Source organism: Staurois parvus, unplaced genomic scaffold (genome assembly GCF_062004578.1).
Source record: "Staurois parvus isolate SC_StPar_1 unplaced genomic scaffold, SC_StPar_1.0 ptg001826l, whole genome shotgun sequence".
Lineage (NCBI taxonomy): Eukaryota > Metazoa > Chordata > Amphibia > Anura > Ranidae > Staurois > Staurois parvus.
In genome coordinates this window covers 317,541-379,148 of record NW_028319622.1, presented here as the reverse complement: position 1 = coordinate 379,148, position 61,608 = coordinate 317,541, and the positions used below count along the sequence as shown (strand labels likewise).

Here is a 61,608-nt window from a genome sequence, read left to right as displayed (position 1 = left end):
AATGCACATTTTTTTACCTGCAAAAAAATGTGCATTTATTATTTTTGTCCAAAAGGTGAACTTCTCCTTTAAAGCCTTTCTACTTGCGACCACTGATAGAGCCCCCAAGCGATGGAGTGACTAGCAGGTGCATTAATTCACCAGAATCCATCTGGGTGGACTAATCCTTTTAGAGATTGTCAGTTGCCGACCTGAACTTAACCCTTGCATGTAGTCCCATGTCTCTGCTGCTTTAATGTAAGACTCCTGTAACACAACACATTGGAGTTTGGGAAGATGAGGGTTAAATCATCAATTACATGGATCAGGGAGCACCTGTTCCTGACTTGGCTTTTTAATCTCCTGTTACCAGCTTCGGAGCAATTAAACCGCAAAAAAAAAAAATATATAAGATTCCACCGAGTTCATTTAATTGTAAGGAGCAAAGTCTGCTTTGGCTAATTAAAAGCAGTTGAATATGTCTGTGTTTTGTTCTAATCTAGCCAATTCCTCTTCAGGGATGACCCAAATCGGGAAATTATAAGTTAATAATGAGAAAGACTTAAAATAGCCCGAGGGACCTTTCACCATTATGGAGAGATTTCCTCCAAACTCCTTCCTTCGTTCTTGATTAACCCAATATGTCCTCAATGCTTTTCTGTTTCTAGCTCTCTGTATCAGCGACCCTGTGTAAGGACAATACTGTAGGGGGGGCTTAAAGAATCTGTAGGCACCACTTCCCTAAAAACAACGAGCAACTGAAATAAATGATAAAATCAATAGGGACTTTTCAGGTGCCACTCAGAGTATGTCTATATACACTATATATATATATATATATATATATATATATATATACACACTGCATATACTGTATATACTTGTCTTTAAGTATGACAATAGAAATATAAAAATGTTACATAATACATAAAAATGTATATATGGATAATTGGGGTTTTTGGATAATGGATAATGTTGGGGTTTCCATTCCAAATCGGAGTCATATATACCTCCAAATATTACCTAAACAATTAAACTAAGATTTATATAGTAATGCATCCCCCCTAACCCCGCCCCAAAAAATGTCTTCTTTTTTTTTTTACCCCCCACTTGCCGAATGGCCCGTTGTACACATTTCAGATACTCACTCATTCAGAGGATCCAGTGTTGTCCCACTGAGATCCTCTTGTCTTCTGCTACCACGCCACCGTGTTGAGCCTTCATTGAGAAGCCTGCCAGCTCTTCCAGGTTTAGCTAGAGCGCCTCCCAATCGTGGCGCTAGACACACCCCCTCCTTTCTGAATGAAGCGCTATGCCTCCTGGGATATGTATTGTGCATATCCAAAGGGAGCACAGTGCTCGTCATTTGCCTAGGTTAGGGGTCTCCAAACTTTTCAAACAAAGGTCCAGTTTACTGTCCTTCAGACTTTAGGAGGGCCGGGTTGTGGCCAGTGGGGCTAAAAATGTCCTGGGCTCACCATCAGTGAAAATAAACATTTCCTCAGGGTTGGTTGTCAGTAGGAGATAGAGTAGTGCCCCATAGTTGGTATCAGTGGGAAGAATAGTGCCCCATAGTTGGTATCAGTGGGAAGAATAGTGCCCCATAGTTGGTATCAGTGGGAAGAATAGTGCCCCATAGTTGGTATCAGTGGAAAGAATAGTGCCCCATAGTTGGTATCAGTGGGAAGAATAGTGCCCCATAGTTGGTATCAGTGGGAAGAATAGTGCCCCATCGTTGGTGTCAGTGGGAGGAATAGTGCCCCATCGTTGGTATCAGTGGGAGGAATAGTGCCCCATCGTTGGTATCAGTGGGAGGAATAGTGCCCCATCGTTGGTATCAGTGGGAGGAATAGAGCCCCATCATTGGTATCAGTGGGAGGAATAGTGCCCCATCATTGGTGTCAGGGGGAGGAATAGTGCCCCATCATTGGTGTCAGGGGGAGGAATAGTGCCCCATCATTGGTGTCAGGGGGAGGAATAGTGCCCCATCATTGGTATCAGTGGGAGGAATAGTGCCCCATAGTTTGTATCAGTGGGAAGAATAGTGCCCCATAGTTGGTATCTGTGGGAAGAATAGTGCCCCATAGTTGGTATCGGTGGGAAGAATAGTGCCCCATAGTTGGTATCGGTGGGAAGAATAGTGCCCCATAGTTGGTATCGGTGGGAAGAATAGTGCCCCATAGTTGGTATCAGTGGGAGGAATAGTGCCCCATCATTGGTATCAGTTGAAGGAATAATGCCCCATCATTGGTATCAGTGGGAGGAATAGTGCCCCATCATTGGTGTCAGTGGGAGGAATAGTGTCCAATCATTGGTGTCAGTGGGAGGAATAGTGTCCAATCATTGGTGTCAGTGGGAGGAATAGTGCCCCATAGTTGGTATCAGTGGGAAGAATAGTGCCCCATAGTTGGTATCAGTGGGAAGAATAGTGCCCCATAGTTGGTATCAGTGGGAGGAATAGTGCCCCATCATTGGTATCAGTGGGAAGAATAGTGCCCCATAGTTGGTATCAGTGGGAAGAATAGTAACCCAGTTGTTTTTTTATTTTCCAAACCCTCGTTGAGGCACTGCTTCCTTCTCCTGTAGGTGGCGCTTTAAACCCTATGGTCAAGAATGAAGAGCATCTGTGTCTGTCACAGAACTCAGAGAAAGGGATTTTACAATGAAAATCCCAATTTATCCTGTACTGACGATGAAACTTGCCCCCAAACTTGAATATTGCCCCATTTTGGAAGACAGTTGTTAATGATTTCTGTATCCACCCTGATTTTAGCGGCTGCATACTTGTTCTGGCTCGCAAAGTAAAAATTTGAGAACAAGGAAACTAGCATTCAGTGGTGGCCCACGCATTTCTCTCAATACAAGCCTTTCAATGAAGATTCTTCCAAAATCAAGATGTAGTTAGGCGCCTTTGCCATCCTTGCTATGCCTTCCAGTCTCTGGCGACGCAGATTATTCTGTGCAAGTTATGAAGCAGAACATTGCCTATCCCACGTTCTGCGGATTCTGTGATTTTTAAGTGGTGTAATAAATATTCCAGCATAGTGTGGGCCCCGGAGGCTCCTAATCATTAAACATTCTTTGAGAGCAGACAAGGCCACGGTCCCATCTGAACCATATTACACACTGCCTGTTGCAATCTTATTAGAGATTTCCTGTAGTCTGCTGCAGATGCGTGATGACGTCTCGTGTATCTGTAATGAATGCACTCAGCTCTGTGACATCTTCTTCACCACAGGTACCGTCTCGGACTTCATGGAGAGGATCTACAGGAAGGCCGGAAGCAATAAACTTTGGTAAGTCGGTACTGTATCATCACATACATGGACAACGTGTTTCATGGGTGGAAGGCCTGCATTGCAGATCAGAAAGAAGTAGCAAGGAGTATTTTACGAAGAAGATGTTGATCTCTTACTGAGAAATGACCTAACCGTAGTGCAGAAAGCACATACTACCTGCTATAATGCTGCTATAGTATAGTACAGCTTGTATGTTATAAGGTACAAGTGGTATTAAAGAGAACCAGTCACAAGTAGACATATGCAATCATTTGAATATTCCGTTTTTATATACTTGTGACGCTTCCTTTGAATGGTTTATTTTTGACCCCGTATCAAATTCCCTGAATGTTTTTTTCACAAAAAAGCCATCAACAGTGGAACACTTATATAGTACAAGCTGGAAGGCATTCAGGAGGTGCTACTGCCATGCAAGTCCAACTCTTCAGCTTGAGTGTCAGAGATCACATGAAGTCTTATCATTAACAACTACATGAATGATCTAGGAAAGAAGCAAGTTCCCGATCGCTGCATACAGACAAGACCTGACAGTCGCAGAAGCATCCTCAACCAGTTCCTTAAAGGGCATGTCTGGCGTGTTTCACTAAGCCCTGGGGTGGGGCGAAATGCGTCGGAGAATTGGCCTGGACTGAGCTGGCTGAAGCTGCTTCTTCCGACTGTCGGGTCTTGTCGCAATTGGGAACTTTCTTCTTGCCTGCTGAGTGTATTTTGTCAGTGCAGTCAGCATCCCCCTGCTGAATGGCTGCTATGTGAAAATCAATTACACGGTAATCCACCTGAAGAGTTTATTGCGATCCTTTAGTCCGCTCTGACCCATAAACGTAAACTGAGCGACCAGGACAGTGCAGAACAATCAAGCTCTAACAATGCAGCACGACCTTTTTATCCTACATCTTGGTGTCCCTTACAGCAGTATCTCTGTTTGAATCTCGGTATTGATAGCACTACATCTGATGTCTCTGAGGAAGAGGCAAGTCCTCGAAACGCATCAGCCTATTGGATGTCTACACTCCCTATTGCGGACAGTCACATAGCGCAGTTCTGACCAAGCTGTTCTTTTATGACGTGCCTTTGACTTTACTGTCGTTTGTGAATACAACCAATTTTTATGGTCAGGTTTGCAGTGACAAGGTGTTGTGGGAAAGTTTAGGAGAGGAAGGAAGTGGGGCCGAGCCGCAGCTCTGTGTGTAAATGGGCACGCAGAGCCACGGCTTGGGACCGTGCCTGCTCGGGTGCCCCCATAGCAAGCTGTTTGCTATGGGGGCACCCGATGGGAGGGAGGGGCCAGGAGCACCAGTGGGGAACCCAAGAAGAGGTGAACCAAAAAAAAACACTGCACAGAGCAGGTAAATATGACATGTTTGTTTTTTTAAGGGGAAAAAAGAAGACTTTAGTATCACTTTAAGAGGCTTGCAGCAGAGATCAGTCATACAAATCAGATGCAGTGGGTAGCTGAAGCCTAAAGGCAAATGGAAAATTGAATGCTTTTCTGTAATTTTTCTTTCCTGGTGCCTATCCATGGTAGCATACACATAGCAAAGGCCTTCTTCCACCAATACACAGCAGCCGGGTCTTTGCTAATATGGATCCCCAGGTATAAGTCGAATGCTGTGTGTTAATACTGTTTATTTCCTCACTGCAGAATAAGTCAACTTCTTGGTGTCTACATGGAAGCACACACGTGGCAAAGGCCTCCTTCCACAAATAGACAAGAGCAGGGTTCTGATGAAGTTTCTTCAGAGGTTGAGAAGGTAGCTGAAGAGTCCTCTTTAGCCTTTGAGTTTCCCTTGGTAGAGCCGTGCATCCCATATACACTCACCAGCCACTTTATTAAGTAAACCTGTTCAATTGCTTGGTAACACAAATTGCTAATCTGTCAATTGCATGGCAGCAACTCAGTGCATTTAGGCATCTAGATGTGGTAAAAACAACTTGCTCATCAAACTGGGAAGACTGGTTTGAGATGATAGAAAGGCAACAGTAACTCAGATAACCACTTGTTACAACCAAGGTATGAAGAACACCATCTCTGGACCCACAGCACGTCGAACATTCAAGTAGATGGTCTACAGCAGCAGAAAACCACATCATTCCTGTCAGCTAAGATCAGGAAACGGAGGCTACAATTCGTACAGGCTCACCAAAATTGGACAATAGAAGACTGGAAATACGTTGCCTGGTCTGATGAGTCTCAATTTCAGCTGCAACATTCAAATGGTAAGGTTAGAATTTGGCATAAACAACATGAAAGCATGGATCCATCCTACGTTGTATCAACCGTACAGGCTGGTGGTGGTGGTGTCATGGTGTGGAGATATTTTCTTGGCACACTTTGGGCCCCTTAGTACCAAGTGAGCATTGTTTAAACACCACAGCCTACCTGAGTATTGTTGCTGACCATGTCCATTCCTTTATGACTCCAGTGTCCACATCTTCTGATGGCTCCTTCCAGCTGGATAATGCTCCATGTCACAATGCTCAAATCACCTCCAACTGGTTTCTTGAACATGACAATGAGTTCACTGGACTCCAATGGCCTCCACAGTCACCAGATCTCAATCCAATAGAGCACCTTTGGGATGTGGTGGAATGGGATATTCGCATCATGGATGTGCAGCCGACAAATCTGCAGCAACTGCGTGATGCTATCATGTCAATATGGACCAAAATCTCTAAGGAATGTTTCCAACATCTTGATGAATCTATGCCATGAAGAATTAAGGCAGATCTGAAGGCAAAAGGGGGTCCAACCCAATACTAGCAAGGTGTATCTTATTAAGTGACTGGTGAGTGTATATATTGCCATGTAGGCATCAGGAGAATGGACAATTGAGTACTTACGTTTCTGTATTTCTGGTTTCCTGGTGCCTATACATTGCAGCATGCATGTGGCATGAATGGCTCTACCAGGGAAAATACAAAAGCTGAAGAGGATTTTTCAGTTACTTCCTGAACCTCTGATGGGAACTTCATTAGAACCTAGCTCTTGTGTATATGCGGAAGGAGGCCTTTTCCATGTGTATGCTGCCATGTAGACACCAGGAAAGTGACTTATTCTGCAGTGAGAAAATAACCAGCCTTAACACACAACATGCGACTTATACCTGAGCATCTACATTAGCCGTGTACTAGTTTCTCCGTGCTTGGAGTTCATTGTTAATTTAAACAAGAGAATGACCTAGATGTGTTTTTCTGTCCTGGCAGTTCCATATTCCATCATCAAGCTCTTCATCTGACGCAGGTTATACCACCAATAAACCATGCCAGTGCCATGCCAGAGACCGGCAAAAGTACTACTGGCAACCATTTAAACCAGCCTTTTTCAACCTTTTCAACATAGAGGAACCCTTAAAATAACTTTCTGGTCTCGGGAACCCCTGCTAAAAAAACTATATCTACAACTCATGGTACATCCGTGTGAAGGTCAGTGGGAAGAATGCTCCTCACGTTTGTGGTTGTTGGGAAGAATTCCCTCCTTACAGATAGCTAAAAGTTGAATGATGTCAGTGGGAACTTATCTGAGAGGCAGAAATTGGAACCCCTGGCAACCTCTGGAGGAACGAGAGAAGAAGAAGAAGCGCCTCTAAGTGCAGCATGACACTTTAATGAAGAACAAAGGTAGGAACACTCACATCACCGATGACATCCCACTCCTGGCCAATGTTACATCACATAAGTTTACTTCATGCCTTATTTTAACCACATAAATGTAAGTGTTCCTACCTTTGTTCTTCATTAAAGTGTTATGCTGCACTTAGAGGCGCTTCTTCTCCTGCTCTCATCTACACAGAGTCTGCTACAGTACTTCTGGGAGCTTGCCCTTAGTGCCATACGGACCCCTCCATTTCAGTCACTCTCACCATCGTCACCCATTACCAGACTATTCCAGGTCTTGGTGCTAGTATTTGCGCTGATTACCTCCCTTCATTTTCTTCAACCTCTGGAGGAACCCTGGTTAAGAAACCCTGATTTAAACACTGGGCTTTATTTTTATAAATTGCTTATATGGCCCAAAGCAACCATTAAGGTTTTAAAATGTAAGTTCGCCTTTTCTTGAAAAGGTTAACTAACACCCTAGACCCTCATCCCCATCGTACTTACCTCTGTGTGTGATGAGCTGTCAGTGCTCCCGCAGCCAATGTGGGGGACCTCAAATGTCACCTTTCCTTTCATTCATTCTGTAGGGCTTTCCAGACCAATCATAGAGATTCTGGTTGGTCAAACTGGCCACATGGCAGTGCTGATCTGATCTGTTCTGGAATCCCTACAGAAAGAAGAGTAAGAAGAGCAGGGATTTCAGATCCCTGGACCGCTACACCGACTGTGTGTGCATTAAACAAAAGGAGAAGAAGAAAAAAGGCTGCACACCTAGAAGGCTAACCTCAAAAGCAAATTATGCAAATTATGCACCATAAACAGTAATAGGCCATCGGAGACATGATAATCCTGCATGACAGAGGACTCTACTGCCCGAGATATCAAGAGGGAACCTTCAGGAATGGACAAAGAATGGAGTTGGTCCACTGGGACTAACCTGACCCAACCCTCCAACACCCAACCCCTGACCCAAACCACCACACCAACCCCCCAATACCCCCACAAGGAACCATTCCCCTAGATAGAGGGCCCTCATGTCCCCCTCACAAACGAGAGAGAGAAGCTGAGGCAGATACCAGCCCACTGACACCCCAAACACCCACTAGATGGAGAGTAAGCTTACTGCATTGTTTGCATTGACAGATCATCACCCATGGAGTAAGTACAATGGGAGGTGGGGAGGATGTGTAGGGCATTAGTTCACCTTTTTTCATTCTTTTTCTGAAGAGGTGAACTAACCCTTTAACTATTGCTGGTTGGTTGACACGAACAACATGGGTGACGTTGGTCCCTCTAGTATAGAAGCCCCAGTAAGCTGCAGAAAGCATTCTGCTGTATTGAATGTTCTTTAGCTGATGAGTCAGAAGCTTTAGCCTGCCTTGTCATTTTCAGGATCTGTTCACACCCCGGCACTTAGATGAGCCTTTATCTGTTACTTTTCTGGGACAATCCCACAGCCGCAATATCTTTTTAGCACATCGTGAAGAGTGCTGATGATTTGAATGTGTTGGGAAGCGGGAGTGTGAACAGACCCCATGACACTCCAATGTGACAGGTCACGGAATGTCCTCCTCCTTACCCTAACAGGCACTGAGCACATCAGGACCATACAACACCTAAATGAAGATATTCCCCTTGGACTGTCATTCATTCATCCTTGGATATTGTGTGCTTTTTGCTGCCATGTGACCTTAGATTTCACAGGAAGGAATACAATTGCCATTATATTATCATGTCAAAGGCTCCATTCACAGCGGCGCATTTAAAAGAATCCCCATTTGTGCCATTTTGTGAAAACACACATATATAAAGAGTTCAATGGCAACTCACCTAAGACGCAACACACCTTAAAAGTACCGCACAGATGTGAACCGGCCCAAAAAGGCCCCTAAATTCAGGCAATTATTTCACAACCATTTTATAACTTCAGTTTGTGATTTGCTTCTGTAGGACTATGTGTTTAACCACTTGCCGTCCGCCTGCTGTTTATAAACGGCAGGACGGTGGCACTCCAGGGGCGGGTTGCCGTTCATAAACGGCACCCACCATTTCTAGCTGTGCGCGCTCACCGGGAGCACGCAGCACCGCGATCTGGTGCCCGCTGTGTCCTCCGGACACATTGGAACACCGATCGTCCGACGGGACCTCGCACAGAGGTCCCGTCGGACGATCGGTGTTCCACTGTGTCTGGAGGACACAGCGGGCACCAGATTGCGGTGCTGCGCGCTCCCAGAGAGCGCACACAGCTAAATCATCTGATCACTGACTGGCCAATCAGTGATCACATGCCGAGTAGTAAGCAAGATGTCACTTGTGACATCATTGCTTACTACGCGTGAAATCTGTGAATGATCACAGAGGTCACATGGTACAAGGCTATTCACAACAGCCTTGTACCATGTGACAAGCTGTGACCAATCACAGCTCACATAGTATTTCTCAATGGCTGCAAGAATGCAGCCAGAGAGAAGGAGAAATGATTGCTTTTACAGCCTTTATGGGTGTAAAAGCAATCAGTGTAGAAAAAAAAAAATCTTCATCACCCCCCACAAGTAGTGGTGACACTGTACGGCTAGGGTGACAGTATGTAAAAAAAAAACAACAAATAACATAAAAAAATTAAAAAAATGTTTAAAAATTATAATTTTTGGTTATCAACTAATTTGTTTTTTTTTTTTTTTTTTTTTTTTACTAAAAAGATAACTGAATACATTTTGGCCAAGATTTATGATGAAATACTATTTATTTGCAAAATTTTATAAGAAAAACACTTTTTGTCAACATTTTTGGACTTTTTTATTTATATAGTAAAAAAAATAAAAATCCCAGTGGTGAATAAGTACCACCATAATAAAGCTTTATCTGTCTCAAAAAAAATGCTAAACATTTCATATGGGTACAGTCTTGCATGACCGCGCAATTGTCATTCAAAGTGTGATAGTGCTGAAAGCTGAAAATTGGCCTGGACAGGAAAAGTGTCTGGACTGGAAGTGGTTAAAGCAAAGATATCTAAATGCAGGAAAAAATGACCTGGGAGGCATTATTTGTATACTTCCCAGATGACGTTTGGATGGCATTTGCAAAATCTAAATGCAGAAGTGCCGGTGTGAATGAAGGCTTGGCTCCTGTCGGTTTGGAGAGTCCAGCCCTCTTCTCCATACAGCCTTATGAGTTTATCCACCTGAGATTCCACCGGTTACTTCACAGCATCCTCCCGAGCGTCTCTGCGACCTTCATTCCTGGGTTATCTCTGAGCACACAGAACGCTCCCGAGTCCTGCTGTGATTGGCCGCCATGTCATATAGCGCAGCGCGCTGGAAGGAGTTCTTTTAGCACATACAACATGAAATTACTAATGGGATTACAACTCACAAGCTCAGCACTGTCATTGTGTGCACTTACTGCTGAGCCAAAAGTGCTGAGGAAAAGTAAGAGTGTAAAAAAGTCTTTTGTATCCGAGGATTTTTCCTGCTGATTTGGTATATGTTATATTTATCAGCTTTCCAAAGTTTTCTTGTAGAGTTAAGGGATTTGAGACTTGGCAGTTCAGATATTCAATTCATGCACAGTATATAATGCTGATAAATTGTTCAACTCAAGCACTGACTCCACTTCTTACTGCCAATGGAGTTTAGACCCTAATACAGTGGCAGTCAGCTTTCTAGATATGGGGGAACCTCAAACGTGGCCCTAGACATCATCAAAGGGCCACATATAATCAGTGAATGTTCAGTGTCAGAAATAGCAGGCACACAACAGAGTAGAGTCAAAGACTATGGGCATGACACAAGAGATGGTCAGAGACTGTGGATATCATACAGAAGATGGTCAGAGACTGTGGATATCATACATAAGATGGTCAGAGACTGTGGACATCATACAGACGATGGTCAAGGACTGCAGACATAGTAAAGTGCTGAGCAAACTGTTGGCGCTATATAAATCCTGTATAATAATAGTACAGGAGATGATCAGAGGCTGCAAACATGGTATAGGAGACAGTGAGAGACTGCAGAGATGGTATGGGAGATGATCAGAGACTGCAGACATGGTATAGGAGGTGGTGACAGACTGCAGACATGATACAGAAGATGGTCAAAAATTGTGGCTATCGTACAGGAGATGATCAGAGTCTGCAGACATGATACAGGAGTTGATCAGAGACTGCAGACATTGATATGGTGAGAGACTGCAGACATGGTATAGAAGATGATCAGAGACTGCAGACAATGGTAGGAGGTGGTAAGAGACTGCAGACATGATACAGGAAATGGTAGACATGGTATAGGAGATGATCAAAGACTGCAGACAATGGTAGGAGGTGGTGAGAGACTGCAGACATGATACAGCAAATGGTAGACATGGTATAGGAGATGATCAGAGACAGCAGTCATGGTATAGATGATCAGAGACTGCAGTCATGGTATAGGAGATGATCAGACACTGCAGACATGGTATAGGAAATGATCAGAGACTGCAGACATGGTATAGGAGGTGGTGAGAGACTGCAGACATGATACAGAAGATGGTCAGAGACTGCGGACGTGGTATAGGAGATTATCAGAGACTGTAGACATGGTATTGAAGATGATCAGAGACTGCAGACATGGTTTTGAAGATGATCAGAGTCTGCAGACATGTATAGAAGATGATCAGAGACTGCAGACTTGGTATAAGAGGTGGTGAAAGACTGCAGACATGGTATAGGAGATGATCGGAGACTGTGGACATGGTATAGGAGATGATCGGAGACTGCGGACATGGCATAGGAAATGATCGGAGACTGCGGACATGGCATAGGAGATGATCAGAGACTGCGGGCATGGCATAGGAGATGATTAGAGACTGCGGGCATGGCATAGGAGATGATCAGAGACTGCAGACATGGTATTGAAGATGATCAGAGACTGCAGACATGTATAGAAGATGATCAGAGACTGCAGACTTGGTGTAGGAGGTGGTGAGAGACTGCAGACATGGTATGGTAGGTGATGAGAGACTGCAGACATGGTATAGGAGATGATCAGAGACTGCGGACATGGCATAGGAGATGATCAGAGACTGCGGACATGGCATAGGAGATGATCAGAGACTGCGGGCATGGCATAGGAGATGATCAGAGACTGCGGACATAGCATAGGAGATGATCGGAGACTTCAGACATGGTATAGGAGATGGTGAGAGACTGAGATGGTCAGAAATAGCAGACATGCTACAAGACATGGTCAGAGACTGCAGACATGATACAGCAGATGGTCAGAGACTGCAAATATGCTTCTAGAGACTGTGAACATGCAATAGGAATTGTTGGAGACCGGGGTCATGCTTCAAGATACGGCCATAACCTGGAGACATATTACATGAGACTGCTAGAGATCAATGCAAATACCAGGACAACAGGGAAACAAACAGAGAAGCCCAGGTTAGGAACTGTGGCTCTGATATTCCTTGCACATTTTTTTCATTCTCTTACTCTCTGCCTGTCTCTCCATTTCTTCCTAGTTTTCTTTTTTTTTTCTTTCTCCTCCATTCCTTCCTGTCATCTATCTGTCTCCTGCCATACACGGTACAGAAGGAGATGGGAGCTGTCCATAGTGCTGAAACAATAATAAATCAGACCTATACTATGGAATAAGCCGACATTGCAAGGGGCATGTGTGCTTACTATCAGTTTGGTGTGCTTCAAGTAATTCTTCCAGTCTGTAGTGGGTGAAGCCTGCTGGGCCCCTCCCACAGCTCTGCTCTCAGCACAGGCTATGTACAGTACATTGATGATGTCACTAATTCTTTTTTAGAATAAATTCTGGGTTTGCAAAGGCATTTGATGCACACCAGGTGAATTTACAGTGCCTTGAAAAAGTATTCATACCCCTTGACATTTTCCAAATCTTGTCTTGCCACAAATTCTCCATTGGATTTAGGTCTGGACTGTGACTGGGCCATTCGAACACATGAAGATGCTTTGATCTAAACCATTCCCTTGTAGCTCTGGCTGGATGATTCGGGTCGTTGTCCTGCTGGAAGGTGAACCTCCGCCCCAGTCGCAAGTCTTTTGCAGACTCTAACAGGTTTTCTTCTAAGATTGCCCTGTATTTAGTTCCATCCATCTTCCCATCAACTCTGACCAGCTTCCCAGTCCCTGCTGAAGATAAGCATCCCCACAACAATGCTGCCACCACCATGTTTCACAGTGGGGATGGTGTGTTCAGGGTGATGTGCGGTGTTAGTTTTCCACCACACAAAGCATTTTGCTTTTAGGCCAAAAAGTTCCATTTTGGTCCCTTCTGGCCAGAGCACGTTCTTCCACATTTGCTGTGTCCCCCACATGGCTTCTTGTAAACTACAAACAGGATTTCTTATGGCTTTCTTCGAACAATGGCTTTCTTCTTGTCACTCTTCCATAAAGGTCGGATTTGTGGAGTGCACGACTAATAGTTGTCCTGAGGACAGATTCTCCCCCCTGAGCTGTGGATCTCTGCAGCTCCTCCAGAGTTCCCATGGGCCTCTTGGCTGCTTCTCTGATGAATGCTCTCCTTGCCCGGCCGGTCAGTTTAGGTGGACGGCCATGTCTTGGAAGGTTTGCAGTTGTGCCATACTCTTTCCATTTTCAGATGATGGATTGAACAGTGCTACGTGAGATGGTCAAAGCTCAGGATATTTTTTTATAACCTAGCCCTGCTTTAAACGTCTCCACAACTTTATCCCTGACCTGTCTGTTGTGTTCTTTGGCCTTCATGATGCTGTTTGTTCACTAATGTTCTCTAACAAACCTCTGAGGGCTTCACAGAACAGCTGGATTTATACTGAGATCCCCTGACACACAGGGGACTCTTTTTTTATTAATTAGATGACTTCTGAAGGCAATTGGTTCCACTAGATTTTAGTTAGGGGTATCAGAGTAAAGGGGGCTGAATACAACTGCACACCACACTTTTCAGATATTTACTTGTAAAAAATTTGACAACTATTTCTCATTTTCCTTGAACTTCACAATTATGCGCCACTTTGTGTTGGTCTATCAGAACAAACCCCAATAAAATACATTGACGTTTTTGGTTGTAACATGGCAAAATGTGGAAAATTTCAAGGGGTATGAATACTTTTTCAAGGCACCGTGTATCCTTTGTGGCTATTTAGGGATATATTTTAATGAAAGTTTTTATTGCCCAGAGTTCAGCTTTAAAAAAAAAAGCTCCACTAAGAGTTTTGTTGGAATGGATAAATTAGAGTAAAAGAGGCTAAAGTACTTGTTCTGGAGAAAATTCTGCTCCATGCTTCCTTCGGTACTGCTCCGAAGACCTGCAACTTGGCTGTATGGAGAGACAATGGGGTGGATTTACTAAGGGCAACAAAGTCTGTGCACTTTGCAAGTGCAGTTGTGTAACGGAACTGGACCCCGACTGCACTGGGGTATTTCCATTAGACTCCCGCTTCCCTGTCCGAATACAGATCCACGGACACCACCGCTGACCACACAGGACTACAAGACACCAGTCTGTATAAACATAGAACTCTTTATTTGAAACTCCAACTGGCTTTTTATACACTCAGGAGACAAATCCCCCCTCCCTGCATAATGACACAGGGTGGGGCAATCTATACTTAGCAACAAGAGACACACACCAACAGAAAGTCCCATCAGGAGGGCTGCTTGAAACACCCCCCACCAAGCCAATACACATAAACACATACATCCCATAATAGTTTGCTCCCAAGCAGGACACACATTAGAACAATGGGACAACCAGGTGGCATTAAACAATCAACAACCCCCCACCCCACCTATACATGTCTACTCAATATTAGGACATTTCACCCTGTACCCCTAACAGGCACAGGGTGACTTACACATAAGAGGGATATGGGGAGCTGAGACAAGGGTCTCCCCACCTCTCCAAAGGCGGCTGTGTTCCATGGGCCCCCCACCCAAACTCAAACTGGCTTTTTATACACTCAGGAGACAAATCCCCCCTCCCTGCATAATGACACAGAGTGGGGCAATCTATACTTAGCAGCAAGAGACACACACCAACAGAAAGTCCCATCAGGAGGGCTGCTTGAAACACCCCCCACTAAGTTAATACACATAAACACATACATCCCATAATAATTTGCTCCCAAGCAGGACACACAATAGAACAATGGGACAACCAGGTGGCATTAAACAATCAACAACCCCCCTCCCCACCTATACATGTCTACTCAGTATTAGGACATTTCACCCTGTACCCCTAACAGGCACAGGGTGACTTACACATAAGAGGGATATGGGAAGCTGGGACAGGGGTCTCCCCACCTCTCCAAAGGGGGCTGTGTTCCATGGGCCCCCCACCCAAAGTGACTCCCGTCACAAGTTGCATTTATTTTCGTTAGTAGATGTGAATGTGGTAAAGCTTCACTTTGTAAAAAAAAAAAAAAAAAGGAAAATAGAAAAAAACATATTTTTGCTTGCATATGGTTGGTTGACGGAAATCAGCAGAATTTGACCACATTTACTAAGCGCTGGGGAAAATGAGTGCAACTGCAGAGTTCACAGTCTAATTGCCTTTAGTAAATCAACCCCAGTGTTAAAAAAAAAAAAAAATTCTCAAGACAGATTTAAGACAGATTATACAATCAACCATGGGTAGAAGGAGAGAAGATGATTCGAAGGGGGAATCCCTCCCATAGTGCTAGTGTGCTAGTGAGCCTTCCCTGCTGGCAGAACACACTGATCACTGCTGGAGGCTATAGGCACTAGCAGTGATCACATGACCAAAATCAGACAGAGCTGGTTGTACTGAAGTTGATCGATGGATCGACTTCAGTACAACCAGCCTAAGGAAAAACCTGCGCTACACCCAAAAAAATTAATGACAAATGTGTGAATAAATATAGTGAACTGCTGCTACTTGAACACCAGAAAAATGCAAAACATATGAAAAAGTGAGTGCGCTGTACACTAAACAATCAGATACAGTGACCAAACATAATATATCCACAAAATAATAGTATGACAAAAAGTATAAAAGTGCTATAAAAAGTCCAAATTCATATAGTGAATAAATAAAAAAAAAAGTCCCAAATCCAGTAACACAGTGCTGTGTGCTGAAAGATCTTCCAACAAAAGTGTATAGGTATCCCGTACCTGGTGATGGAGGCCAATGGAGAGAGGGCTTCCCTTGCGGCTAAGTTCCGGACTCCCCTGAGAGTGGGACAGCGGGAGTCAGGCCCAAAGTTGCACAGGTCGCCTGTAGGAGTGCTGGTTGGTGGTCCACTCAGAAACACAGCTGGGGCATGGAGATAGGTCTGCAGACAGGAGGCACCTGTGCGTGGTATGCAAGCCCTTCCGAAATTTGGATGTTCACTGGGTAGTCGGTTCAAGCCAAGGTCAGGTACCAGGTGGGAATCAGAGCGGACGTAGTCAGATGGGATAGCCGAGGTCATTTACAGAGGAGCGAGAGAGAGAGTATCCATAAGCCAAGCAAAGGTCAGATCAGGGGTAAATCAGAGTAGACGGGTCCAGGAGCAAGCCGAGTCAGTAACAGGAAATCACAGGAAACCGCAACAGGGCACTGGGAGCTAGAGATCATCCAGCAACTTGAGGAAGTTATGAGACTCTTTATAAAGGCCTTCTGGCACCAGACTGAGGCTGATGTGTACTTCTGCGGCCATGTAGAGTACTGACAGAAATGCCAGATCTTCCAGAACGTCTGCCGTGGACAGGACCCTGACAATAGGTGTCTACAAGTGCTTGACACAACAGAAAAATCAGCCTCTCACCAGACACATCAATCTCCAATCCTAGAGGACGCCATTTTTGGAGAAACGCGCCGGCGGAGCTTTCTGTGACGTCACTTTGTTCTGGCTGGTGGTTTGACACCGCGGGAATTTTAAATGTTTACGCTGCCTTTATGCACCTTATCTGTGTAAGCGCAATACTTCAATAAATCTTTTGCTGGTTTATCGGGTTGCACTATGAAGACACAGTGCTGTGTGCTGAAAAATCTTCCAACAAAAGTGTATAGGTGTCCACAAGTGCTTGACATGACAGAAAAATCAGCCTTTTTCCAGACACATCGATCTCCAATCAAGAGATCAAACGAGCAGATGGTGTTCAGATCCAACACTGACATCCTAGTTAGCAGTATCAAGGAGATGAATGGACAACTGCAGATTCACCTCGACGGATTCATCACGCCAAACAGCTCTCCACGCCATGTAAGGAAAGGTTTACAACAGAAGAAGAAAACTTCATAGTGCGACCCGATAAACCAGCAAAAGATTTATTAAAGTATTGCACTTACATAGCTAAGGTGCATAAAGGCAGTGTACAAATTTAAAATTCCTGCGGTGTCAAACCACCGGCCGGAACGTGGTGACGTCACAGAAAGCTCCACCCGACTCATTTCTCCAAAAATGGCATCCTCTGGGATTAGAGATCGATGTGTCTGGTAAGGAGGCTGGTTTTTCTGTTGTGTCAAGCACTTGTGGACACCTATACACTTTTGTTGGAAGATCTTTCAGCACACAGCACTGTGTCACTGGATTTGGGACTTTTTTTTTATTTATTTACTATATGAATTTGGACTTTTTATAGCACTTTAGCAATATACTTTTTGTCATAGTATTATTTAGTGGCTATATTGTGTTTGGTCATTGTATCTGATTGTTTAGGGCAGTGTTTCTCAACCTTTTTTCAGTCAAGGCACCCTGTAAAATGATGGACAGTCCCGAGGTGCCCTTTAAAATGATGGACAGTCCCGAGGTGCCCTTTAAAATGGTGGACAGTCCCGAGGCGCCCTTTAAAATAATGGACAGTCTTGAGGCACCTTTTAAAATGATGGACAGTCCCGAGGCGCCCTTTAAAATAATGGACAGTCCCGAGGCACCCTCTAAAATGATGGACAGTCCCGAGGCACCCTCTAAAATGATGGACAGTCCCGAGGCACCCTCTAAAATGATGGACAGTCCCGTAGCACCCTCTAAAATAATGGACAGTCCCGAGGCACCCTTTAAAATGATGGACAGTCTTAAGGCACCTTTTAAAATGATGGACAGTCCCGAGGCGCCCTTTAAAATGATGGACAGTCCCGAGGCACCCTCTAAAATGATGGACAGTCCCGAGGCACCCTCTAAAATGATGGACAGTCCCGAGGCACCCTCTAAAATGATGGACAGTCCCGAGGCACCCTCTAAAATGGACAGTCCCGAGGCACCCTCTAAAATGATGGACAGTCCCGAGGCACCCTCTAAAATAATGGACAGTCCCGAGGCACCCTTTAAAATGATGGACAGTCTTGAGGCACCCTTTAAAATGATGGACAGTCTTGAGCCACCCTTTAAAATGATGGACAGTCCCGAGGCACCCTCTAAAATGATGGACAGTCCCGAGGCACCCTCTAAAATGATGGACAGTCCCGAGGCACCCTCTAAAATGATGGACAGTCCCGAGGCACCCTCTAAAATGATGGACAGTCCTGAGCCACCCTTTAAAATGGACAGTCCCGAGGCACCCTTTAAAATGATGGCCAGTCCCGAGGCACCCTTTAAAATGATGGACAGTCCCGAGGCACCCTTTAAAATGATGGACAGGCCCAAGGCACCCTTTAAAATGATGGACAGTCTTGAGCCACCCTTTACAATGATGGACAGTGCAGAGGCACCCTTTAAAATGATGGACAGTCCCGAGGCACCCTCTAAAATGATGGACCGTCTTGAGGCACCCTTTAAAATGATGGACAGTCCAGAGACACCCCTTAAAATGGACAGTCTTGAGGCACCCTTTAAAATAATGGACAGTTCCGAGGCACCCTTTAAAATGGACAGTTTTGTGGCACCCCATTCTAAAATAGGGTGCCTCTAGACTGTCCATAATTTAAAAGGGCACCCCATTCTAAAATATGAAAACTATTCTAATAGTTATATATAACACAGCAACATCCACACATGTAGGACACCCAACATTAGAGGGGATTTATTCTTCCAAAGCAAATACACCTTTACACACTGGTACTGACTAGTATTCCAATGTTTCTCTTCTCCCTCAGTTTTTCTCCATCACTGAACTAATGTGACCCCCAGCACTGATGGAGTGGGGTGGGGGAGGGTCCAACTAGGATGCCGTGCGGGCAGCTGACATCCTCCTTATCAACTGATGATGTCATTGGTTGTTAGGACGCCGGCGGCTAGTAGGTTGTAATGGTGCACAATGAAAACCTGTGGCTTTGTGTAACTAAAAGCAGACTTGTTCCACCCCCTGGCTTGTATACAAGTTTTGGGCAATTTTTAAATATTTTGCCAAGGCACCCCTGAAGAAACCTCAGATCACCCTGGTTGAGAAAGGCTGGTATAGCGCACGGCGCACTCACTTTTCATAAGTACAACCAGCCTGCCCATAGATGGTTCGAGTCTCATCCGGTTCCTGCCGAGATTCGATCCTTCTATGACCGGCTTCATACTAGAACAGTATTCACTAACGTCTTCATGTCGTAAAGTTCTTCTGAAATTTTCAGCTACTTTAACTTGAACCTGAATGTCTTACTTGCTTCTGTTCCAGAGATATTGTTGTAGTGAACCATTCAAAGTGCATATTTTAAAGCGAACCTATTAGGATTTGTCTGTTCTATAATCCGATCATCATCTTCCCCCCCAAGGTCGTAGTACTGTAATCGATGCAACTCTCTTAGATATTTCCCCAGGGATGAAATGCTGTATCCGGGAGTCAGCAATGGGATAGGTAGTAGGACTGGAAGTCCCCGGTGCTCCTCTAGGCTCTCGTAGTGACTGTCTCCTGCTGGTTGTACACACAGGTTTGTGGTTCGGTACACGGCGGCATTTACGCAGAAGATAGCCTCCTCTATAGCGCCGCACATCACTACGTTCCTGGTACACGGGAAGCAGGTAAAAAGCCGCTCGTCCTGTCGGCTTTTCCAGGGATGAACGTTGCTTTGCGTTTGACGCTGTCCGTGTCCGCACGTGTGCAATGTAACAGTCGTGAACTAACCTGGCGCACTTACAAAAAAAAAAAAATAACCACCTTATCCCTGTTACTTCATAGCAACAAATATTGCAGATCTGTCGTCTTTCTGTGTCCCCGAGGTCTTTGTTTCTGTTTCAATAGCGTTTATTAAGAAATTTTTGTTTTAAAAATACAACAAGTTCAAAAAACGCCCACACAGGGGCAGAGCAGAATAATAACACATAAACAGAGACATCCTGCTGACTTGTATTAGTCTAATAACGAAATGTCCAATGACATCGAGGAGGGACGGCAAAAGCCGAGCCAAATAGCAGCAGTAATCCAACATAGTATCGGGAAAAAAAAAAGAGGAAAGAAACAAGGTTAGAAGAAAGGAAAAAGAAAATAGAACAAAAAAGGGGAACCGGAAAGAAAACATGGAAGAAGAGAAACTAAAAGAATCACGGATCCGGGGCTAGCACAGGCAGTGACTATAAGTGGTCATAACTAGTAGGAGGCAAGGATGGCAAGGAATAACGTATCCAAGGTTCCCAAACCTTAAGGAATCTCGGATGAGAATCATGAAGAACGCTAGACATCTGTTCATCGAACAACATAGCATTCATCCGGGTCATCACCCCTTGGAAGACAACCGAAGGGGTTCTCCAAGCTTGAGCTATAGCACGTTTGGCCGAAAAAAATAGGTAGGATGCCAATTTCTGCTGAGACCTAGACAGACCCAAAATTGGGCAATGCAGGAGGGCCACACTTGCATCCCTACGGACCGTAATATGAAATAGCGTTTGTAGCAAACCAAAGACCCTAGACCAGAAGCCTATCAATCGCGGGCAGGACCACCAAATATGCAAGATGTCCCCGCGTAGACCGCAGTTCCAAAAGCACCTATTTCCACCAGTCTGATTAAAGTGAGCAGTCCGAGCCGGGACCCAGTACCACCTGAGGTCTTTGCTTCATCGGCTAAATGGGGTTTGAGTAACCTTCTACAGGATCCTTTGGCCTTTAATAAAACTGACATTAACATGGCCGGCAGTTTATTTAGGACACACTTCGTCATTTTTAAAAATAAATTCTACGGGGTTGATTTACGACATCCTCACGCACATTTACGACGTCCTCGCGCACATTTACGACGTCCTCGCGCACATTTACGACGTCCTCGCGCACATTTACGACGTCCTCGCGCACATTTACGATGTCCTCACGCACATTTACAACATCCTCACGCACACCAGACGTTTTTACAGCAGTTTTTGACGTCTTTTTCTACAACTAGTAAACCCCCCAGCCAGGGGCGGACTGACAACTCACAGGCCCCCCGAGTAATAGGGGATCATGGGGCCCCTGTGTACTCGCCCACACTCAAACCACACCTAAAAAAGCCTATGAAAGGTACCAGGGGCATGTAATGGGGCCCCCTACTGACCCAGGGCCCTTGGGCAGCGCCCAAATGGTCATTCCGCCCCTGCCCCCAGCATGTTCTCCTATGTGTCCATGCACACACAGACTGGAATCAACATTTTTCGGCTGCAAAAAAAAAACGGGACTAGTGGGTTTCTAGAGGAGTTTTTTAAGCTGCAAAAACGCAATAAAAAATGCCGCAAACCGGCGTTTTTGGACTCTTTTGACCAAAAAAACCTGCTAAAAACCGCAAACGTGGAAAAACGCTTAAAAAAGCTGAAAAACACATTTTTAACATGACGTTACCAGCGCGATCAAAACACCCGGTGTGCACGGAGACTGAAGACAAATAGGCCATGCACTTTGCAAAGTGCAGTTGCTCCAGAGCTTAGTAAATGAAGCGCAGCTTCACTTTGCAAAGAATACCCAAATGCGGCCCGCACGGCTGCATAGGTGTGAACCGGGGGCGAGAGGCTGAGTTAGCTGCCGGTCCAGGTAATGAGATGGATCCTGACATTAAAGTCGGGATCTCCCCAGAGCCTGGAGTGACATCCAGAACTAATGGCACCCGCCCATGGGTCCGCAGCGGCACCACCCGCACAGATGTGAACCTAGGGTCAGTGCACCGCTGAGACCCGAAACCAACCACTCCTGCCTCCTCCACAACTCGGCGCTCCAGTGACTGGCTCTCTGCTCACCGAAGACCCGAGAACTGAGCAATCAGCAGTCTTTGATCGCTCATTTCTCAGTGTAGAGGCAGTGGGGGACAACCGCAGCATCCGATCAATGCAGCATCCACCTGGGTAAGTATATATGTTTGTTTTCTTTTCCCGCACTTCTTTTATACGGCATGTAGTGTCAGTTTGTGGCTTTTAAGAATTTCTTGTATTGAAGGAAGACATCGTTTCTCTCCAATACAAAGCTGCATGTTGGATTTGCATTTTGTTGTTCGTTTTATATTTCGATTGGTCTTTATTGAACAGTCACAATACAAACCAGGTCAGTTGTGAAGGTCAAGTATGAGGCACAAAAGGAAAATAAACATGAGTATAAGTAATGTACAGATCAGGAACATACAATGCCATAATATAGAATAGAATGCTACAATGTGCCGTACAGAATACTATACAAACTCCGGAAGAAACCAATGCAAACATCTCATACTAAACACCAACAACAGAAACCAAGAAAGCCTGACCTGGGGTCACACTACTAATCGCACTGGAACACCACAGCATTCCTGCACAGGTCACATGCCATTCGCTGTGGTGAAGTTTGAACCCGTTCATTTTTTAATAGGCTCAAATGCACTGCATCTCATTGTGTATGCAGCAGTTTTGGGAATGCGCTGGATCGTATGGTTGTGTTTTACCATGTGACCCGGTGCTGGCCAACAACACGGCGTTTGCGAACTGTGTTTGGGTGTCATTAAAGTGATGCTAAAGTCTTTTTTTTTTCCTTTTAAAATAACAAACTATTATCATTGTATCATTGTCATCAGTGACACTCCCAGCCAGTGTCTGTTAGCGCCAGATTGCCCACCACATGATTACAGTCCCACTATAAGTCAGGGATCAAAGCCATTACCAGTATAGTGTCTATAGCTGCATAAATTCCAGTATATATACCATAGATTGTAGACACTATACGTTTCACAAAACACAATTATTATACACTTGCTACAAAACGCTAAAAAAAGCTGAAAAACTCATGTTTTTAACGTGACTTTACACAGCTAATGTTACCAGCGTTATTAAAACGCCCCGTGTGCATGCAGCCTGAAAGTTTTGAAAAAAGCCACAATATTTTCTACTTTCTGGTATAAAACATATCCAATAAAAAAAAAAACTTTTTTTCATAAATTGAGGTCAAAATGTATTCTGCTACATCTCTGGTAAAAAAAAAATCCCAATAAGTCCTCATGCACTTTCAAAATTTTCAGTTTTTATTTCATATATATAATAAACAATAAAAATCCCAGTGGTGTTCAAATACCATCAAAAGAAATCTTTGTTTTTGTGGGGAAAAAAAACGATGTTCATTTCATTTGGGTACAGTCTTGCATGACCAAGCAATTGCCAGTTTAAAAAAAAAAAAAATGTTTTTTCTTCATAAATTGAGGTGAAAATGTATTCTGCTACATCTTTGCTAAAAAAAAAAAAATCCCAATAAGTCCTCATGCACTTTCAAAAATTTTTCTTTTTTTTATGTATATATTAAACGATAAAAATCCCAGTGGTGATCAAATACCATCAAAAGAAATCTCTGTTTTTGTGTGGAAAAAAAAAACGATGTTCATTTCATTTAGGTACAGTCTTGCATGACCGCGCAATTGCCAGTTTAAAAAAAAAAAATCTTGTTTCTTCATAAATTGAGGGTAAAATGTATTTGCTACATCTTTGGTAAAAAAAAAAATCCCCATAAGTCCTCATTCACTTTCAACATTTTCAGTCTGTTGTTATGTATATAATAAATTATAAAAATACCAGTGGTGATCAAATACCACCAAAATAAATCTTTGTTTTTGTGGGGAAAAAAAACAGTATTCATTTCATTTGGGTAGTCTTGCATGACTAAGCAATTGCCAGTTTAAAAAAAAAAAAAAATCTTGTTTCTTCATAAATTGAGGTCAAAATGTATTCTGCTACATCTTTGCTAAAAAAAAAAAAAAAATCCCAATAAGTCCTCATGCACTTTCAAAAATTTTAGTCTTTTTTTATGTATATAATAAATGATAAAAATCCCAGTGGTGATCAAATACCACCAAAAGAAATTTCTGTTTTTGTGGAAAACAAAAACAGTATTCATTTAATTTGGGTACAGTCTTGCATGACCAAGCAATTGCCAGTTTAAAAAAAAATATCTAATTTCTTGATAACTTGAGGTCAAAATGTATTCTGCTATATCTTTGCTAAAAAAAAAAAAAAATCCCAATAAGTCCTTCATTTCGGTACAGTCTTGCATGACCAAGCAATTGCCAGTTAAAGTAGCGCAGTGCTGAATAGCAAAAAAATTGCCCTGGTCCTGAAAGGGATAAAACCTTCAAGTGGTTAAATATACACTTTGGTTCACTTTAAGCAGATGAGCTTCACCCGTAAATATGTAAAAAAGATATAAAGTCTGTTCAACGTTGGCGGAAGCGGAGTCTCCCAAAGTGCCGTGACCCCCAGTGTACAGATTGCGGCGTCTCACAAAGTGCCGTGACCCCCAGTGTACAGATTGCGGTGTCTCACAAAGTGCCGTGACCCCCAGTGTACAGATTGCGGAGTCTCACAAAGTGCCGTGACCCCCAGTGTACAGATTGCGGCGTCTCACAAACTGCCCCCCAGTGTACAGATTGCGACGTCTCACAAAGTGCCGTGCCCCCCAGTGTACAGATTGCGGCGTCTCACAAAGTGCCGTGCCCCCCAGTGTACAGATTGCGGCGTCTCAAAAAGTGCCGTGCCCCCCCCCAGTGTACAGATCGCGGCGTCTCCCAAAGTGCCGTGACCCCCAGTGTACAGATTGCGGCGTCTCACAAAGTGCCGTGCCCCCCAGTGTACAGATTGCGGCGTCTCACAAAGTGCCGTGACCTCCAGTGTACAGATTGCGGCATCTCACAAAGTGCAGTGCCCCCCAGTGTACAGATTGCGGCGTCTCACAAAGTGCCATGCCCCCCAGTGTACAGATTGCGGCGTCTCACAAAGTGCAGTGCCCCCCAGTGTACAGATTACGGCGTCTCACAAAGTGCCGTGCCCCCCAGTGTACAGATCGCGGCGTCTCACAAAGTGCCGTGCCCCCCAGTGTACAAAATCGCGGTGTCTCACAAAGTGCCGTACCCCCAGTGTACAGATTGCGGCGTCTCACAAAGTGCCGTGACCCCCAGTGTACAGATTGCGGCGTCTCACAAAGTGCCGTGCCCCCCAGTGTACAGATTGCGGCGTCTCACAAAGTGCCGTGACCTCCAGTGTACAGATCGCGGCATCTCACAAAGTGCCGTGACCTCCAGTGTACAGATCGCGGCGTCTCACAAAGTGCCGTGCCCCCCAGTGTACAGATCGCGGCGTCTCACAAAGTGCCGTGTCCCCCAGTGTACAGATTGCGGCATCTCACAAAGTGCCGATACCCCCCAGTGTACAGATTGCGGTGTCTTACAAAGTGCCGTGACCCCCATTGTACAGATTGCGGCGTCTCACAAAGTGCCGTGCCCCCCAGTGTACAGATTGCGGCGTCTCACAAAGTGCCATGCCCCCCAGTGTACAGATTGCGGCGTCTCACAAAGTGCCGTGACCCCCAGTGTACAGATTGCGGCGTCTTACAAAGTGCCGTGACCCCCATTGTACAGATTGCGGCGTCTCACAAAGTGCCGTGCCCCCCAGTGTACAGATTGCGGCGTCTCACAAAGTGCCGTGCCCCCCCAGTGTACAGATTGCGGCGTCTCACAAAGTGCCGTGACCCCCAGTGTACAGATCATTTTGCTGTTTCTGAAGTTCCCGTCTATAATGTCACTTGTAGCCATTAGCGCCCGTTCGCACGCTTCCAGTACAGCCAGAAATGTATTTTATCTCGCGGTGGACCATTACCCACCAGCACCGGCGGGATTAAAAGCCCCATTATCAGCTATTAGTATCTCAGTGACATATATATTAAACACAGTGACTGTGAGAACAGGGCCCATAACGCTGATTATCTTCATTACATGAATTGCAGAGTCTCATTGGGCGCAGCCAGGCAACGGCGGAGAACGGAACAGCAAATTCAGCATAAAAATAACATCATATGTCCAATTAAGTGTCAGTAACTGGCACAAAATCTGCTGACCCCGGTGGACAGGGAAAATGACGAGATGACTTTCTCTATTTTTCTTTTTTTTTTCTTTCTTTCTTTTTTTTTTAATTTTTTTCTTTTTTTTTTTCCTTTCTTTTTTTGTTTCTTTTTCTTTCCTTATTTCTTTTTTTTTTTCTTTTTTTTTTCTCTTTTTTTTCTTTCTTTTTTTCTTTCTTTCTTTTTTTTTTTTTGCAGCAATAATATGACATTTCATTAAGGCTGTCTCAGAGCTCCCGCGTATTACTGCCATTCGTCACGCTGATTGTTAATTGGCCGAGTTATGGATAATGAGGACATTTGCGAAGAGGCTTCTATATTATGCTGTGTGGCTGCTTCTTTCATCATATGCTAGATGGCAGCAGATGGAGTAAGGCAGGCCATAGACGGGCCGTTTTTCGGACGATAATTGAAAAATCGGTCGGCCCCATTGCCGATGCTGCCACCAACCATGACTGATAAAAATAAATGTGAAGATCCACAAAAAATGGCCGACGGGCTGGCCCCACTAACGGCTTGAATATCGGCCGATTTTTCATGCGGACGAAAAATTCGGCTGATAAACGACCCGTCTATGGCCTGCATTAGGCCCCCGGATCTAGATTCGCTTAGCAGGGGATCCCTCCGCTGATCCCCTGCTGAGTGGAACGGAGCTGCCGGATGACAGGTCTGTGCCCGTTCTGCGTAAGGGAGCTGACACCGGACGCAGCCCATTCTGATCTATTGAGTAGCTGGATGCGGTCTGTTTACACCCGACTGCCCACCGAACCAGTCTGGCCAGACTGAGGGGAATGAATCCCCTTTCGTTTTTGTTCTTTTTTTGGGGGGGGGGGGGGAATTTTGTTTTTTCTGGCCACATCGGATCTGACCCAGAGGTAGGCAGGTGTAAACGGACACAAGCGCTCCTTAGGAGGGAATGGAATGTCCGATCAGATCCAGCTGTCCGTTTTTCACTTATTTGAAAGGGCCTGAAGAAGGGAAACTTCACATCATGGGTCCTTCGTAGAGTGATGGTACCCTTGTGATCTGACGATGCCATTAGATCAGAGGGAATTAATCAAGGTTTAAGGAGGTCCGATTACTACAGTTTTCTTCCAGCCGAGGTCCAAATCTCACGTTTGTGCTGGGACTGGGAAGGATTGTAGATATTGTATGTCTGAAAAATATATCAGGGTTCCCTCTTACATTAGGTGTCCCCATATGAATGCCCCCTTACATCAGGTGTCCCCATCAGAGTACACCCTTCCATCAGGTGTCCCCATCGGGGTGTCTCCCCATCAGAGTACCTTCTAACATCGAGTGTCCCCATCAGAGTGCCCCCTTACATCAGCTGTCCCCATCAGAGTGCCCCCTTACATCAGCTGTCCTCATCAGAGTGCCCCCTTACATCAGGTGTCCCCATCAGAGTACCCCCTAACATTGAGTGTCCCCATCAGAGTGCCCCCTAACATCGAGTGTCCCCATCAGAGTGCCCCCTTACATCAGCTGTCCCCATCAGAGTGCCCCTTACATCAGCTGTCCCCATCAGAGTACCCCCTTACATCAGCTGTCCCCATCAGAGTGCCCCCTTACATCAGCTGTCCCCATCAGAGTGCCCCCTTACATCAGGTGTCCCCATCAGAGTGCCCCCTAACATCCAGTGTCCCCATCAGAGTACCCCCTTACATCAGATGTCCCCATCAGAGTGCCCCCCTTACATTGGATGTCCCCATCAGAGTGCCCCCCTTACATCAGGTGTCCCCATCAGAGTACCCCCTAACATCGAGTGTCCCCATCAGAGTGCCCCCTTACATCAGGTGTCCCCATCAGAGTACCCCCTAACATCAGCTGTCCCCATCAGAGTACCCCCTTACATCAGGGTATATATATACTGTATAAAAGCTCTAATGAGCCGGTCCCTCTGTTTCCTCTTGTACCAAATTTTTTTTTTAACATAAAAAAGTCATTTTACATATATTTGAAAATGCATTCCAAAAATGTAGATTAAATGTATTTTTAAAGACATACAGTATATTTGAAAATGTATTTAAAAAATATTTTTTAGATATTTTGTAATACAAATGCATTGCAACATACAGTGTGTATATATATATATATATAAGCGCTAACGAGCCGGGCCCTCTGTTTCCTTCATTTTGTAAAGCGCTGAGCAAACTGTTGGCGCTATATAAATCCTGTATAATAATATATGTGTGTGTGTGTATATATATATGTGTATATATATATATATATATATAAAATTTTAAATATATTTTGAAATATATTGAATATGGGCAAAATTTTAGTATTTTAAATTTTCAAATATATGTCAATATATTTGGGAGGAATATTTTTTAGATCTATTTTCCTTCCATGTGGGTACATTCCCCTCCATCCTCCCCCATTTACATCGTCCACAGATCTGGGCTAATTGCCTTCTGTATGGTGTTGCCATGACTGATCATTTTCATATTGCAGTCCTCATAGCGGGATAATTGCTGCCAGACGGCAGAAGGTCTGTAGGAGACTGGAAGGGATTATTCTCTCTTTCATGGTGTCACTTTGCGATGGTAAATGTTGTCACACAATATGGAGTAGCAGAGGGGCGCTCAGGCTGTACAGCGGAATCCCGCCATGCATTGGTCACGTGGCTGCCGGCTCGTAGTTTGGTCTTTTTTTTGTACCCTGTAAACTGTTTTTTTTTTTCCCCCAAAATAATTGCTTTAATCCCATTACTTTTTATGACTTGAATGACTTTGATCCCGGATTTGATGAATAAAGGCACTGCAGCCCTTTCAGGACATATTTACAAACTTATGCAGGCCATACGTGATTCGAATTCCGAACGACTTTCGAATGAAAATTGGACCTAAGAATAATCGGACGATTTTCGCTCTGTTATTGGGGCAATGTCATCGGACGATTTTCGTGGTTCCTCCCCATTTTGTTTATCGGGCGTGCTGGAAAATACGTGAAAAATGACCGATTTTCAAAATCATTGGTGGCACCATCAGATTACTGAACGAATGACGTTTTGATTTTCGGAAAAAAAAATCGTTTGGAATTCGAACCATGTATGGTCTGCATTAAAGTGTTATTGGGCAGCACGGTGGCTAATTGGTTAGCACTTCCACCTGGCAGTACTCTGGTTGTTGGTTCGAATCCTAACCACGGCACCTCCTGCCTAGAGTTTGCATGTTCTCCCTGTGCCTGCATGGGTATCCTCTGGGTACTCCGGTTTCCTCCCACACTCCAAAGACATGCTGGTAGGTGAATTGGCTCCTGTCTATATTGGCCCTAGTATGTGTATGTATGAATGTGAGTTAGGGACCTTAGATTGTACGCTCCTCGGCGGCGGGGACTGATGTGAATGTACAATATATATGTAAAGTGGCACCACTTGCCTGGAATTTGCATGTTCTCCCTGTGCCTGCATAGGTTTCCTCCGGGTACTCCGGTTTCCTCCCACACTCCAAAGACATGCTGGTATGTGAATTGGCTCCTGTCTATATTGTCCCTAGTATGTGTATGTATGAATGTGAGTTAGGGACCTTAGATTGTACGCTCCTCGGGGGCGGGGACTGATGTGAATGTACAATATATATGTAAAGCGTGGCATAAACTGACAGCGCTATGTAAGTACCTGAAATAAACCCAAAACTGACAATGTCATATGTTGCAGCTTACTAATCATTCAATGCAGCGGCTGCATTTGTTTTCTTTTTTTAGGCTTTTTTTTCCCTCTGTTTTCACCTGGTGATCTGGCCAGTAACCTACCTCCCGTATTAGTGAAACACAACTCTGGAGAAATGGGCACAGGATACACAGTAGACAACAGCATTGTCATTCTGGGGGGGAAGGGGAGTATTACATGTATTAGCAGATTTATATTCGCTAACAAATTGAAGCCAAACTCCAGCCCACGCTGGAGCACTTGCCGGTGCTGACCAATCAGAAGCCATCCAGCCTGCTGCAAGGAGAGGAGACCAAGCCTTGGGAATTTCAAATCCCTGTGAAGCGTTTTTTTGCTTGTGTGACAGCATGGGATCAGTACAGGGAAGTTTTCCGCACCGCTCCTGTGTAAACTCAAGCATGGGATCGGTGCAGGGAAGTTTCCCGCACCGCTCCTGTGTAACTCAAGCATGGGATCGGTGCAGGGAAGTTTCCCGCACCGCTCCTGTGTAACTCAAGCATGGGATCGGTGCAGGGAAGTTTCCCGCACCGCTCCTGTGTAACTCAAGCATGGGATCGATGCAGGGAAGTTTCCCGCACCGCTCCTGTGTAAACTCAAACATGGGCTTACACAGGAGCGGTGGAAAAACCTCATGCGATTTGGATGGGAATCGCACCGCATTCCTGTTCAAATCGCATGCTGTTCTTTGCAGTGCAATTTGCGCCCATTCATTTTGTATGAATACAAATCGCACCGCAAAGTATCGGTTTCGGATATAGGGAGCATTTTCACGAGTACTCGGCACTGGCGCATCCCTTGAAAGCTGCAATATAATGTTTGATTTTGCGTTTAAACCGCTTTAAATGTTCGTGGCTTTCACCCGTGCAGAAGAAGCGGCTGCTTGTGGTAAGTGAAGCGGCCAATCGGAGATGTTTGTTAATAATGGACACGTTGTACCCGGAGTGGCACTGCTTTGTTTTCTGTTTCCAGGTCTGTTGTGCGTCTCGCTGCCAGTCTGTTAGCTAAAATAGTGGACAGCCTTGCCCCATCCATAACTAACGCTTTAGTTCAGGGGAAGCAGGTAAGTGGACAGCTCACTTTTTTTTTTTCTTTTTTTAAATATCTAATTTCATCTCCTCTAGGGTGGTGCCCTATGGAGGTGTGGCCTGTAGCAGCCAGTCATATTTCATTTCTGGAGGGCAGAGGCTGAATCACAATCAGACACTTTGTTCCATTTTTTTTTCTCCATCCTTAATTAAAGGACACAGTCCAGAAATCCCTTACGCATGGGTATACTGCCAGCTCCTAGGGCAGGGGGTGTCAAACTCAATTTCAATTGACTTCTGTGTTACCAAATTAATAAAGAAAATACGATTTTTTTTGTACTTGCCAAAAAAAAAATCCTTTTTTCGGTGGCCATTGAGGAACAAGGAAGATCTTCAACCTTCAGGTTATGCTGCAACCTCCAGGAAGAGTGGACAATGGGAAACATGTAGGCCAATGCAGTAATCCAGGGGTGTCAAACTCAATTTCGTGGTGAGCCGCATTATGGCTGCCCTCAAAGGGCCAGTTGTATCCATAAGACTAGATGTCCAGAGCACCCCCCCCCCCATTACATCATAAATCAAGAGTCACCCCACCACCCCTTACCTTGTGCTGCTGGCCTGAAGAAGTTGGGGGCGGAGCTGGGAAGCAGAAAGTGCAGTCGCCAGAGGAGGACTGGTGTCAGCTGCACAGAGTCTGCAGAATGCAGGGGAGGTGGAGACAAGGGGGTGCTGTGACTGCACGGAGAAGTGCAGGATCTGGAGAAGGAGTTCTGTCCTCTCTGCGGCCAGCTGCTAAGACGGGGGGGGGGGGGGCAGATACAAGCCTATCCGCAGCTGCATGGAGAAGCACAGGATCTGGAGGAGGAGTTCTGTCCTCCTCTCTGCCGCCAATTGCTGAGACAGGGCTGGAGGCAGAGACAAGCCTATCCACAGCTGCACAGAGAAGTGCAGGATCTGGAGAAGGAGTTCTGTCCTCTCTGCAGCCAGCTGCTGAGACGGGGCAGATACGAGCCTATCCGAAGCTGCAGGGGGAAGCACAGGATCTGGAGAAGGAATTCTGTCCCCTCTGCAGCCAGCTGCTGAGACAGGGGGCAGATACGAGCCTATCCGTAGCTGCACGGAGAAGCACAGGATCTGGAGGAGGAGTTCTGTCCTCCTCTGCTCCCTGCTGAGACAAGGTGGGGGCAGGGAACAAGAGGGGTGCCACAGCTGGAGTGCGAGTGCCTCATGAAATGTAATGGCAGGCTGGATTCGGCCTTGTGTTTTACATGTGTGCTAGAGGTTTGAACACTGCAAATTAAAGAGGGGTCAGCTCCCTCTATACCCCCTATGCCTGCTCAAGAATTGAGTGCCCCTCTTATGCTGGATCTGCCTGTCCTTCTCTGCCAGTAACACAATAGGGTTCTCCCAACCTTGCAAAGCCGAAACCTGGTCCTTCATGCTTGCTTTTTCCAACTTTTATGGCAAAACACTTCCCTGTTTGCACTTATTTTTTCCTTTGACCCGTTGCTGCGGTTTTAGTCTCAAATGTTTTGTGGGACGGATGTTAACCCTTTCCTGTTCTCACTTGCTACAACTGATCTGTTGAGCAGGGCTAGGATTACAGACCCCAAAAAGAAATGGTCTCCTATAGGACTTTGATGTAGCCATGACAACATGAGTTCTGTTAAATAAATATATTAATTTATTAATACAAAATTCATCCTTACAAATAATAAACAATAAAAAATTCATGTCATATCTCTGGCATAGCTACATACAATCAGTATCTTGAAATACAAAACTGTCTGATCAATGTCAAAAGCAAGTAAGTAACACAATTACAGACTGATAGTTATGATAACGTTTGGTACTGACGCGTTTCGATTAAATGAGGCATAATCTTCCTCATGGGGAATATGAAAGGTACATGTATTGCCAGAGTTTGCAAGAGATCATGTCAGATCCAGCCAAAGCTCCACCAGTGCCTCATATGAGTTCTAGTCCCCAAGGAGCCAATTGGCTGCTCAAGATCCAATGAAAGGTGGGGGAGAATAAGTAGAACACATGGCCACCACCTAGAGATGTCCAACTCTAATTGGTGCAGCAGATAATCAAACAGAATGGAACTCTGGTGTCTACCCATTAGTGGGACATTAAATGTTGAGTACAATGTGCATAATGATATGGAAAGCATATAGTATCAGAGTGATCACATACTCCTGCACCATGGAGTTCCATGGAGTCCAGCAGTCCATGGAGTCAGAGTTTGTGATCACTCTGATACCATATGCTTTCCATATCATTACGCACATTGTACTCAACATTTAGTGGCCCATTAATGGGTAGACATCAGAGTTGCATTCTGATTGATTATCTCCTGTACCAATGTGTATTGGAGTTGGACATCTCTAGGTGGTGGCCTTGGGGTTCCATGGAGTCCAGCAGTCCATGGAGCCGGAGTTTGTGATCACTCTGATACTATATGCTTTCCATATCTTTACGCACATTGTACTCAACATTTAATGGCCCACTAATGGGTAGACACCAGATTTCCATTCTGTTTGATTATCTCCTGCACTAATGTCTATTAGAGTTGGACATCTCTAGGTGGTGGCCTTGTGTTCCACTTGTTTTCTCCCCCACATTTCATTGGATCTTGAGCAACTATTTGGCTCCTTGGGGACTAGAAAACCTGGCTATGTGGCACTGGTGGGGCTTCAGGTGGATCTGACATGATCTCTTGCAAACTCTGGCAATACATGTACCTTTCATATTCCCCTCTGATGAAAATTATGCCTCATTTAATCGAAACGCGTCAGTAACAAACTTTATCTTTACTATCAGTCTGTAATTGAGTTGCTCATTGCTTTTGACATTGATCTGACATTTTTGTATTTCAAGATACTGATTGTATGTAGCTATGCCAGAGATATGACATTCATTTTTTATTGTTTTTTATTTGTAATGATGAATTTTGTATTAACCTCCCTAGTGGTCTGATTATGTCAGTATTTCTGTGCTCAAAATGGTACATTGTTTTGCATGGAAATGTGTAGTTTTTTTTATTGTAGGCCTGTAATTTTTAGGAATACTTCACAGAAATCTGTCCGAGCAAGAGTCTAATAAACATCCCGGGGATGATAAAATTTGAAACACAAAATCATAAATTATAATTTATTAAATAATCATAAAAAATATTATAATAAATGTAATTCAATAATATAATCAAACCAAAAACACTGAAATGTGAAATATAGCGCCAAGTTCGCACATCGCTGAGCTCAGTCGCAGAATCGTTTTCAGTGTCTGATGAGGAATTTCCCCCACAAATAATTATCACTCAATTCTGCAAGTGGTTCTGATTTACTATCGCTGTTCTCTAGCCGGTCTAAAACCGCGTCTGGCCTAAAGGGACGCTTTTTGGACGCCATGGACGTTTCTCAGTTTCCAGGCACAAAGAACAGTAAAAATGCAGGCAGGGCGCCGGACAAAGCACTCGGGACAAAATGTATGTGAAATGGTTTGATACAGGAATGTTATACTATGTGATTTTAGTGAATGTCACTTTTTGACAATTTTAAATTTCCCACCGGTTCCGTCCCCCGTACGTCCCGATGCTCGCAGGGAACGGAAGACGGATGCCGGCATCGGCCAGAGGAGATGGGCGGGGACGAGCGCAGGACAAGGTAAGTACAGAAGAGATCCCGGAGCAACGCTGCAGTGTATTCCTGAGTGTAGCTCGGGGGGGTTACCGCTTCTGGTACTGAAAGTTAACCCCAAGCTACACTCGGGAATACCTCCAGGGGGGTTAATAAAACAATATATTTTTAACTCACGGTGTCATGGCTGCATTAAAGTCCCATGGGAGACTATTTCTTCTTTGACATAATATTAGGGACCTCCGATCACCCACCCAATTCTATAGGCACTAGAGAGCGCTGAAAACTTGATTCTCACAGAGTCCAACCTCATGTGGGTGACAGTGTACCCATCTGTAAAGAATTCTATATCAGAACCTTGGGAGAAAAAAGGTTTTTATGGCGAGTACAACAATAATCCTGTTTTTTGGAAGTTAATCATGCACATAATGGATGTATCACCCAAGTGTGTGCATTTGTGGATACAACACGACCCCTACCATGGACGGACTATTGCTTTTTCAGCAGGCGCTTCCACCTCTCTTGCTGAGAGTGATCTGACCTCAACCCGAATGCTGTTTCTCTCATGTCTGTGGGTATCTAAAAGCACAACAACCAGTTAGATTGTCAGCCTTCGAGTGCACATTAAAAGGTAAATGGAAAATCTGGTTACCAAGGCCAACACACGGTTCATTCTTCAGCAGCTGACGGCAGAAATATTTGCCTCCAGACTTGAGTCTTTGTCTGACGGTGTTTACGAAGCTAAGCAATTTTCGAGACTGTGGTTTCTGTACGGTTCTAATTCCGGCTGCACAATAGCGGTCTCCATACACAGTAGTAGTTAGGGGACTCTCAGGTAGAATCGTATTGACACCGTGACTTCTCAGACAAGTAATTGGCTCTATCTTTTCGTAGTTCAGCTAACAAACTAATCCATTATTTTGCCTTTGCTGGGAATGCTCTGTGTGAAGCTCTTGGTTTCTAACAAGCATGTTCATGTCACTATGTGATTACTTGCAGCTGCTGCAAAGAAACATTTCAGACTTGGGGTGTTTAGTATCTGGAATATTCCTGCAGAAAATAATTGTTGGACTGTTTTGCTTGCTGTAGTGAATAGTGTTTTGCACGTGCCCCTTGTAGACTCAGATGTGGATGTTGCTGTAGGATTTGCAGGCTCGGTGCTCATTACCAGCTCACTTGATGGATGTGTTTGTCTTCCCAGGTAACTCTGGGGGTCTTCGGTCACGAGGAAGCTGTCATCTCCAACCCGCTGTCCCCTGGGGTGATAAAGGACATTATTTACAGCAAGTGTGGCCCCTACGATGAGCGAGAGGCTGTCCTGCAGCAAGAACTGGTCATCCATATTGGCTGGATTATTTCCAATACTCCAGAACTGTTCAGCGGCATGTTGAAGATCCGTGTCGGGTCAGTCATTTTTACCTGTTAGTGGACTCCCCATTTGTCTTTGTGTCAAGCGTTTCGCCATTTACTTTATTTTAATCGTACATCACAGGACGCAGTGCAGGATGTAATCATGACTATTTAGGTTATGCAGGTCAGTGGACACTGGCAGACCAATGAGATGGGAAGTCCTCCCCTACGTAACTCCTCCCACACAGGAAGTACCACTTTTTTCACCAGTCTTGAAGGTGATGGGCACCAAAGTTCATCTCTCTGTATGGGTTTCTAGTGGTCCTAAAATGGTTCCAGTAGGGATCAAGGGAAGCACCACTTTTTTCACCAGTCTTGAAGGTGATGGGCACTGAAGGTTAGCTCTCTGTATGGGTTTTTAGTGGTCTCAAAATGGTTCCAGTAGGGATCAAGGGAAGTACCATTTTTTTCGCCAGTGTTTTGAAGGTGATGGGCACCAAAGTTCATCTCTCTGTATGGGTTTCTAGTGGTCCTAAAATGGTTCCAGTAGGGATCAAGGGAAGAACCATTTTTTCTGCCAGTATTTTGAAGGTGATGGGCACCGAAGTTCAGCTCTCTGTATTGGTTTCTAGTGATCCTAAAATGGTTCCAGTACTGATCAAGGGAAGGACCACTTTTTTCACCAGTCTTGAAGGTGATGAGCACTGAAGTTCAGCTCTCTGTATGGGTTTCTAGTGGTCCTAAAATGGTTCCAGTAGGGATCAAGGGAAGCACCACTTTTTTCACCAGTCTTGAAGGTGATGGGCACCAAAGTTCATCTCTCTGTATGGGTTTCTAGTGGTCTTAAAATGGTTCCAGTAGGGATCAAGGGAAGAACCATTTTTTTCGCCAGTGTTTTGAAGGTGATGGGCACCAAAGTTCAGCTCTTTGTATGGGTTTCTAGTGGCCTCAAAATGGTTCCAGTAGGGATAAAGGGAGGTACCAGATTTTTCACCATTCTTGAAGGTGATGGGCACTGAAGTTCATGTATGGGTTTCTAGTGGTCCCAAAATGCTTTCCAGTAGGGAGGAAGGAACTGGTTGACCAGTTCCATTTTTGTAGCCAAGATGCTGAAATGGATGACACCCAGGCCCTGTGAGGACATGATGAAGATTCAGCGGGGATTGCCTGTAATGGAACATTTCAGCACTAGATCGTGTGTTATGGAGCCCTGCATAGTTCAAGCACTGACCAAGGTGTTTTTCGGCAGGGTGCTGTAACGGTCCAGGGCAGTGGACCCCCAGAGCAAGGGGGACCAAGTCCCTGAGGGGGCTTAGCGACAGAGCCCGCCATGATGGGTAAAATTGGATCCCTGTCCTGTTTGTTTGTGTGTTTCTCTCCCCTTGAGGGCATTGCTTTGGGACAACCCAGATGGTCATGATTATAGCTGCTCTGGGTCCTGTGATATACGATATAATCAATTTCTTGGAGTATATCACGGAAGACAGAGGTCCCTCTTTCCGGGATTCCATTGCTTGCTGCAAGACTGAGGTATTTCCAGTGTGGGAGAGATTATGTAGGGAGGACTTCCTGGCCTTTCACTGACATGTGGCGCGTAACCCAGATGGTCATGATTGCCGCCTGCTCTGTGCCCCATTATGTACTTCAAGAAATGGATTTTACAGGTAAGTTCAAAAATTCAATTTGTATCTTTTTTGTTTTATTTACCATACCTTACGGCACATAAATGAAGCCCTTCTCCCAGAGTTCAGCTTTAAATTGAGTAGCCGTGTGTAAAACTCAAGTGGTTGTAAAGGCTTTTTTTTTATCTTCATGCATTCTATGCAGGAATGCAAAAACGTTCTGTGTGCAGCAGCCCCCCCAATACTTACCTGAGCCCCATCGTGATCCAGCGATGTGCACAAGAGCCTCGGATTTCCGGGGACTCTCCTTTCTCATTGGCTGAGATAGCAGCAGGAGCCATTGGCAATCACAGCCAGTGAGTCAATGAGGGGGGGGGGGGCAAGCTGCAGCCCTCAGGAGCGAGCCTTCTTGGGTGCCCCTATAGCAAGCTGCTTGCTCTAAAGGGCAGGAGGGAGGGGCCAGTTGTGCCAGCGGGGGACCTGAGAAGAGGATTGGGGCTGCTCTGTGCAAATACACTGCACAGAGCAGATAAGTTCAACATGTTTATTATTTTAGAAAGAAAAAAATGCCTTTAATGTCACTTTAACAGCTTCTGCACCGCCCTATAGCGTAAATACTGCAACAGTGTACAGCATATGTGATTTTGCAGTTGCGGGTAGGGGGCGCGCGTGCCCTACCGTCGCCGCCATTCGCGGCCTCGGCTGTCAATCACCAGGCCCCAGCCGGTGATTCCCTGCCAGCACCTGGCGATTTCCAAGTATTACCATGTATAAACAACACAGATCTCTCCCCTGTCAGCTCCTGCACACTGCTTTGTATGGCTCTGCATTGCAGAGCCATACAAAGCAGTGTGCTTACAGTGTAAAGCGGGCACATAGTAAAACAGCACACAGTTAACCCTTTGATCACCCCAGATGTTAACCCCTTCCTGCCCAGTACCATTAGTACAGTGTCAGTGCTTTTTATTAGTACTGATCACTGTATTGGCGTCACTGGGGATGTCACTGACACCAAGTCAGTTTCCCTCCAGTGCCAGAATGCTCGCCGCAGCCCCGCTTTAAGTCACTGATCGCTGCCATTACTAATAAAAAAAAAAAAATTCCAGTATATATACTGCCATTTTTAAACATAAACCAATTAATTTACACATATTGGGATTTTTTTCAGCAAAGACATGTCGCAGAATAAATTTTGGATGAAATTTGATTTTTTTTTTTTACAAATTTTTACTGGACATATTTAATACCAAAAAGTCAAAAAAAAGTTTTGTGTTTTTTTGCTCAATTGTCGGTCTTTTTTTGTTTATAGAGCAAAAAATAAAAACTGCACAGGCAATCAAATGCCACCAAAAGAAAGCTCTATTTGTGGAGGGAAAAAAAAGATGTCAATTTAATTTGGGTGCAGCGTTGCATGACCGCGCAATTGTCAGTTAAAGTAACGCAGCGCCGTGTCACAAAAAATGGCCTGGGTCAGGAAGGGGGAGGGGATCCTCTGGAGGGCAATTGGTTAAGCTCATCTCATCATTGGAGAGAGTAAATTGTTTTCTGGTCATTACTCTGCAGTGCATTATGGGAAGTCTACAAGCAGCAGCCATTTTTGTGTGGGTACAGGTGTGTCGCTGACATGCAAGCTGTTGGATTCCGGAGGGTTACCGTGTGCCTGGAGTTTGTCCCCCGGTGTTGTAATATTAATGATGCTCGGAGAAGTCACATGAACGTTCTGTATATAGACACGGATTTGATTTACAGTTTCATTATTGATTTTAGCTCTGCCAGTCTGGCTGACATAGATCAAATACTTGACAGAACCATTACGGAGCAAACCTCCGTTCCCTGGCTGTGTCACTCACAGGATGGAAAGGAAAGATGGAGAGATTCCCCAGCCTCCGGGTCTCATCACTCATAACTATTTCAAAGCTACATTTCCTGTTGGGTGATTACTGCATGTTGTGAAATTCATCCCCCTGGACCTCTGTGTTGTCTGCACCAAATAATTACATTCTACTTCTGATTTCCTAGTGCCGGTTATGAAGCGGAATTCCTAAATCAGTTTGGGTGATTGCCAGAGACATCAAAGCATCTTCTTTTTTCCTCTACTTGTAGAAATGTGACTTTTTTTTTTCTTTTTTTGATGTTTGTGAAAATGAGAGGAAGATGGCAGTAAGTGTAAGGTCCCCATATACACGGGACACTTCTGAACGATGGACACTGACTGCTGGAAAATGTAGGGTAAAAAACGTCAGTTTAGCCGCGTTTGCATACCGCATTTATGCGCATTTGCGTTTAGAAGCGTTTTTTAAAGATAAGCACAGGAGAACCTCCCAAGTGCCCAGAATGCACTGAAAAGTGGTAAATTATTAACTATTTCAGACTGTTTCAGAGAAATACAGAGAGTAGAAGCAGAGACAGCAGGATGTGTTAAGATTAGCTTAGGTGTGAGTTGCTCATTAACATTTCTTTTGTTTCCAAGGGTGGGAAAGGTGTCTGGTGGAGGGAGTCATTAAGGTCACCTGGCAGGGGTCTTCATGAGGAATTTGAGGTGTGAATGGTCATTAACATATCTATTGTTTCCAAGGGTGGGAGAGGTCTGAGGTGTGAATTGGTCATTACCATATCTTTTGTTTCCAGGGGTGGGATAGGTCTGAGGTGTGAATTGGTCATTACCATATCTTTTGTTTCCAGGGGTGGGAGAGGTCTGAGGTGTGAATGGTCATTACAATGTGTGACAAGCTTGGTCGGAACATCCTGTGTTCAGTGTTTTGTCCATTTGAGTACCTTGAAAACGCTTTGCATGCATTTTTCATGATGAAAAAAGGCTCTGGACAGCATCGGGAACTGGAAGAGATAAAAAAAAAATTAGCAAACGCTTATAAACGCGATTTGCCGTGGGCCAAATCCGGCCTGCCAGGCCATTTCATGTGGCCCATGCAGCTCACCTGCAGCTGCAGCACCCCTCTCATCTCTGCCCCCACTTTTGTCTCAGCAGTCGGCAGCAGAGAGGGGGGATCCTGTGCCTCTCTGTGCACCCAAGGAGAGGCTTGTCTCTGCCAACATTCCCCTCCCCCAGCAGTCGGCAGCAGAGAGGACAGAACACCTCTGTCAGATCCTGCACTACTGTATGCAGCCAAGGAGAGGCTTGTCTCTGCCAACATCCCTCTCCCCCATCAGTCGGCAACAGAGAGGAGGACAGAACACCTCTGTCAGATCCTGCACTACTGTGTGCAGCCAAGGGGAGACTTGTCTCCACCAACATCCCCGTTCCCCAGCAGTCGGCAACAGAGAGGAGGACAGAACACCTCTGTCAGATCCTGCACTACTATATGCAGCCAAGGAGAGGCTTGTCTCTGCCAACATCCCCCTTCCCCCGCAATCGGCAGCAGAGAGGTGTACAGAACTCCTCTGTCAGATCCTGTGCCTCTCTGTGCAACCAAGGAGAGACTTGTCTCTACCAACATCCCCCTCCCTTCCCCAGCAATCGGCAGCAGAGAGGTGTACAGAACTCCTCTGTCAGATCCTGCCCTACTGTGTGCAGCCAAGGAGAGGCTTGTCTCTGCCAACATCGCCCCCCTTCCCCAGCAGTCAGCAGCAGAGAGGAGGAGCAAACTCCACCTACAGATCCTGCATCTCAATGTGCAGCCGCAGCACCCCCTTATCTCCGCCTCCCCTGGTCTCAGCATTCCACAAACTCCTACAGCTGACTCCGGCCCTCCTCTGGTCCTCCTCCAGACCCATAACTTTCAGCTTCCTAGCTCGGCCCCCAGCTTCTTCCCGGCAGTAGCACAAGGTAAGGGGTTTGCACTGTGATTTAAGGGAGGTTGAAGGACTTTTGACTTCTGATGGTGGGGGCACTCTTGATATCTGATGTAATGGGGGGGGGTGGAGTGCTCTGGACATCTAGCCTTACAGATACAACCAGGCCATTGAGGGCAACCATAATGCTGATGCGCCCGCAATTAAATGGAGTTTGATACCCCTGGATTACTGTATTGGCCTACATATGTTTGCCATTGTCCACTCTTCCTGTAGGTTGCAATATAACCTGAAGGTTTAAGATTGTCCTTGTTCCTCAATGGCCACCAAAAAAAGGATTTTTTTTTTTTGGTGAGTACAAAAAAATCTTTTTTTTTTTTTTTATTAATTTGGTAACACAGAAGTCAATTGAAATTAAGTCTGACACCCCCTGCCCTAGGAGCTGGCAGTATACCCATGTGTAAAGAATTTCTGGACTGTGTCCTTTAAGGATGGAGAAAAAAAAAATCTAACAAGGTGTCTGATTTTGATTCAGCCTCTGCCCTCCAGAAATGAAATATGACTGGCTGCTACAGGCCACACCTCCATAGGGCACCACCCTAGAGGAGATGAAATTAGATATTAAAAAAAAAAAGGTGAGCTGTCCACTTACCTGCTTCCCCTGAACTAAAGCGTTCGTTATGGATGGGGCAATTCATTTGGTAACACGGAAGTCTCGCCATTATGGCTGTTGGAGGTTCATCTCACCTTCTCTTCTGTATAAACAAACACCGAAGACAAATTTGCAGCTTATTAAAAAAAATCAATTTTCCGCTTGATAATGCAGCTTTAAATCCTTTACTCATTATTCACAGCAAATTAATTAGAATCATTGCACTCTCCTAACACAACATATGTATCCATAGCTAGACATATGTGGAATGAATCTGGAGGTGTAAGGAGCCCAGAGTGACGTGCGTCTGCTATAAGTGACATAGTTAGTCTGGCTGAAAAAAGACAAAAGTCCATCCAGTTCAACCAGAAAAAAAAACCACAGTTCTAATCCTACACCCACAGTTGATCCAGAGGAAGGCAAAAAACCCAGCAAAGCACGATCCAATTGGCTCCTGCTGGGAAAAAATTCCTTCCTGATCCCCGAGAGACAATTGGATATTCCCTGGATCCACTTAACCTATAAATGTTATACCCAGTTCAGGGGCGGACTGACAACTCATGGGGATCATGGGGCCCCTGTGTCCTTGCCCACACTCAAAGCACACCCAAAAAAGCCTATAAAAAAGGTACCAGGGGCATTTTATGGGGTCCCCTACTGACCCCGGGCCCTGATCCAGTTATATTCTGTGTATCCAAGAAAGAATCCAGGACTTTCCTACAGCAGTCCACTGAGCTGGCCAGAACCAACTCTTGAGGGAGTCTATTCCACATTCTCACAGCTCTTACTGTGAAGAAACCTTTCCGTATTTGAAGATTAACCACTTCCCGTCCAGCCCATGTATATAAACCACCGGACGGTAGCAGTACAGGGTCGGGTGGTCGTTTATAAACACCCTCCCTTCTTGTGTGCGCTCCCTGGGAGCGCGCAGCACCTCGATCCGGTGCCAGCTGTGTCCGGAGGACACAGTGGAGCACCGATCGTCGTACGGGAGCTCTGTGTGAGGTCCTGATCATGTGATCACTGATTGGCCAATCAGTGATCACATGAAGAGCAGTAAGCAAGATGTCACTTCTGACATCATTGCTTACTACTTGTGAAATCTGAATGATCACAGAGGTCACATGGTACAGGGCCATTCACAACAGCCTTGTACCATGTGACAGGCTGTGACCAATCACAGCTCACACAGCATTTCTCAATGGCTGCAAGAATGCAGCCAGAGAGAAGGAGAAATGATTGCTTTTACAGCCTTTATGGGTGTAAAAGCAATCGGTGTAAAAAAAAAAATCTTCCCACCTCTCCCCCCTCTCTCTTCCCTCCCCCTCCTCTCTCCCCCCCCCCCCCTCTCTCTCTTCCCTCCCCCCTCTCTCTCTTCCCTCCCCCCTTCTCTCTCTTCCCTCCCCCCTTCTCTCTCTTCCCTCCCCCCTTCTCTCTCTTCCCTCCCCCCCTCTCTCTCTCTCCCCTCCCCCCCTCTCTTCCCTCCCCCCTCTCTCTTCCCTCCCCCCTCTCTCTTCCCTCCCCCCTCTCTCTTCCCTCCCCCCTCTCTCTTCCCTCCCCCCTCTCTCTTCCCTCCCCCCTCTCTCTTCCCTCCCCCCTCTCTCTTCCCCCCCCCTCTCTCTTCCCCCCCCTCTCTCTTCCCTCCCCCCTCTCTCTTCCCTCCCCCTCTCTCTTCCCTCTCTCTCTTCCCTCCCCCCCTCTCTCTTCCCTCCCCTCTCTCTCTTCCCTCCCCCTCTCTCTCTTCCCTCCCCCTCTCTCTCTTCCCTCCCCCTCTCTCTCTTCCCTCCCCCTCTCTCTCTTCCCTCCCCCCCTCTCTCTCTTCCCTCCCCCCCTCTCTCTCTTCCCTCCCCCTCTCTCTCTCGCTCTCTCCCCCCTCTCTCTCTTCCCTCCCCCCTCTCTCTCTTCCCTCCCCCCTCTCTCTCTTCCCTCCTCCTCTCTCTCTCTTCCCTCCTCTCTTTCTGCCCCCCCCTCTCTCTCTCTCTCTCTCCCCCCTCTCCTCTCCCCCCCCTCCTCTCTCTCTCTCCCTCCTTACCCCCCCTCTCTCTCTTTCCCCCTCCTTACCCCCCCTCTCTCTCTTTCCCCCTCCTTACCCCCCCCCTCTCTCTTTCCCCCTCCTTATCCCCCCCCCTCTCTCTCTTTCCCCCTCCTTATCCCCCCCCCTCTCTCTCTTTACACAGATCTGACCCAACAAGGTGTCCTGCATTTACCGTATATTTCGCTCCATAAGACACACTTGGGGGGGAAATGTCTGTGCATCTTATGGAGCGGCCGGCCCAGTATTCCCGCCGCCGTTGTATGTTCGCAGTCTCTGGTCATCTCCTGTACTTGGTCCGCATTTCTTCATAGTTTTTGTTTTTTTTTTTTAAACTATAGTCCGGCCCTCCAACAGTTTGAAGGACAGTGAACTGGCCCCCTGTTTAAAAAGTTTGAGGGCCCCTGCTGTACCGTATACAGTTTTCACTCTTCAGGCTCAGCCCCAGGAGGATTGAAGGTACAGATCTGCAGTATCTATTGGGTTTTGTTCATTAGCAGAAGCCATAGAGAGTCCAGCTGCCCCGGGCGGAGAGAAAACCCTGAATCATTTCAATGAGTGAATATATTGTACGTTCGCGTCTTCTGCTCTAATTGACTGGAGTTTTCCCAGAACTGTCCCAGATGTCTCCTTTGCTAACTATGTGTACATGACTACAACGAGGTGATTAGTGAAATTCCAATTGATTATTGAGCTCATTAACTCGGTTAGCGTGCGGTATTATGTGAAATCCATCTGCAGCCTGATTGCACGGCGTAGCGTTGTCATTGGAGGGACGTCTTCTTCTGAATGTGTAGCCAGGAACAAGGCTGCCATTACACCTGCAGATCTGCCACCGAAAGATTTTCTCAAGATCCTGGTCTGTTGTAGATCTGGCAGCTCGCTACGATGCAAAAATTGACAGATACGGGGAGATTTACTAAAACTGGAGAGTGCATGGGCTGCTTTGCCATGACTACTCGGAACTCTTGTGATTGTTGTAGACTTCACCTCCGCAACATCTCCAAGATACGCCTGTTCTTAACCTCGGAAACCACGAAGCAACTCATTCACTCCCTGGTTATTTCTCGCCTTGACTATTGCAACTCCCTCCTCATTGGCCGATCTCATCGCAGGCTATCCCATCTTCAGTCTATCATGAATGCTGTTGCCAGACTCATCCCCCTTACTAACCGTTCTGTATCTGCCACCCCTTTCTGCCAATCCCTCCACTGACCTCCACTCAGTGTCCTCCACCCCTCTCTGCAAATCCCTCCACTGACCTCCACTCAGTGTCCTCCATCCCTCTCTGACAATCCCTCCACTGACCTCCACTCAGTGTCCTCCACCCCTCTCTGACAATCCCTCCACTGACCTCCACTCAGTGTCCTCCACCCCTCTCTGCCAATCCCTCCACTGACCTCCACTCAGTGTCCTCCATCCCCCTCTGCCAATCCCTCCACTGCCCTCCACACAGTGTCCTCCATCCCTCTCTGCCAATCCCTCCACCAGCCTCCATTCAGTGTCCTCCATCCCTCTCTGCCAATCCCTCCACCGGCCTCCATTCAGTGTCCTCCATCCCTCTCTGCCAATCCCTCCACTGGCCTCCATTCAGTGTCTCCCATCTTTCTCTGCCAATCCCTCCACTGACCTCCATTCAGTGTCCTCCACCCCTCTCTGCCAATCCCTCTACCGGCCTCCATTCAGTGTCCTCCATCCCTCCCTGCCAATCCCTCCACTGGCTTCCATTCAGTGTCCTCCATCCCTCTCTGCCAATCCCTCCACTGACCTCCATTCAGTGTCCTCCACCCCCTCTGCCAATCCCTCCACTGGCCTCCACTCAGTGTCCTCTTTCCCTCTCTGCCAATCCCTCCACTGGCCTCCACTCGGTGTCCTCCACCCCTCCCTGCCAATCCCTCCACTGGCTTCCATTCAGTGTCCTCCATCCCTCTCTGCCAATCCCTCCACTGACCTCCATTCAGTGTCCTCCACCCCCTCTGCCAATCCCTCCACTGGCCTCCACTCAGTGTCCTCTATCCCTCTCTGCCAATCCCTCCACTGGCCTCCACTCAGTGTCCTCCACCCCTCTCTGCCAATCCCACCACTGGCTTCCCATTGCCCAATGGATAAAATTCAAAAGATTAACAATAACATATAAAGCCATTTATAACTCCGCCCCAAATGACATCACCAATCTTGTCTCCAAATATCACCCAAACCGCTCTCTCCGCTCCCCCCACGACCTCCTGCTCTCTAGCTCCCTTGTCTCCTCCTCCCAGGCTCGTCTCCTTGACTTCTCCAGAGCCTCCCCCATCCTCTGGAACTCTCTACCCCAATCTATCAGACTATCGCCTACTCTGCCTACTTTCAAGCGATCTCTGAAATCTCTTCAGGGAAGCCTATCCTGCTGTCAGCTAATAATGGAATCTTCTACTCCTCCAACCAGTCCATCCCCCACAGTTACTACCTTTTGTACCACTAGCCCCTCCCTCCTAGATTGTAAGCTTCCAGGATCAGGTCCCTCCTATCCCTCTTGTATTGAACTGTATTGTTGCTGTATTGTCTCCCGTTATATTGTAAAGCGCTGAGCAAACTGTTGGCGCCATATAAATCCTGTATAATAATAATAAGTCATTGTCTCCAGCAGCCTGCCATGGGGTTGAGTTGCTAAAACTGGAGCACTCAGAATCTGGTGCAGCTCTGCATAGGAACCAATCAGCTTCGAGGTTTTATAGTCCAAGCTTCATTGAACAAGCTGAAGTTAGAAGCTGATTGGCTCCCGTGCACAGCTGCACCAGATTCTGAGTGCTCCGGTTTTAGTAACTCGACCCCATATTATCTTTCTAAGTCGTTGCCTGCTGCCAGTATCCTGCTAGAGACAATAGTAGTCACATGAGTTCCAAGTAGTCATGTCAAAGCAGCCCGTGAGCAGCGTCACCTTTTACCCCAACACGTGAGGCATAATGAACCTGCTGTTTGACACGTGTCCCTGTCTTCCTTCTAGATGGATCGTTCACGCCATGAGGTACGAGCTCCAGATTCGCAGCCAGACCCGCGGCGGGGATCAGTCAGAGACGGACATCTATCAGTTGTCTCCAAGTGAAATCAAGCAGCTTCTCCTTTGTATTCTAAAGCCACAGCAGTCTGGAAGGTGAGAACGGACCGCACTGGGGTATCCTACATTGGTACATCGGAGTTCTAAGATCAGTGTCATAGTTACAGTGTTATTAAACCCCCAGCAGTGCAATCAGTCTGTAGATGCAGTAAAGCATGCTGGTTATATTCACTGTGGAACCTAAGGGGTTAATACTCTGCATTGTGTAAAAAGGCTGTTTGATCCTGTCTTCTTCGCCCCTCCTCTTGTTCAAATGTCCACCTGATAAGACAGATTGAACCTGTAGCCACATGCACATACTCAGTTTAGTGTGTATTGCTAGAAAGGTTTGTTTTATTTCTTGGGAGAGTGCATGTGATCAGCACAGGGCCAATCAGCACTGTCCAGACAGAGGGTCAAGGGTTTTGCATCCTCCTAGAGCAGAAAGAAAACTCCCACAAGCTTTACCCAGTGCTCTGCTGGACACTGATAGAAGTCACAAGACTGCTATATACTGCTGATGAGAAAAGATATTTAGCAGTTTATATTTACTAAAATAATTGCATTTCCATGTCGTGTGTACTGTGGGAGACCAGATATAGTGAATGCAGGGTCCGGGGAGAGTGGATATAGTGAATGCGGGGTCCGGGGAGAGTGGATATAGTGAACGTAGGGTCCGGGGAGACCAGATATAGTGAATGCGGGGTCTGCGGAGAGAGGATATAGTGAATGCGGGGTCTGCGGAGAGAGGATATAGTGAATGCGGGGTCTGCGGAGAGCGGATATAGTGAATGCAAGGTCCGGAGAGAGCGGATATAGTGAATGCAAGGTCCGGGGAGAGCGGATATAGTGAATGCAAGGTCCGGGGAGAGCGGATATAGTGAATGCGGGGTCCGGGGAGAGCGGATATAGTGAATGCGGGGTCCGGGGAGAGCGGATATAGTGAATGCGGGGTCTGGGTAGAGTGGATATAGTGAATGCGGGGTCCGGGGAGAGCGGATCCAGCAATGTGCTCACCTGAGCTGTCCCTTCTCTTCTCCCCAGCACCGGCATCACAGCTGTGGGCACCAGGCTGTGACAGCTTGAGGCTTCACAGCGGAGTACCCGCTATGCATGCGTGAGTCGCACTACGCATTCTCATTGTTCCGGCAGTCTCCTGGGAACTGTGAAGGTTCCCAGGAGACTGTGGGAGGAAAGAGGGTGGTGAACTTCCGGTTCACTGCGCCGTGGCAAACTGAGCCACAAGTGGGAGTGGATACCTGTCAAAATCAGATATCTCCTCCCCCTCTCCCCCAAAAAGGTGGCAAATATGGCAGTGGGGGGGGGGGGAGGCAAATAAGCGGAACTTCTGCTTTTGAGTCGAACTCCGCTTTAATGCATTCTCCCCCCCCCCCCCCCAATCCTTCTACTTACCTGAGCCCAATCTCAATCATTGTGCACGAGAGCAACGGCTCTCTCGGCTGCCTGCCTTCCCATTAGCTCCCGCTGCTGTCAGTCACAGCCATTGAGAAGGGAGAGAAGAGGTGGGGCCAAGCTACACTTTGCGTATCGATGGACACACAGAGTCGGCTCAAGAGCAAGCTTGTATGAGTGCCCCCATAGAAAGTGGCTTGATATGGGAGCACTCAACAGAGGGCAGTGGCCAGGGGTGCCGCCAGGAGATCCAAGAAGAGGACGATCGAGGCTGATCTGTGCAAAGCCAAATAAATATGACGTGTTTGTTATTTAAAGAAATAAATGAGATTTACACTCTTTTTAAAATCTCTTACAAAAGAACCATTAGATTAAATGAAGCACACAAATTGGGGAGAGATTTTTTTTTTTTCACCTCAATAATTTAGCAGTGCTGTTAGATCAGACCGCTTCTAACACGACGCTCTAGTGTAAATCATTAGACATGTATTATTCATTGTCCTGATGGATCTGTGCAATCCGTGTCGGTTGTTCTGCCCTATAGGTGTTGGCTGAACCGCAGGCAGATAGACGGCTCCCTGAATAGGAATCCATCCGGCTTCTATGACCGAGTGTGGCAGATCCTGGAGAGGACACCCAGCGGGATTATTGTGTCTGGAAAGTTCCTGCCGCAGGTACACCCCCCCCCCCCCCTCGTCCTATAATATATACGATGATATTTGTGCTTTATTATACAATCTGTATTGTTGAGTCAGCATACTGAACCGCTATACAGCTAGAGCATTGACTGAGTGCAGTGCGATAAAACCAGGGGGCAATAAAACCACAGCTCGACCGCCTATGTTTGCCACCCGTGTAAAAAAGTATCACAGACAGTACTCCAGATTGATCACAAATCCAAATGTGCATGGCCACCTCTACACAAGCTGACTCGTACGGTACTGTCCAGGAAAAGTAATGAAACCAAAATGATGCAGCTCTACCCTAATAATACAATAATACAATATGGCAAAAACAAACAAAGTGATATAAATATATATATGTGACAAAAAAATCAGTGGATTGATCCTCTCTGGGGATCTCAATATAAAGTGACATAAAATATATATACATGCCAATATATCAGTGGATCAATCCACTGATTTATTGGCACGTATATATATTTTATGTCACTTTATATTGAGATCCCCAGAAAGGATCAATCCACTGATTTATTGGCACGTATATATATTTTATGTCACTTTATATTGAGATCCCCAGAAAGGATCAATCCACTGATTTATTGGCACGTATAGATATTTTATTTCACTGTATAGTGAGATCCCCAGCGAGGATCAATCCACTGATTTATTGGCACGTATATATATTTTATGTCACTTTATATTGAGATCCAAGAGAGGATCAATCCACTGATTTATTGGCACGTATACCGTATTTTCCGGCGTATAAGACGACCCCCTACTTTTCCTGTTTAAAATGTAGTGTTTGGGCTATACTCGCCGTATAAGACTACCCCTCTTCCAGTGCATACCAGTGGGAAGAATCGTGCCCCATCATTGGTGTCAGTGGGAGGAATAGTGCCCCATCATTGGTATCAGTGGGGGGAATAGTGCCCCATCATTGGTATCAGTGGGGGGAATAGTGCCCCATCATTGGTGTCAGTGGGAGGAATAGTGCCTCATCATTGGTATCAGTGGGAGGAATAGTGCCCCATCATTGGTATCAGTGGGGGGAATAGTGCCCCATCATTGGTATCAGTGGGAGGAATAGTGCCCCATCATTGGTATCAGTGGGAGGAATAGCGCCCCATCATTGGTGTCAGTGGAAGGAATAGTGCCCCATCATTGGTGTCAGTGGCAGGAATAGTGTCCCATCATTGGTATCAGTTTCAGGAATAGTGCCCCATCATTGGTGTCAGTGGGAGGAATAGCACCCCATCATTAGTATCAGTGGCAGGAATAGCGCCCCATCATTGGTGTCAGTGGAAGGAATAGTGCCACATCATTGGTGTCAGTGGAAGGAATAGTGTCCCATCATTGGTATCAGTGGCAGGAATAGTGCCCCTTCATTAGTATCATTGGGGGGAATAGCACCCCATCATTGGTGTCAGTGGAATAGTGCCCCATCTTTGGTGTCAGTGGGAGGAATAGTATCCCATCATTGGTGTCAGTGGGGGGGTGGGGTGGGGGGGGGAATAGTATCCCATCATTGGTGTCAGTGGGGGGTGGAATAGTGCCCCATCATTGGTGTCAGTGGGGGGGGGGGGAATAGTGCCCAATCGTTGGTGTCAGTGGGGGGGGGGGGGAATAGTGCCCCATCGTTGGTGTCAGTGGGGGGGGAGGAAAAGTGCCCCATCGTTGGTGTCAGTGGGAGGAATAATGCCCCATCATTGGTATTAGTGACACCAACGATGGGGCACTATTCCTCCCACTGACACTTGCTGACCCCTGTTCCGGTACGGTGCTGCTGCAGCCAGCATATGTGGTTGCAGCAGCACCTAAGCACGGCACACTTACCTGCATCTCCACTCGATTTTCGCGGGGCCGCTCAGCTCCGCCTCCTCGCCGGTGATTGGCCGCCTGTGTGCCTTTCCTGAGCTACAGTTCTGGCGGCCAATCACCGGTGAGGAGGCGGAGCCGAGCAGCCGCGCGAACATCCAGTGGACGAACCGAAGGAAGGAGCAGCCGCGCTGCCTGGACCGGATCGTCGTGGGACCGGAGCCAGGTAAGAGACAGCAGCCCCTGCCCACCCCTGTACTTAGTGTCCCTTCTGTTGGAAGGGGGGGGCAGCGGCGGCACCGCGCCGCCCCCCCTAAAAAGTGTCAGCATGCCGTTACCGGCGTATAAGACGACCCCCGACTTTTGGCAAGATTTTCAAAGTAAAAAGTCGTCTTATACGCCGGAAAATACGGTATATATTTTATGTCACTTTATATTGAGATCCCCAGAGAGGATCAATCCACTGATTTTTTTGTCACATATATATATATATTTGTCACTTTGTTTTTGCCATATTGTATTTTATTATTAGGGTAGCGCTGCATCATTTTGGTTTCGTTAGTTTTTATTTCCACGTGGTATATGGTTGGGTCCTAGCAGCTCCCACTCACCTAATTTATCACGTAATAGTAGCGCAGGAGATCTTCATTCTTTTTGTTGACTGTCCAGGAAAAGACATTTGTAGAGTGGAGCTCTATGCTTCTCACGCTGGGTTAGGTAGATTCTAATTCATTGCAGCTACAGGCCTGTGCAGACCCTTCTCACCAAACCGTATCTCCATTCTCCATACAGCAACCCACCTTATCTGACATGACCATGTACGAGATGAACTTCTCCCTGCTGGTGGAGGACATGCTGCAGAACATCGCTCAGCCTGAGTATCGCCAGATCGTCGTGGAGGTAATAGCCTGCAGTCAGAAACAAAAGGGCTGCTGTATAATCACCACATTGTGGCATTTTCCTGATGATTGTTACACTAATATCTTGTGTAGGGCCTGTAACAGAACCGGACCCCGACTGCACTAGGGTATTTCCGTTAGACTCCCGCTTCCCTGTCCGAACACAGATCCACGGACACCACCGCTGACCATACAAGACGAGACAGCACCAGACTTGTATTAAAACAGGAAATTGACTGCTTTATTTTAACATAGATACAAGATATATACACAAGGCGGGGAAATACACCCAGTAACAGGAAACACATCATCAGGCTGTCACATCAGGGGGAAGGGCTGCCCGAAACACCCCCCACCAAGCCAGTACAAACACATATATCCCATAAAAGTTTGCTCCCAAGCAAGACACACAATAGAACAATGGGATGCAGTCGCATGGCAGTGAACAATGAACACCCCATCCCAATATTAGGACAGATCACCCTGTACCCCTAACAGGCACAGGGTGACTTACACATAATAGGGATATGGGGAGCTGAGACAGGGGTCTCCCCAACTCTCCAAAGGGGGCTGTGTTCCATGGGCCCCTCACCCAAAGTCACTCCCGTCACAGGGCCTATTCACACGATTGCATTGTACTGAAGCCCATGTTACATGCATTGGTGTAATGCATTGCCCGGATTTGTCTGCTGACAGATGGGTGTCGCATTGCAACGCAGGACCAGAAGTGATCTTTGTATGGTGTGTATAAGCAGCCTGTTCAAATGAATTGGCTGCTTTGACCCAACACACGGCATAACGCATGTTAACACACCAGTGTGAATGGGCCCTAATTAATACCACAGCCAGAGTTCTTTGTCTGCCTTCATATGAAGCTTCATTCTCTCATTTGTCAAAAATGCCATTGATGTCAGTTTGCCTGATGTCAATCAAATGCTGCGGGGAAGAGCTGTGCTGTGTGTGTCAATAGACACAACCTGGCGTAGGATCGAGCCCATGTCTGCCCCCATAGTAAGTGGCTTACTATGGGGGCAGAGAGACAAGAGGAGGAGCCAAGAGCGCCAGAGACGGACCTTAGAAAGGGAGTATAGGCATTGCACAGAGCAGGTAGGTATAAGATATTTATTGCTGTGTGTGTCAATAGACGCACACAATCTGGTGTGGGATCGAGCCAACGCGTCTGTCCCCATAGCAGGTGGTTTATTATGGGGACAGACAAATAGGAGGAGGAGCCAAGAGCACCGGTGGGGGACCCTAGAAGGGGAGGATTGGTATTGCACAGAGCAAGTAGGTATAAGATATTTATTGCTGTGTGTGTCAATAGACGCACACAATCTGGTGTGGGATCGAGCCAACGGGCCTGCCCCCATAACAGACGGATAAGAGGAGGGTTGGAATTGCGCAGAGCAGATAAGTATGAGATATTTATTGTTGTGTGTCCATAGACACAAGCCGGGGTGGGATTAAGCCAGCATGTCTGCCTCCGTAGCAAGCGGCTTGCTGTGGGGTTAGATGGATAAGAGGAGGAGCCAAGTGCGCCAGCGAGGGACCTTAGAAGAGGAGTATTGGTATTGCACAGAGCAGGTAGGTATAAGATATTTATTGCTGTGTGTGTCAATAGACGCACACAACTTGGTGTGGAATCGAGCCCACAAGTCTGCCCCCATAGCAAGCTGCTTACTATTGGGGCAGAGAGATAAGAGGAGGAGCCAAGAGCATCAGCGGGGGACCCTAGAGGAGGAGAATTGGTACCGTTCCATATCTGCCACCCCTCTCTGCCAATCCCTCCACTGGCTTCCCATTGCCCAACGAATAAAATTCAAAACACTAACAATAACATATAAAGCCATTTATATCTCTGCCCCAAATAACATCACCGATCTTGTCTCCAAATATCACCCAAACCGTACTCTCCTCTCCTCCCACGACCTCCTGCTCTCTAGCTCCCTTGTCTCCTCCTCCCATGCTCGTCTCCAGGACTTCTCCAGAGCCTCCCCCATCCTCTGGAACTCTCTACCCCATTCTATCAGACTATCGCCTACTCTGCTCACTTTTAGGCGATCTCTGAAAACCTCTCTCTTCAGGGAAGCCTATCCCGCCCTCAGCTAATAATGGAATCTTCTACTCTTCCAACCAGTCCATCCCCCACAGTTACTACCTTTTGTACCACTAGCCCCTCCCTCCTAGATTGTAAGCTCCCAGGATCAGGGCCCTCCTATCCCTCTTGTATTGAACTGTATTGCTGCTGTATTGTCTCCCGTTATATTGTAAAGCGCTGAGCAAACTGTTGCCGCCATAAATCCTGTATAATAATAATAATATAAATCCTGTATAATAATAATAATAATATAAATCCTGTATAATAATAATATAAATCCTGTATAATAATAATAATATAAATCCTGTATAATAATAATATAAATCCTGTATAATAATATAAATCCTGTATAATAATAATAATATAAATCCTGTATAATAATAATAATATAAATCCTGTATAATAATAATATAAATCCTGTATAATAATAATATAAATCCTGTATAGTAATAATATAAATCCTGTATAATAATATAAATCCTGTATAATAATAATATAAATCCTGTATAATAATATAAATCCTGTATTATAATAATAATAATATAAATCCTGTATAATAATAATAATATATAAATCCTGTATAATAATAATATAAATCCTGTATTATAATAATAATAATATAAATCCTGTATAATAATAATATAAATCCTGTATAATAATATAAATCCTGTATAATAATAATGTAAATCCTGTATAATAATAATAATATAAATCCTGTATAATAATAATATAAATCCTGTATAATAATAATGTAAATCCTGTATAATAATAATAATCAAAGACAGCGCCTGGTTGCTTGCTGTAGTCAGCATCTCCACATTGGTTTGATTTTTTGTAAACCAGCCCCTGTATAACGATCGTTTCTGCCAATCGTACCCCCTCCCCTCCCCCTCCAAGCAGAGAACGCCTTGGTGTACGGCATTTCAGCTAACCTAAAAATGTTTTTTTCCTTTTGTCCTTTCTCAGCTTCTGATGATCGTTTCCGTCATCCTGGAAAGAAACCCGGAATTTGAGTTTCAAGAGCGAGTCGATTTGGACAAACTGGTGAAAGAGGCATTTAATGATTTTCAGCGAGACCAGAGCCGGCTTCAGGGAGCGGAAAAACAGGTGAGCCGGGACAGCAATCACCGCCTCAAGGTCACCGACTCTCCTGCCAAGCGATCTGATAAAAATCTCAGCAAATAGAGCGCCGCGCACAAAATTAAATTTGGCCAGTCACCTGTGTGCCGCAGCAACGTTCCGTTCTCACTGTGATAATGGGAGGAAATGGGGAACACAGCAGGAGATCGACAAGAGAACCTGTCTTATAGCAAATACGTAATTGTGAATTGTATCATTGGCACATTTGTGTTAGGCTGCTTTCACACTTTTTGAAGCATTTTTGCATTAAGCACCTGAAAAATGCTTCCCTATGTATGTCTATGTATGTTTTCACACTGGGGCGTTGTGCTTCTGTTGCGGTGTAAAAGCTCCTGCATCTTTGGCACATGTTTGTTCAGTTTAAAAAAAAAAATGCCCCAAAAACACCTATTCCCATTGAAATCAACGCTGGAAAAGCGCCTTGAAAACGCCTCAAAAACACCTCCTGAGAAGCGTTTTTGGTGCCTTTTCCATCATTGGTGTCAGTGGGAGGAATAGTGCCCCATCATTGGTGTCAGTGGGAGGAATAGTGCCCCATCAGTGGTATCAGTGGGAGGAATAGTGCCCCATCATTGGTATCAGTGGGAGGAATAGTGCCCCATCATTGGTGTCAGTGGGAGGAATAGTGTCCCATCATTGGTGTCAGTGGGAGGAATAGTTCCCCATCATTGGTGTCAGTGGGAGGAATAGTGCCCCATCATTGGTGTCAGTGGGAGGAATAGTGCTCCATCATTGGTATCAGTGGGAGGAATAGTGCCCCATTATTGGTATCAGTGGGAGGAATAGTGTCCCATCATTGGTGTCAGTGGGAGGAATAGTGCCCCATCATTGGTATCAGTGGGAGGAATAGTGCCCCATCATTGGTGTCAGTGGGAGGAATAGTGTCCCATCATTGGTGTCAGTGGGAGGAATAGTTCCCCATCATTGGTATCAGTGGGAGGAATAGTGCCTCATCATTGGTGTCAGTGGGAGGAATAGTGCCCCATCATTGGTATCAGTGGGAGGAATAGTGCCCCATCATTGGTGTCAGTGGGAGGAATAGTGCCCTGTTGTTTTTGTTCATAGGGAGGAATTGTTGCCCCATCGTTGGTGTAAGTGGAAGGAATAGTGTTCCATCGTTGGTATTCATAGGGAAGAATAGTGCCCCATCGTTAGTGTCCGTGGGAGGAATAGCACCCTATCGATGGTGTCAGTGGAGGGCATAGTGCCCCAAGGTTGGTGTCAGTGGGAGGAATAGTGCCCCATTGTTGATGTCAGTAGAAGGAGTAGCGTCCCATTGTTCATTGGTGTCAGTCAAAGGAGTGGTGTCAGTGGAAGGCCTAGTGCCCCATCATTGGTGTCAGTGGGAGGAGTAGCGTCCCGTTGCTGGTGTTCATAGGGAGGAATAGTGCCCCATCGGTGGGGTCAGTGGAAGGAATAGTGCCCAGTTGTTGGTGTCAATGGGAGGAATAGTGCCCCATCGTTGGTATCAGTGGGAGGAATAGTGCCCCATTGTTGGTGTCAGTGGGAGGATTAGTGCCCCATCGTTGGTGTCAGTGGAGGATTAGTGCCCCATCGTTGGTGTCAGTGGGAGGAATAGTGCCCCACCATTGGTGTCAGTGGGAGGAATAGTGCCCCATCATTGGTGTCAGTGGGAGGATTAGTGCCCCATTGTTGGTGTCAGTGAGAGGAGTAGTGCTCCATATTGGTGTCAGTGACTTTTGCCTCAAGGGCCAGATACAAGCAAGCAAAGGGCCACATCCGGAGTTTGGAGTCCCCTAATATAGAGTGTCAATTGAGTGAGCGCTCAAGCCTGCTGGGGCTGATGACATCACATCCAAGATGGCAGCACCCAGCAGCAGTCTTGGAGCATTTTAGTGGTGGAACAAGTGAGATTTTACAGGTAAATACCATCTTTTAGGAAGAGTTTTGTTGAAATGAATGGCCTATCGCCGGGGTCTCTACATCAGGCAGAGTCCTGTCTTCCTCGGCACGCCGTCTCCTTGTCTGTAGATTCTAATACGTCTTCATTTCCCCTCTCCTTAGGACGACATGTCTGCCTTCTACAACACCCCCCCTCTGGGCAAGAGAGGGACCTGCAGCTACCTGACAAAAGCCGTGATGAGCGTGCTGCTGGAGTCCGAGGTCAAGCCCAGCAACGAGGACCCGTGCAGCATCAGCTAAAGGTGCCAGCGGGGGCCCACAGCGTTTCCACCTCCCTTGGTTTCCGATGTTCTGAGCTTAGTGAAGTGTGCCAGCATGGCCGTGCTTTATACTCCAGACAAATGGCTGGCAGAGATCATGCCATGTGTCAGAAGGTGTTACGCCGCATTCGTAGGGAATTTGTGTTGACATGGCTTTAGCGAGAGGCCGTAGCGGCTTCAGCTCGATTATGTGGCAGCTGGGAGATCTGCCCAGGGTTGTGACATGAGATATCTATATAGTGTGTTTGTGTTCTTCTCATGTAACCCACAAATACCCCATCAGCACCTGAAACCCTCACTTAGCCCGGGCTCACACTTCCGCGTTGCGACATATCGCATGCGATTCGCACAGGAACCGCACCGCATTTCTGTGCAAATCACATGCGATTTGTGTGCAGTGCAATTGGAGCCGTACCTTTTGTATGGCTCGCGCCAAAAAGCTGCACGACCCTTTTTTTGGGCTGCACTAGAATCGGATTGCATGGGTATTCACACCTATACGATCCGATTCTGCACATCGCACCGCGTTTTGCGGACCGATTTCAGGGTGTTGTTAATGTAACATACACAGCCACAGCGGTTCGCGTGAATGAGGTGCGATGCGGAATTCGCACAGAAAACGCTGCAAATTCCGCACCGGATCAGTGTGAACCCGGGCTCAGAGGGCTTTTACATCTGAAAATGTTTAACCTCTTCACGCCGGCCAAACGCAAATGTGCAGCCTCCCGGCGTCTGGGCCTAGACACCAAGCGGCCGCACATTTGTGTTCTACTAAAAAAGAAAATATGTGCTGAGAGCGCGCGCCCTGCACGTTCCCAACACACATGTCCTGTACTCACGGAAAGGTCCCGATCTCTTTTGATCAGGACCTTTCCCGATCATGTACCACCGTCACGGCGGTCACATGACCCTAAACCCCACCCTGCCTCCCGGCTTCTGAAACCCTTAAAGGGCCGGGAGGCGCCGTCGTAAAGGGGTTAAATTCCATCTAAGTTATTTTTGGTCCTCATTGACAATAGGCAATCCATCTTGTTCCGTATTCAGTGCAAAGAGTTGAAGCAAATATATAAAAGAAGTGCATTGTTGGGGTTTACATACACTTTACGGCTCTCACCCCTCTATTATATATAATATTGAAAGGATTGTGTTAACAAGTGAGAAATATAATGGTGGAGCCTGTGAGCTAATAGCACCCTGCGCTCTTATTATTATTATTATTATTATTATTATACAGGATTTATGGCGCCAACAGTTTGCTCAGCGCTTTACAATATAACGGGAGACAATACAGCAACAATACAATTCAATACAAGAGGGTTGGGAGGGCCCTGATCCTTGGAGCTTACAATCTAGGAGTCATTTACCATTGTTCCCAGCTATGAAATACGCCCCCCCATGTTATGCACAAGAGGGGGAGGTGTTCTGTAGTCCTTAGGTGACAGTGCTGCTCTGTGATAGATACAGTATATAGTGAGGGAACATTGTCACCCTAGAATTGTGTTACTTGGCAGGATCACCGCGTGCAAATAGAAGAAGGAATACGAATACAGTCACCGCATGTAAGGATTGGTAAGCTGCAATAAATTAAATATTTGTTCTCAAGTTTAGATACACTTTAACCTCTTCACGCCAGCCGGACACAAATGTGCTACCTCCCGGCGTCGGGGCCTAGACGCCGAGCGGCCGCACATTTGCGTTCTATTAAAAAAAAAAAAAAAACGTGCTGAGAGCGCGCGCCCTGCGCGTTCCCAGCACACATGTCCGGTACTCACGGAAAGGTCCCGGTCTCCTCTTTCAATCGGGACCTTTCCCAATCATGTGACCGTCGTGATGGCGCGTCACGGCGGTCACATGATCCCTAAACCCCCGCCCGTCCCGCCTCCCGGCTTCTGAAACTCTTAAAGGGCCTGAGGCGCAGGCGGGAAGGGGTTAAGTGATAATTTTACAATATGTAAAATATGCGGGTAGGAGGTATGGGGTATAAAGCATCACATCTCTTTATTGTAACGATATTAAGTTTGAAACATTAGGAATGGGATTCTGACGGTGCTATAGATATATCACAACCAAAGCTAGCAGATAAAAAGTTTGATTTTTATTACAGAGCAGTTACATCACATAAAAGGTAAAAGTGTACGTGAACAATTCTGCGACAATTCGTATTGCAGAAGTATTGTTGACCATATCCTCTGTGTGATCCCCAACATGTTTCGCCATCTTGACTTCTTCAGGAAGCATTCACACAAGGATACTAATAAAAATAATTTTTTATTAGTATCCTTCTTGTTTGATTCCTGAAGAAGTCAGGATGGTGGAACATGTTGAGGATCACATATAGAGGATATCTTCAACAATACTTCTGCAATATGGATTGTCACAGAATTGTTCATGTACACTTTTACCTTTTATGTGATGTAACTGCTCTGTAATAAAAATCAATTAACAATTCTGCAACAATTCATATTGCAGAAGTATTGTTGCCGAAATCCTCTATATGTGATCCTCAACATGTTCCACCATCTTGGCTTCTTCAAGCAGTATTCACACAAGAAGGATACTAATAAAAAAGAATAATAAGAAAAAGTTATTTGTATTAGTATCCTTCTTGTGTGAATGATTCCTGAAGAAGTCAGGATGGTGAAACATGTTGGGGATCACATATAGAGGATATCTTCGACAATACTTCTGCAATATGGATTGTTGCAGAATTGTTCACTGATTTTTATTACAGAGCAGTTACATCACAAAAAGGTAAAAGTGTACAGGAACAATTCTGCGACAATCCATATTGCAGAAGTATTGTCGAAGATATCCTCTATATGTGATCCCCAACATGTTTCACCATCCTGACTTCTTCAGGAATCATTCACACAAGAAGGATACTAATACAAATAACTTTTTCTTATTATTCTTTTTTATTAGTATCCTTCTTGTGTGAATACTGCTTGAAGAAGCCAAGATGGTGGAACATGTTGAGGATCACATATAGAGGATTTCGGCAACAATACTTCTGCAATATGAATTGTCGCAGAATTGTTCACTGATTTTTATTACAAAGCAGTTACATCACATAAGAAGAAAAGTGTACATGAACAATTCTGTGACAATCCAGAAGTATTGTGGAAGATATCCTCTATATGTGATCCCCAACATGTTTCACCACCCTGGTTTCTTCAGGAAGCATTCACACAAGAAGGATAATAAAAATATATTTTTTATTAGTATCCTTCTTGTGTGAATGCTGCATAAAGAAGTCATGGTGGTGAAACATGTTGGGGATCACATATAGAGGACATCTTCAACAATACTTTTGCAATATGGATTGTCGCACAATTGTTCATGTGCACTTTTCCCTTTTATGTGATGTAACTGTTTTGTAATAAAAATCAAACAATTCTGTGACAATCCATATTGCAAAAGTATTGTTGAAGATGTCCTCTATATGTGATCCCCAACATGTTTCACCATGCTGGCTTCTTCAGGAAGCATTCACACAAGAAGGATACTATTAAAAAAGAATACTAATAAAAAATATTTTTATTATCCTTCTTGTGTGAAAAAATAATCTAAAAATAGGGTGCAGCACTAACAACAAGCCAATGAATTTATAAAATGCTCAGAGCAGATCAATCATTCAGCTCCCAATCAAATAATAGTGCTGATAGTGCAATAAATCCCCAATAGTGACATAGTATTAATACATATGCGAGTAAATAGATAAATCTAAAGTGCATAACATGGACCACATGTGGTGGTTCCAGTGATGAGTGAAAGTCCAATAGATTGAACGTGGGAATCAGGAAGGATCTCAAATAGGTATTCGTCTTGTGTATTAATCCACAGTGGTAGATGGTGTGACCGATAATAGGTCAATTGCGCACTCACCGGATGCGCGATTAAAACACGCATTTGAGATAATGTCTCATTGGGTCAGCCAGATCATCCACTATAATGATAGCCAGGTTCCTGTTCCCTTCAGGGTCATCCAGTGAGTATCAGCAAAACGTCAGGTTTCCTCTATGATAGGCTCTGTGAATGTTTAGACTCACAGAGAGCCCAAAAAAGGATGCCACATAGCGTAATACTGTATAACTAGAGTATTTTATTCCCAAAATGGGGTGCAAGTACTAAGAAAATAAGACAAGCTGACCATGTGTATCCAAGATGTCCGCCAGCGGCGGCGTGATGTCAAGGCGCTGTAGCTCCTCTCTGACGCGTTTCGTGCTCTAGCACATTTGTCATAGGGGGTATGCATACAGGGCCTGACGTTGTGTGAATGCTTCTTGAAGAAGCCAGCATGGTGAAACATGTTGGGGATTACATATAGAGGACATCTTCAACAATACGTCTGCAATATGGATTGTTGCAGAATTGTTAATTGATTTTTTTTACAATGCACTAACATCACATAAAAGAGAAAAGTGTACATGAACAATTCTGCGACAATCCACATTGCAGAAATATTGTTGAAGATGCAGGTTATAGGCCGTTTGTTTCAGCTGTCAGATTAATCCTCCATTTT

General features: G+C 45.7%; 1 protein-coding gene across 1 annotated transcript; it reads left to right on the top strand.

Moving 5' to 3' along the window:
- Window positions 1-3,127: 3,127 nt before the first annotated feature.
- Window positions 3,128-58,162, top strand: LOC149434127 (phosphorylase b kinase regulatory subunit beta-like; the record flags this gene model as incomplete). The annotated part of the gene is made up of 8 exons (XM_089664074.1): window positions 3,128-3,275; window positions 30,680-30,770; window positions 35,578-35,780; window positions 46,766-46,912; window positions 48,813-48,942; window positions 51,559-51,666; window positions 54,730-54,870; window positions 56,929-58,162. Coding segments are annotated over 8 exons (1,106 nt in total), but the record flags the coding sequence as incomplete, so codon positions are not given.
- Window positions 58,163-61,608: the final 3,446 nt, after the last annotated feature.